Here is a 72089-nt window from a genome sequence, read left to right on the forward strand (position 1 = left end):
CTACTAGATGAAGTTGTGTGATTAACCTAGCAAGGCGACTTGGTGGACGACCCTTTGATGGTTCTGATGAGATAGTGAAGGATAAGACGACTTCATGTGTGACACTTGTCTCAAGGACTATCTTGAAGAATTTGATGAGGCTTTTATCACTTTGTATTTGAAATAATACTTAGTAGAACCTCCTTGGAGTTAAGGAGAATATTGGAATATGAAGGTTATTTCGAACTACTATAAAAATTTCTTATGTCTTTACATTTTCGTTGCATATTATTTTAACTACCTACTAAACCCATACTTATATGCACACAAACACAATCAAAATGCAAAATTTAGCTACATCTCTTTTAAGCAGTCTAAAAGACTTCCGCTACCAGGAAACGTATTTCCAAGCTTTTATTTTAAAACTCTAGCTCAGTTTGAGCCATTTAAAGAGATTTTATATACTGTTAGAATGTTTATTCAACCTTTCCCCCTTCCCTTTCTTGATTTTCTGCTTGCCTAGGACCAACAAGTGATATCAGAGCGGTTGTTCTAAAAGATCAATCGTTTCTGGTCAACTTGAGCATATCTTAGATATCTCATTTTCAAAACTTCGTTTTTTTTTTTTTTTTTTTTTCAAAAAAAAAAAAAACTTTGCTTTTTAACTAAGCATTTTCTTAAAATGCACAAAAGTACAGATCTTATTCCAAACTATTCATAGGAAGATTTAGAGGAAATGAAAGACAAAACTCCAGATACATTTATCAACAATACACTCAAGGATGTTGGATGTGGTGGAAAATGACCCAATAAAGATTGAGAAAATGAACATCACACCACCTAAGTCAACCAACATAAGATCACGAGAAGAAGGCGATCAAAGTGAGAAAGAGACACCATTTCCTATACCAATCAGCTACGGTTCCAAAGCCCCATGACAAATGGACGAAGAATGACCACATTTTTGCAAAGTTAGACAACGATGCAAATAATGAGATTATGAAGACACTCGATAAGGTCATCTTTGAGAAGATCAAAGGCCATACAATAACGGCAAAGCAGCTCTGGGACAAACTCATTGAACTCTCCGCTAGCAATGAAGAAATCAGGGAGAAATATCTCAATATTATTGTTCAAAAGTTTGATTCATTTGAGATGTTTCTGGGTGAATCCATTGACCAAATGGAAACCCATTTTACTAACATTTTGGGTGAGCTTTTTGTTTTACAAAAATATTATACACAATGGGAGATCAACTCCAAAATATTAAGAGCTCTACCCAAAGAATAGTTGTCAATGGTAACAACCATAAAGAGTGGCAAGAAGTTATCCACCATTAACACAAAATCATTGTTCTGAGATCTCAAAGACCATGAATATGACATGGTGAGACTGGACAAGAAAGAAAACGCAAGTGAAAGGTTTACAATGGCTTTAGTGGGAAATGAAACTCCTTCAACATCAAAAGCATCCAGGACTTCTAGCTTGAGAAAAGATTATTCAGAAGAAGAGATGTCATTTCTTTTGAAGAAATTCAAGAAGTTATTAAGGTATAACAAGGGCAAATTTGATGGAAGCCCCACGAAGCAAAGATCTTCCAATTGAAAGGTAAGGAAAAAAATAAAGAATCAGAAGGATGATACTTTTGAAAGGATTTGCTATAACTGCAAGAAACCTAGACACCTCAAGACGGATTGTCCCAACCATTAAGATGAGAAAAAGAGCTCACAGATAGAAGACCGAAAGACGCATGTCAAGCATGAGCAGAAGAAAGATGAGAAAAAATCTAGAAGGAAAACTCTCATTTCTGATGACCAAACGGAAGAAAGCGAGACGAGCAGCAGTTCTTCCGAAAGTAGTTATTCTTTTGACTCAGAACGAGAGACACTCATTTGCTTGATGGCCAACCTAGAACTGAAAGAATACGCCAGTTCATCGGAAAAACCAACTTCTTCTAACAAGTCCAATTGCAATATCAACAGAATGGTGGACATCAACTCCAGATATCTCATGGCTAACGAGTACGAGGAAAAAGATGTAATTTCCACATCATCTTCTAATTCTTTAAATAGTGACCCAAAAAGTTGCTATGACACATATCTTGAAACGTCGAGCAAATTTGCTAAAATCCTTATGGAACACAATCTTCTTAAATATAAGAATTAGCTCTTAAGAAGTGATAATTCTAGGTTGAATAAGAAATTAAAATCTGTCAATAGTCTCACCTTTGAATTAGATAACCTCAAAGCTGAGTGCAAATGATGGAAGGAAGAGTGTACAAACGAGAAAGTCTAGAGAAGAAAATATCAGGGAGATTATATGCATATTTGTAGGTAGTTCCAAGTCAATGTAAACCTTACTTGCAATTCAAAACCTTTAGGTGATAGAACCAGGCTAAGTTTCGATTCCTCATCTTCTCCAGCACCACCATCTACCAGACCGATATTTGTTAAGGAATCTAATCCTCAACCGGTAGATAAAGTGGTACAAGCTCATAACTACACTTTAGTTGATTATGAAGGTAATTAGAATAAGACATGTTTAGGATTTGAGAAAGTTGACAATGTGAGTATTATTATTATTATTTATGTTTATATTTGTATAACCTATAGTTAGTAATTTGTGGTGAGAATAAGTCTACTCTTTGTATCTTGTTAGATAGGAGTAGTTAGAAGTATATTCAGATATACTCTCCTGTAATCTTATTGTTGAATTATCAATTGGATTTGAATTCTCATCTGGTATCAGCCTAAACACGATCCTCCACCGCAAAAACACCTTACTCGCTCTAACCGATGTCTCTCTCTTTTGCTACAGTGCAGATGGGTGTCAGGTTTTTCTTCTTGTCTATGTGGATGACATCATTATGATGGGCAGCAGTGCCACCCTAGTCAACACTTTGTTGGGTCGTCTTGCTACTGCTTTCAAAATCCGGGATCTCGGGAAGCCAGGGTTTTTCTTAGGCATTGAAACAGTAGACACTAACGACGGTATGATCTTATCCCAGCGCCGTTACATGACTGATTTATTGAACCGTGCTGGTATGGTGGACTGCAAGCAACTAGCCACGCCTGCATCGACCACATAGGCAGTTACTCCGTCTGATGAGCCGTTTGATAATCCCACTCAGTACCGTCAGATTGTTGGAGATTTACAGTATCTTACTATTACTCGTCCGAATTTATCATATGCCGTAAACCGTTTATGTTAGTTAATGCATTCCTCGTCCGTTGGTCATTGGGCCATGGTCAAGCGGGTCTTACGGTATATCAAAGGCACCTTGGATTATGGGCTCCGTCTCAGCCCCTCTCCTACTGCTTCCATTCACGCGTATTCTGACTCCGACTGGGCTGGTTGTCCGATTGACAGGAAGAGCACCAGTGGGTATGCGGTTTTTCTCGGGACCAATCTCATCTCATGGCTATCACGGAAACAGCGGACTGTCGCACGCTCCTCGACAGAAGCAGCATATAAAGCCTTGGCTGATGTTGCGGGTGAGGTTACTTGGGTTGTTTCTCTCCTTCGTGAGCTGGGCCTACATACTGGGCAGCCTTCTACTTTGTGGTGTGATAATTTTGGGCCTACATACCTATGTGCTAATCCGGTTTTCTACGCCAGGATGAAGCATGTTGAGATTGATTACCACTTCGTTCGTGACAAGGTTGCAAGCGGGGAATTTGTGGTTAATTTTATCTTGACAAAAGATCAGCTGGCGGATGTCCTCACCAAGCCTCTTCTGGGACCCAGGTTCATGGCTCTTCGAAACAAGCTCAACGTTGTGTCTCTCACACCGTGTGCTTGAGGGGGTGTGTGAGTATTATTAATATTATTTATGTTTATATTTGTATAACCTATAGTTAGTAGTTTGTGGTTAGAACTTAGAATAAGTCTACTCTTCGTATCCTGTTAGATAGGAGTAGTTAGAGGTATACTCAGATATACTCTCCTGTAATCTTATCGTTGAATTATCAATTGGATTTGAATTCTCATCGACAATGCCCTTCAAAATAAATCAAAGAAGGCAATTTCTAAAACCGAGGAGGTCAACGGAAGAAGTTGAAGTCTTCTAGAAACAAAGGGAAACATAAATCCGGAATAAACTAAATGTTCAGAAGGAATGGGTTCCTACTAGAAGGATCATTGATTCGAATTGGAAGGACCCAATTCCTACCGGAAGATGATTTCTTGCTAAGAAATTCTACAAACCACATTAGAGGAACAAGGGTAGGGTTCCAAGGAATGATGTTGGTAGAGAATTTCCGTCCGACTTTGATTGGATGATGGTTAGTTTCGTTCCGAGACCCAGGAGATGAAACTTCAACAAAGCTAGACCTTATCGCGGGCATAAAAAAATGTTTTAGGTCAGACATTTTGAAAAATGATGCTCAAAAATAGTTCGTTGATATTCCATTAGATTATAATTTGGAATGGAAACGTAGGATGACTCTAGCTCCTCATGATGGGTTCAGGCTGTCTTATATACCCAAAAGGACTAACTTTCGAGTACACAACTTTGTTTGGGTACCTAAATCTCTTTTGCATTGATATAGGATTACAAGGAGCCAACCAAAAACGAAGAAGCTAAGTATGGTACATTAACAATTGCTATTCTAGACACGACCGGAACCAAAAACTTTGTGGAAATATCCAAGAAGATTGGTATAAAAAGAGTCAATTTTGGAGGCAATAAGAAGCCTGACAAAACCAAAGGGGTTAGATCTATTAGAAGAAATGGTTTGGAAATCAAAGATGTTTCATATGTCAAAGAAATCAAGTTCAATCTCCTCAGCACAAGTCAAATTTTTGACAAAGGCTATGTTGTGGAATTCAGCTAGTAGGAATGCAAAGTTAAGAGCGTGGAATCCGGCAAGGTTGTGCTACTCGGAATGAGACAGAAGAACGTGTATGTTATTGATTGGACTTTAGCATAAGTTGATGTATGCTTGCTTAGTAAAGGATATTAGGAATTAAGTTGGCTTTGGCATAAAAAGACGAGTCATCTTAATTTAAAGACAGCTAGCTCATGAGGATTTAGTTATTGGACTTCCTAACCTTATCTTTCAGAAGAAAGGACTATGTGATGCATGTAAATGAGGGAAACAAATTAGATTTTCATTCATAACCATGCCTCATCCTTCATCAACAAGATTATTAAGTCTATTGCATATGGATCTCTTTGAACCTATTGATCCGACAAGAATCAGTGACAAGAAGTATACCCTTGTGATAGTAGATGACTATATAAGATATACATTGGTAATCTTCCTAAGCAAGAAAAGTGTGACTCTTAGAAGATTATTGGATACTTTCAAGTTGCTTAAAAATGAGAAAGGACTCTCAATTGTCAAGATTCGCTTAGGTAGAGGAATAGAGTTCATGAATTAGTCTATAAGAACCTACTATGAATCAAATGGCATTCAACATCAACTATCTGTCGCTGGGACCCCTCAACATAATGCAGTGGTAGAATGAAGAAATTGCACCATCAAAGAAGCCATTCACAACATGATAACATATGCCAAATTGCCGAAAAGTTTTTGGGCAGAACCAACCAATATAACCTGTTATACACAAAATCGTTGCATGATTTACAAACTTCATCAAAGGACTGCATATGATTCACAACCTTCTACCTATGGAGATGATAGAGATGATGATGATGATGATGATGGTCACTAGAGGAATTTAAAAGCTGCAATTAATCTCTCTAGAGTTGAACATGATGCAAGTTTGAATGTGGCGCCTGGGCAATTTTCAATGTCCACGCTGAAAGGAAGCCAAAAGTAGAAGCTACCCCTGAAGAACCAGGAATAAATGATGTCAATTTGGAATGAATAGAAATCCTAGCAGTTGTTTTGGACGGAGCTGATTGTTCAAGAAATTTGGAAGAAGTTGGAACTACTATTGAAGTTTCGGAAGGAGTAGAGAATCTAGAAGAAGAGGTCTAAGAAGGTGTTGACGTTCATATTTCATCTAATAACACCTTCGATGATATCAAATACTAGAGGAAGATTGTCATTGTTAATATGTCAACGATCCAATCTTCCAAGAGTGCAAAACTAGCATGCACTACTACAACTTGTTGACTGACCAAGCAGAAAGAACTGAGAGAGGTATAGTAGTACCTCAACGAAGAGTTACCAAGAGCCTTATTATGATCGTGATTATGAGCATATAAGGAGGGCCCAACCACCAACAAGAGGCCTCTATTATGATCACCCAAAGGACTACCAATCGTCCCAAGATGATTATTAAGAAGCCTATCATGATTAAGAAAACTATTCCTAGTACTGTGTTTGAACTTTGGATTGCTATTTTGTTATATAATGTTTAGACTTTGGATTTGGATTATGTGAATATGTATTGTTTGGTAGTGTGTTTGTAAAATTAGGAAATATTACAATTTGAGGTTCTTAAACCGAACCAATTCTGAACTGAGATCGAACTTTTTCAAACCGAACAGAACTATAATGGTAACCCAAATGGCATCACTTTTTTAATACCGAAATCGAAAAAAAAAATTGAACGGAATCCCGAAATGCCCACCCCTAGCAACGACCATGGCAAAAACTCAATTCTCTGATGCTGCGCCAAAAGTTAACCCTCTTTATTCAGTTTGTTATCATTAAGACCAAACTCTTGTCAGTGCTCTCCTTGGGAGTTGATCTGACATGATTCAACTGATCATCGGATCTGATATCCTCGACTGGATCATACATGATGTATCCCTCAAAGCCAAATTAGTTATGCGAATGCTTCTTGGGGTCGAGTTGTATCCCTCTAAGCCAAATTTGCCAAGAATAAAAAGAAAGTGGTAATACAGTATCTTAGTTCTTTCATGAAATGTGAGCCATTGAAGATGATTTAGCTTTGGTTCCAAGTCCCGTATCTAGAGAAGATTTGGTTGTTCGTGTTATTACCCAATTGGGTGATCAGTTCAGCTCCATTGTTCTGGCCCTTCATGTTTGTGAAGCACCGATTTCCTTTAACAAATGTTCTTACTAATTATGAGATCATGTGCTAAAAACAAATGTCAAGGAATTGTAAAATTTAGTCGCTACAACAAATGTAACCCAAAAGGAAAAGCAATAAAACTTCACCCACCAGAATAATAATTACAACTGATTTTCTTATTCTAATCAAGGTGGTAGTTCTAGTTTCAGACGTTCTAGTAATTTAAATAATAACTACAACCGCCAGAATCAAGGAGATAACATGATGGTCGCTCCACTATTACTTATGTTCTTTATTTTGGTTCTAATGTGATTTCATGGAAGTTCGTTAAGCAAAAGATTATATCTCATTCTTCAAATGAAGCTTAGTATAGGGTGCTAGTTGTTGCTACAACGGAAGTTTTATGGGTTCAAAATTTTCTTTTTGAGTTAGGTGTTCGCTTGACTTGCTCTTCGATTTTGTTGTGTGATAATCTTGGTGCTACTTACATTAGCAATAATCCAATTTTTCATTCTCACAAGAAACATTTGGCTCTAGATTATTTCTATATACGGGAAAGAGTTGTTGATGGTTCACTATGTGTTCGTCATATTTGTGCACAAGATCAAGTTGTCGATGTTTTGACGAAACCTCTTAGGTGTTCTCTGTTTCTTCATTTTTAGTCTAAGATTGGCGTCTCCGACGGATCCTCCATCTTGTGGGGGCGTGTTAAAGATAATTATTCTTGTGTTTATTCTTGTCATTTCTTTTTCGAGTTAATTATCAATTTGGTCCCTCGACTATGAGGATTTCACCAATCTGGTCCTCGACTTTCAAAATTCCTAAATTTAGTCTCCGACTATGGTTTTTTTTTACCCGAAATGGTCCTAACCGTTAGACATCTGTTAACTCGGGACGAAATTGATAATTTCTCTATAATCAGGCGGACCATTTCAGTAATTAACTTTCAGAGAAAATAGTGCATGTGATGACCGAAATGGTCCCTTGACTATAGTAAAATTACCAATTTGGTCCTGAGTTAACGGATGTCTAACGGTTAGGACCACTTCGGGTAAAAAAGGCATATTCAGGGACTAAATTGAGAAATTTTGGAAGTCGAAGACCAGATTGGTGAAATCCTCATAGTCGAAGGACCAAATCAGTAATTAACTCTTTCTTTTTTCCTTTAGAATATGACTTCTATGTTTTAACTTCTTGCTTATATCTCTCTGTGAAAGCCTATATATACTTGTGCGCACTTTTGATGTTAAATGCAATATACACATTCTTTCCTCCAAATATTATTTCTATATAGACTCATCATCAACTAGATAGTAACCAATGTGGTTTCTATGTGATTATATATGTTAGAAATTTAATTGAGCATGTTGCATCCAGTGAAGATAAGGGATCTATTCAAGCAGTAATAAGATTTTTATCATATTTCTTTATGATTTCAATTTATTTTATAAAAGTTATCATATTGTGGTTATGTTAAGTAACAGAAAACTTTTTATATATTTAGAGTAAATACCACCTGTGGTCCATTGAGTTTGATGGCATCACCACCAATGGTCTCTAACTTCCATAATTACCAGCCGTCATCCTCCGAGTCGCGAAAAATGACCTTCTACCGTCCATCCGTTAGTTCCTCCCGTCTTAGCTGTCAAAATGGAGGGTAATGTTGTCATTTGGCCTTTATATGTCGTTTTCAATGCGAAACCTCTCAAAGAATATAAATGGTAGCAGTGTTTTCATCTTCTTCACGCTTCTTTGGACAGTAATCCCTAATCTTCATCTTCATCATCAAATTTCTCATCTTTTTCAAGTAATTTCATTAGCAACAATGTCATATTCTTCAAATACTTCAAGGATGAGATATAATTTTGGAGACTCCATACACATTCATGAGTGTTAGTGCGGGAATCAACTGGTGATTCGAACTTCTTGGACATATCGCAATCCGAGTAAGAGGCTTTGACAATGCTCTGAATCATCTGTGACTGAAGTTTAGTATCTTTGTATGTATTAAATTTATAAAGTTTTAAAATCAATTTAATTTTTCCAGAATTGAATTTTGTTTTTTTTTTTGTTTTTTTTTTTTTTTTGTTTTAGGGAGGCAATGATTGTGGTTTCTTTGACTGGGCAGATCCTCCAATGTGTTCACGGGCAATCAATATAATACACAGTGTAACACCCCCGATTTTAAACATATTTTAAAGCATTCAACTTAGGAAAGTAAAGATAAAATCTAACCATTAGAATAAATCCATGCGGAAGCTAAACTAAATAGTATTGGGGTGCTATGCCACATCTAACTTAAAGACTTAGATGCACAGGCCAAAATTCAACTACAAAACAAAGAATACTATCCAAATATCAAGTTTAACAGAACGGGCTCACAAGCCACCGAAACTAAGGTCTAACAGAGGAACTAAGTCTAGCTCAAAGGCTTCAACTAACGCTCTCTTGGATCGACTAGACTGTACCTAAAAAGCGTTAAGGTATAACAACCGTTAGCGAAATTGCTAAGTAACCCACTCCAACGCGTTGAGTAACATATATATATATATATATATATATATATATATATATATATATATATATATATATATATATATACTGAAATATATAGAGGACTGTGCAGACCAATATTGGGGTACACAACAAATTAGTATCAGGCACACAACTTAATATACAATGGCACACAAGAATACATGTAAACATCAGGTTTCGAACTTAGGCTCTATTAATTAACAAATCTATGCACGCGACATACAAACTGTGGCACACGACTACATCAGGCCATGCACACGACATATAGAGTAATGGCACACGTCATATTAGTCCCCATAGTCCTCTATAATATACCGGTCCTCATTTGAACTCAAGTATATATATATATGGACGCACTCAGGTGCGAATAAGTGCCCAGGAAGGAAATGCGAACGAATCAGCGCACGACACGTGTCCAGATCTAATAACTTAAAAAAAACGCGGTGGCATTTTCGTAAATAATTGAACATCGAAGTGCAAATAAAATATCTTATAAGTGCACCTATTTTCACCTATTAGTGCATGTAATTTTGCCTTGTTAGCATTCACTTTTCGCAACCATTCATGCACCTGGGTGTGCTTATAACTATATGTGCAACTATTTATAACTATAGGTGCAACTACTTATAACTATATGTGCACCTACTTTCACCTATAAGTGCATGTAATTTTGCCTTGTTAACATTCATTGATCTGAGTTCGCGGGTAGTAATACTCCTGAAAACCACTCGCAAACATTCATACACCTAGATGCAACTACTTATACCTATGTGTGCAACTACTTAGAACTATTGGTGCAACTACTTAGAACTATAAGTGCAACTAAGTATTGATGCTCAGTGTAAATTTTTACTTGCACCTATGATACATTTTACATGCACTTGTAATACATTTTACTTGCACCTCGATGTTCAATTATTTACGAAAATGCCACCGCGTTTTTTTTAAAAATCAGTGTTTTTCATCCATTAGATCTGGACACGTGGACGAACAGAATCCATTTCTATTTCGCGCCTGGGCGAACCGTTCGCACCCGAGTGCACGTCTATATATATATATATATATATATATATATATATATATATATATATATATGTATGTATGTTATAAGAAAGTCACTTTTGAGACTTGGAATACGTAAGTATAGTCTTAGCAACACTAGCTTTTAAATCATGAGAGATAGAAGTAGCATTTGACTCAGCGCTAGATACATTCAATCATACCGACCAACATACGGCTAAACAATAGAATCAATTCGAGGAGTCCATGATAAGGATACAAAGATAGTTAACAAGGTAAGGTAATAAAGCATAAATCAAAAGATCTCATAAAGATATGCTCATAAGCAAAAGAGTTTCAAGAATCATAATCAATGACCAAGTTCCAACCTTATGCCATGTTCCAACCTTTACACCGCTCCATCCTTATATCAGTTCCAACCTGTACCTCCGAGACCACCCTGTACACCAGTCCAACTTTATTTCTCCGAAGACTATGTTCCCCGCCTGCTTGTCGTCGATCTCATAAACATCATATAAATATACCGCCAATCATTTTGAGCAAAGCTCATTACCGCCAATCTCATATCCATCATAACACATAGTCATCGTCATAGATAATCGAGGCTCAACAATAGCCCAATCAAGGAATAACCACGGCAAGGTACAACAATTGTACAAACTCACAATGATAGGTTTAATCGAAGGAATTCAAGAAAGAACACGAAGGAAACATTCCAAGGTATTGCCACAATAACGAAAGACTTCCACATCAAAAGACCACAACGATTGGTAAACACAAGTCACCAATCCTCATCAAGAATAGGCAAGATCATTACGAGGAAAGCACATACTAGTACCAACGAACAACGTAGCTAGCATGCAATTCATAAAGGCTCAAACGAACATCATAGACTTCACATCAATCCAACGAATCACGAAGTTGGACCATAAACACGATTCAAGATTTACAAATCCTACCAAGGATACTTAAGACATCGTTCTAGACTTACGAAACATCAAAGAAGACACACAAGTGCACAATGGATCAACAGAACGGAGGCCAAAAACCAACGTACCAGTGGGCGGTTTGGTGGGTGGCAAACCACCCGCCCAATACCCTGCCTGTACCAGCGGGTGGTACCACGGGTGGCCAACCACCCGTGAACCCCCCGCCACCTTCCAGCCGTGTACCAGCGGGTGGACTAGCGGGTGGCATACTGCCCGCCAGTGTACCTGCTGGTACCAAAACAGAGTAAAGAAATCACTTTGGGAAAAAATTGCAATAATGCTCAAGTTCAAGTCCAAACACCTCAAAACTCACATCAACAACAAAAGAGACTTGAACACATAGAATAGCTCAATAAATAGCATTAAAGAACCCTAGATACAAGCTCTACAAGGGCATAATCACGAGAATATGCACATAATCACTCAAGAGCATCAATAAATCATAATAGCAAGTGTAAATAGATTTTGTAGGACATGCGTTACCTCCTTAGCTTAGCAAACACCTCCAAGCAACACCACAAGCTCCTCTAGATCATCTTAGTAACTCACCCACCACTTGATCTTCTTCAAACTCCCAAGAATCCAACAAGATAGAAGAAAGATTTAGAGGAGGAGGAAGGGATCTTGAATAGGAAAGGTGTAGGAGGATAGATCTTACCACTTCTAGTCTTTGAGTGTTAAAAAGTTGAAGTCTTGACTTGGATCCCTTGAAGAACAATGAAGATGAACTCCTAGGGTTTCATGAAGAGAAGAAGGAGTGGAGAGCAAGAGAGAGGGGAAGATGTTTAGGTTTAGTCTTGCTAGGGTAAGAAGCTAAATGCTGAAAATGTACATCATATAAGGGTAACGTGTTATATGGGCTACGTGCTTTTGTTTAATTCCAAGGGAATTCAAAGTGGGCTTTTGGAATTGTAAGGAACATGGATATAACAATGTTACATGGGCTTGGACTAGAAAGATTAAATAGATTTATACAAGGGATATATCATAAAGTCCATACCAAAAATCCAATTAAATATAAGACTTAAAATATTTGGACTTAGGATAAGATACTAGGCTAGGATTATTTAAAATAGGGAAATTGGGCTCAATAAATAAGGAAATTAATTCCCAATTATGGATTACTTGTAGGGATTGATTAGGAATTTAAGTAGAGATTTTTAGGGTGTCACACCCGGGCTTTTGAAGAGGATAAATTGAGACAAAGAAGTGATCGAGAAGTTAAAGGCTATGTTAGAAGTTGCTACTAAGAAAAATGTAGTGAAGTCTAACAAATATAGTTATTGCAAATTCGCAATTGTAATCATCTTTGCAGTTGGATTCGTAGTTCATGTGTGATTGTAGTATATTTGCAAACAAATAATACCCGGAGTATCGGGTAATCGATCCACAGGGAAGTGAGATACTAAGCACTAGCTACTAGATTACTCACGAGAAGCTAATCCTAACGAAATAGATGATTTGGCAATTGTAAAAGAATAACTAGCAGAATAAACTAAATAAACTGGTTGTTGAAAACAATAGAGCAAAAACGGGATTCTTGGGATTCACGTGTTTAATCACCTAGTGCCAATCAATGATGCAATATTCAGTTTGGGTTTAAACTAGTGTGAGAATGCAAAGGTGGTATAGAGTTACTCCCGTAATCTCTAACCTTAGTGACTATTCACTCCCGTGATATAAGCACTCAATAAGAATAAGATCATGCATTCATAAATTCATAACTATTACCATCTCCCGATGTGCAATAATCAACAATAAATTCCTCAACAAGTTTGCCCTTTTCCCAAGGTGTATCAGTTAAGTGAAATCGTTTGTGCCCTAATTATGCCTAACTCCCGTTATGACATGAATATGGCTATGAAACAAGTAATTTAGGCCTTTAATCACTAGCAACAACAGTATGATTCACGATTGCAACACAAGCAATAAAACCAAACATAAATATATTAATGAAATTAAGCTCAAGGCATATAGGTTCATAAACACACTCACCCAAAAATCACTAAGGTGTTTTAGCCACTCATGGCCATATTAGCATTCAGTACAATTTCAGAGAATTCACAATCAACTATTGAATAAAAGAAAAAGGGAACGAACTCTCCCGAATTTTCCTAACGATTTCTCTACTCCAAAGCCAATTGTTGTTCTTGATGTGGATCTTCTAGCTTTTTGCCCTATTCTTGCCTCAAAAAACGCAGCCTCAACTTCTAGGGTTGATGGAAGGAAGTCTTTTTATACAGGGAATCAAATGGGGGTAAATTAGGAGTCTTCCGCGCCGAATAAAAAGTTCTGGAATCTGCGATCTTTACGCGTCGAGCATTCGATGCCATCTTCGGAGCCGCGTACTGGAATTTTTTGACGCGTCGAGCCTTCGACTTCAACTCAGACTCGGTTACTAGAATTTTTGGACGCGTCGAACCTACGATGCCTTCAATTCCACTTCATTTTGACTCCACTTGTGCTTGAAAGACCTCCCTTGCTTTTGCACTTGTCCTATAATGGTTTAAAAACACTACCAAACGCAGTAAAACATTCAAAGCAAGTGTAAAACTACATCCTAATGAGAAAGCAAGGAAAATAGGTATTGAGCATGCAAATCTAATGGACTTAAGCCTTCAAATTGATTTAAGTTACCAGTAAAAACAAGTACAATTGAGATTATATCAATGTGTTTAGCAAATGTAGTACTCAATCAATAGCACTTGTGGTTGCACTGTTGGGTTTTGAAGCACTTGAGAGACCACTGCAGCATCAATATCAATGTTTGCCATCCAACTATCATCATCTTCTTCCAGTGTAGCTTCAGGCAATGTACCTTCAGTGTTTGTAGCATCAGGCAGTGGATCAATGTGTGTAGCTGCTGGCAGTGTAGGTTTCTTAACATTTACCCTCACTCTTTTCTTTGGATTGGCCTATGATAGAAATGTCATAACAAAGAATGCCACAAAACAGATTATAAGCTTTGGAGATAATGTAATTGCAAATAGAATAAGAAAATTTAAAACCCTAACCCTTACCAATCTCTCCCTAACAGCAAGATCATCATGGCATTTCCTTTTGTTTTGGTCTTCCTTCTTGCATTTAGTACAATGCATTTTCACATGGAACCTTTTCAAATGGATACCATCATTGGAGACCTCAGCAACTCCTTTGTTTTTACCAACTTTGGAGACCTCATCAACTCCCTTCCTTTTCCCAGATTTGGAGACCTCATCAACTCCCTTGTTTCTTGATTTTTTTGGGTCTTCCTAACTTGGCAGTGTAGAGAGGTGGAAGAGGTGCCTCTCTATCAGTTTCAGGCCACTCACTCACTAGGACCTACCATGGGCTTGATGCTACCTCTATAAGATTTCAAGTATGTTTGTATGAAGTAACATTGGTTTACATAGTCATGGACTGGACCCTTTCCTTACTACATCCAAATGGCACTTATAGCATGTCTGCACGGAATACCAGTCAAGTCCCAACTTCTACAGGTGCATGTCATTCTACCTAAGTCTACTTCATGCTGCTCAAGTGAATTATAGTTCACCCCACGTGTCTCAAACAACATGTCATCACTCTGTATCACAGTATACCCCCCAGCCAACTGTTCATTCACAGCTATTTCTTAATAATCCCAGGACATATAGGGCCCTGTCCACTTCCATGCTTCTTTCCTACAATGATTGAGCCTATGTAAAATTTTCTTCTTCAATGTTTCAAGGCAACAAATTAGAGGCTGCTCTCTAGCATCTAAAATGACAGAATTATAACACTCACAGATGTTATTAGCTAAGATATCACAATGTGCAGATGTATTAAAGTGTGACCTAGACCACTCGGAATGAAGTTTGTCAGCTAGCCATTCATATTCCTTGGAATTAATGGTCTTCATTTTCTTCATAGCTGTTGTGAAGCTATTGAATGTGGTGGCCCTAGCAGCATCTCATAAACCATCTTTAATTACCTTTCCAGTGAAGCCAACTAGTTTCATGTTCCCATGCAAATGTCTCACACAGAATCTGTGAGTCACAGCTGGAAGAATAGACTCAAATGCAGAGAGTAAACCCTTTTGCTTATCTGCAAAACAAATGGGTAACATTCAGAAATGAATGAAGGCAGCTCAAACTTATAAAAGTCTGAAATGAATGAAGACATACCTTAAATAAATGTTAACTCCAGTTCATCAGTAGGAGTTATTGCAATATCTCTCTTAAGTTTCTCTAAAAACCAACTCCAAGATTTTCTAGTCTCTCCTTCAACAATTGCATAGGCTAGAGGAAACACACTATCATTTCCATCCACTCTAATGGCTAACAACAACTGTCCCTCATGCAATCCCTTCAAATGACACCCATCCACTCCAATAATAGGTCTACAGTACTTATAGCCTATTTTACATGCTTCCCAGCACATGTAAAATCTTAGGAACCTTTTCTTGCTATCATACAATAGATCACCCAACTTCACAAGGCATGTGCTAACTGGATTAGTCCTCTCAATCTCCTTGCCGTAATTCCACAATTTGGTAAAACATTTTCCTTCCTCCCCATAAATGGAAGCCCTAATTTTCCTCATTGCCCTCCATGCTTGCCTTCTTGATATTGAAATTCCATCAGTTGTTGATACATTTTTAAGAAATTCAGTGGCTGTCCCGTTGGAGTTTGATGCAACTTCATTCTTCCACCCTTTTTTTTTTTTTTTTTTTTTTTTTTTGCAATTGTTGTTGAGTTAGCCATGTAGTTGGTGTTATTTCAACAACATCCATCATGCTTGTCATTGATAGTTGTAATCCTCCAGTCCTATTCTGCTGCTTGTTTCCTAAGTGTAATCCTCCAAGGACATTCTTCTTCATTACACTCAACGATGCACCTTACCTTGTCATTTTTCACATACAGAATTTCCTTTCCATTATTAATTGCATAGTTATAAATTGCATCATCCTTTCAAAAAAAAAAATTGCATCCTTAAATTCTTCCTTAGAACCAAATGTCAATCCAAGGCAGAATGTAGGTGTTGCCATCTAAATTTTGACTTTAAACTTTGGTAGTTCATACTGTTTTTCCTCTTCCTTATCACTGTCTTTCTCACTACCCTCATCTGAAAAGTTTATTTGTAAGTCTTCATCACCTTGCACTGTCAAACCAGTTCCATCATCATCAATGCCACCAAACTCAACATTTGGATAAACAAATTGCTCAACGTCTATGTCATCTAAATCCACATAACTTTGATCATACTCAGCTTCCTCATCACATTCCCATTCACAATCACTTTCAGACTAAGCATCCTCATCACCCTCATCACATTCCCATTCACCATGCACAACCTAAATCTCTATTTCGTTGTTCAACTCTATTTGTTTCACTAAATCCCAGATTTCACTATCTGAAACTAACTCTATCAACCCATTTGGTAGATTCACAAACATCTTCATGCTATCTATCATCTCATAACCCAATTCCTTAACCTTATCCCTAAGTGTGAACAAACCCCACTCATTCAAATCCATGTTAGCAAAACTACTTATCTACCCTCCAACATAAGTTAATCCTCCAGTTTTAGTTATCCTCCCACCATGCCTTAAAGTTAGAACAAAACCACCACCAGGCATAATACAATATTGGTTTCTAAATGCAGAAAAGCAATTCAAAAAGCAATTTCTACTGGTTTCCAAATCCAGAAAGGTAGCCAAAAAATTGTCTCATTATAACCTATTCTAAAGGTAGTTCAAATCTGGATTACAAAGCAAAGTGGTCCCCAGACAGAATATAATACACATCAAGGCAATACAGCTAACAAAACTAACTATGTGGTCCCCAATTTAAAGCCAACCCAGCCACATAACAAAACCAAAAAAAAAAAAAATTATTTGCTTTTACTGCAGAACACGACATGAATATATATATATATATATATATATATATATATATATATATATATATATATATATATATATATATATATATATATATATATATAGAGAGAGAGAGAGTTGAGTTCAAATGTGAACCACTATATTATAGAGGACCGTGAGGACTGATGTAGTCGTGTGCCATTACTCTGTATGTCGTGTGCATGGTCGAATGTAGTCGTGTGTCATAATGTGTATGTCGTGTGCATAGGTTTGTTAATTAATAGAGCCTGGGTTCGAAACCTGATGTTTACCTGTATTCTTGTGTGCCATTGTGTATTAAGTTGTGTGTCTGATACTAATTTATCGTGTGCCCATAATCAGTTCGCATAGTCCTCTATTTATTGTAGTCCTCACGTGAACTCAACCCTCAATATATATATATATATATATATATATATATATATATATATATACACGAAAAAATATATATGTCAACCAAAATGGAACTTGTAATCATTCATATTTCAAATCCAACGAACAAGAAAGGAAGAGGATTCGATGCTTAGAGCATAATCCCAAAACCAAAAGAAGGAGAGGAAGAAAGATGGTAAGTACGAGTCAGGTAATGTGCTCATTTTTTTAAAACCTTATTTGCTACCTCCCAAAGGTGCTAGGAGCGTTGTGGTCTATGCTTCCCAGGATAAAACGTACTATGATTCGACATTTGAGCACCCAAACGAACGAACCCGGCGAACTAGAGCAATAGCGAAAACACAGTTGCAAGCAAGTGTATATACGTATTGTTCTGTCCACAAATTTCTGCTGCTCAACTCCTTTCTTATATTGAGTTGCTGGACTTCAATAGCATTAAACAAGGCCATTAATCCTAGCCTTGTAACATTTGAAACAGCAAGGCCATTATGTGGGACATAAATTCAAATTTAAAATTGGAATTAATAGAGATTAATTCAGTAACTGTTGAATTTAATCCACACTGCTGGTCCGTTAGCCTCCTGCCATGGTTCGGCCCCATGGCCGAACCCTTGCTTGGCGTTGGAAAAATGATACCGAAATTTGGCATAACTTAGCCCGTAAGTTCATTTCCGGATGACGCAGGTGCTGGCGTACACAAATTTAGGCTTGAATCAAGCCTTTTCAATCTCAATTTAGGATTTGATTTGCGCCCCCGCCCTGCGGGCGAGAGAGAGCCTCTATGCTATACAATTCAATAAACCTCTAAAAGAATCTTGTATAAATACTGGGGCAATTCATCTGCCCAAACCAATGTGGGACAAAAGCTCACTTTTTCCCTTCATTTTTCCAACTCAATGGGTCTACTTTGAGAATCAATATCTCATTCACCCATTATCCGTTTTGAGCGTACAATATATCAATCTTTTCGTCTCACTACGAAGAACCCGAATCCACTTTGACCCGACCCAAATGGGAAGTGGACCCCCGATAATTGTACCACAAAATAGCCACTTAAAATGTCGGTTTAATGCTATTTTTCCAATAATCCCCCACATGAATGAAAAAATTGATTTTCAGGGTATTTTGAAATCGGAAACAACTGTGTTCAACGGTCGATCCCTGCATAGGATAGGTAGGTGTTAGTTACCATTTCAACCTTCCCTTGTAAAGATATGTTTACTCTACTCGTTGTACGGTAGAACACGATGTCTTTGAACAGACTGTCGTTTGTGTAGACGATGACATATCTCACACAGGAACCTCCCAACCATGCTCTGTTCTCATGACTGTCCCCGTTTTGGTTGTGGGTCACCGTTCCTGGTTCTGCGAGAGTTTCTAAAGAATTGTGCCCATCAATTCTCCTTTGAATCGACCCTCACTTCTCTCTAACATAGGTGATTCTTTCTCGCGTATCCCATTTACTCACACATGTCAACCGACATTCGAATCATTAAAGCATCAACATGCTAGCTTCGTGCGGGAGTCACTGTTTCTAGCGAGGAGTGGTAGGGAGTTCGAGACACCCACAGTGACATGCTCCGTTCCATAATTTAGTTGTCCCATTGAACTTAGGTGCCAGCTAGGTTGGGTATCCACTATTGAACTTTTAGTCCAAGGGCTTTAGACCCATTCCTCATTCCAATTTCTCCACAACCATTTTCTTACCCTCGGGTTAGCGAGTTAGCGGCCGCTACATTATCTTTTGACATCACGTAGTCAATAGAGATAACCCCTGTTGTGAGAAATTTTTTAATGGTATTATGTCTACGACTTATAAGTCTAGACTTACCATTCCACATCTAACTCTGTTCTTAACCAACTTTGCCTTGACTATCACAACGTACACAAATTGGAGGTACGAGTTTACCTCTAGGAACATTCCTGAAAAAAATGGCATAGTCATTCGGCCTACTCGCTCGCGACACGATTCTAGGGCTCACAGCTTAGATTCCGTCATGGATCTTAGCTATCACAAATTGTTTCGAGAATTTCCATACAACCAACCAGACTGGCCTATGTTAACACGTAGCCTTTAATAGACTTAGCGTCCTTTGATATCCTGTTAACGTGTTATACTTTCCAAGTACAGCTAGTCATCCCACGTAGTGCAATCCAAAGTCACAAGTATACCTTAAGTATCTCATAACTCTCACTATTTCCTTCTAGTGCATAACACTAGGGTTACTCGTATGTCTACCGAGTTTGTTAACCGCAAAGGCAATATCCGGCCTAGTACAACCCATTTGATACAATTAAATTACCAATAATCTGAAGTTATTCTCCGTGAGAAGTACAATCTCCGTGATTATTGGCTAGTTGTACGTTAGTATCTAATGCTGTCTAAGCCACTTGATTAACATCCTTTGCAAGGATTCAATCAACTCAATGAGATTGGCCTAACACGAGACCATACGGTCTTCTCACGATTTTAATCTGGAAGATTAAATATGCCAAACTCACACCTCTCATGTCAAATCTCAAATTTAACATGTTCCTGGTAGAATTGATCATTACTACCCACGATGAGTTCATCGTGTATAAACAAATAGTGATATCACCGTCTATCGTACGCATTACGTAGACATACTTTTAGTATCGTTTATACTAAACTCGTTAGTTATTATTGTATGATCAAACCTACATGCCAAATGCTAAGGCAATTGTTTCGAGCTATACAATTATCTCACCAATTACAACTTTCTTTTCACAACGTGGTACCACAAACCCTCAGGTCGTTCCATGTCTACTAAGAAAGCGATCCATCCATTTCGATGAACTTCCAAGTCTTGCTAAACGGCTATGGCAAGTATCATACTAATAGATTTCATTCTCATCACAAGAGAATATATATCGAAGTAACCGTGACACTCGTGTTGCATGTAATCTACAATTACAAGCCCGGCCATTAACTTCAATATAACCAACCAGTTTTTATCTTCCGACACGTGATCCACAAGGATCCAAAGGTTTTACAACCTGGAGGAAGAACAACCAGTTCCAAGTATGATTCTCTAAGATAGAATCTACTTCACCCTAGTAGCCTCTCTTGGGTTGGTCCATCTGTAGAAGTCACCACTTCTACATACGTTCGAGGCTCGTTTTTTAACAACCATGTCAAAAAATCCGGTTCATTTTCTAGTAAACAAGTTAGAATATGCGCACCACATTCTAACATGTACGTCAGAAAATCTGGACCAAAGAAATTTTTAAACCTTGCTCGCTTGCTACGTCTAGCTTTCTGCTCGGGTTCTCTTTCATACCCTCCAACCATAGCTACGTTGGAAGTTCATTTCAAAGTGTTAGGTCCTTTTATTAAACCTTCACAGAAATACATTTTCAAAGAACGATGAATTTCTTGATTCAATTTATCGTGTTCTTATGTACGTCCAGAACAAAGGACTCGTGTACTAAGAACCAAAAACACCTTTGGCAAGACACCCCCACATTTCAGGTATTAGTAGGAAAGTTTCCTATGTACCTACAACTCATAAGAAGCCTTATCGAGTTTCATGCGAGTAACCTTATTTAAAAGGTACTTACTTGTCCAAAGTATTGTCTCACCCCACATACCTTGAGGTAGAACCATACTTATCAACGTCTTGATATTTTATGTTCGGCAACAACGTTCGATTGAGGTGAATACCGTGTCGTAGCTCGAGTACGATACCAATGCTCGCGCAGAAACCACCAATAGGTGTTTCATGTTCACCACATCGATCGCTCGTAACCGCATTAATCCATGATTAATTTGGTTTTCTCTTTTATTCTTATAAAGAATAAACATGTGCTACACGTTATCACATCTCGTAGGAATCAGTGCTTAAGAATGAAGCACGAATCATGCTATACCAAGCACGAATCATGCTATTCCAAGAACGAATCATTGCTGCCAAACTAACCCACCGATTCCAAAGCAATTTCTATTGCTTTAAATTATAAATTCACAACAACATTCGGTTGCTTAATTTATAATTTCAGTGCTACCTAGCACGAAAATTATTAGCTAATTACACAATTAGCCAAATCTCTTTAAGCGCTAGTCATAAAGCACTTTACAATGCTAAATTTAATTAGCCCATTGCACAGTGCTAATTCAACATGTTTGGACGTCCAGTGCTATTAAGCACTACAATTAGCACTTCAACAATGTTAAAATTAATTAGCATTTTGATTTAAGCTCGAGCTTAATTTGACGTCCCAACAATTTGTCTCAAATTATATTTCATACTAGTATAATTTGGACTTTTTGATCAAGTTAATTATAACACAATTAATAATAACAAACCAACCAGATTTCTATCTAGTTGAATCAAAATTATATAATCGTACTCAGAATATTATTTAAAATATTCAACAATAGAGCTGCGACGCTCGCGATTATATTGCTATTCCAATTTTTTGACAAATTAATTCTACTTTGAAATCTATATCGTTCAACATGAACTAGAACCGAAGTCCTATCGAGATTTTAAACATGTAACACGCTTGTTACATTTCGTTCTGGCCGTTAAGACCTTTTAGCATTTTTCACATAATGCTACGTGATGCACTAGGCATCCATATTGAATCTTTTATATATTAAAAATATCACACAAGAATATTTTAGAATATACAAAGTTCAACACACACAAATGGAACAATTCATTTTTATTCAATAATAAAAATGTATCACAAGATTACTATAACATTTATTCAACAAATAAATAAATAGGAAAATACATTGAAAACAAATTCATTATTCTTATCTCGTAGTAATACTTCAAATCTGTGTGTCTTGTTCCATTTTCCGATCGTCGACTCCACAAAGGGTGGTCCCATAGTGCACATCGAGGGTACCTGTTAAAGAAACATCGATTGTGACATCACTCGTCCAACCATCCACATTCTTTAACCCAAGCGAAGTTGTCCGCGACCTTTTCACCAGGATGACGGTTCGTTTCGTAGTGGCTGCTCACTTCTTCCTCATAATCATCTTCAGGCCTAAACTTTCGTTTGCCTTTCCGAAAATGATTTTACTTGCACTTCGATGCTCAATTATTTACGAAAATGTCACCGCACTTTTTTTTTAATCTATTAGATCTGGACATGTGTCACGCGCGAATTCGTTTGCATATTCCCTCCTGGGCACTTATTCGCACCTGAGTGCATCCATATATATATATATATATATATATATATATATATATATATATATATAGAGAGAGAGAGAGAGAGAGAGAGAGACTTGAGTTCACACTACAAGAAAAATGCACATAGACAACGGTTAATAACCGTTGTCGTAGGGGTATAATTTCTGTTGTTGAAGCCGGTGTTGTTGTAAGTCTCGCGCATAGACAACGGTTTTTTAACTGTTGTCTTTTCTAGAAACAACAACGGTTTTTTAACTATTGTCTATTAAGTGTTGTTGAAGACGGTGTTGTTGTAAGTCAGGCACATAGACAACGGTTAATAACAGTTGTCTTTTCTAGAAACAACAACGGTTTTTTAACCGTTGTCTATTAAGTGCTGTTGAAGCCGGTGTTGTTGTATGTCACGCACATAGACAACGGTTAATAACCGTTGTCTTTTCTAGAAACAACAACGGTTTTTTAACCGTTGTCTATTAAGTGTTGTTGAAGCTGGTGTTGTTGTAAGTCACGCACATAGACAACGGTTAATAACCGTTGTCTTTTCTAGAAACAACAACGGTTTTTTAACCATTGTCTATTAAGTGTTGTTGAAACCGGTGTTGTTAAAAGTCACATAGACAATGGTTTTAAACCGTTGTCGTTTCTTCCAAAGACAACGGTTTTTGACCCGTTGTCAATTCAATGTTGTTGAAACCGGTGTTGTTAAATGGAAAAATACAAAAACTATAATTAACCATTTCCAAAGTAGGGGGCGACGTGGAGGGCGTTAGTCCAAACAATAAAAAAGTTAGATAAAATAAAATACGGCAATGAAAGATTAACAAGGCACTTCAAGAATAAAATTGGACAGTTTCATACTTTCATATTAAAGGGGAAAAAGCCACAGAATTAACATTTCGGAGTTTAGCGCAGCAGGCAGAAATGTAAAGGCAAAGATGAATTTGAGCACAGTGGCACCCTATCATACCATTTTGATGTAGTCTAAAACCTTAAGCTTTTACACTATTAAAGCTATTGTATGCAGTCTTACAAATCACTCAAAACAGAGAAGAGCAGCACATGTTCATTTTGCTCTGATCTTACCTAATTTCAAAGTACTAAGGGAGAAAATAATTGACGGCAGTAACCGACTACCTGTTGACTTCAGCTCCGGCAGCAAAAGTGAGCAGTGTTGTTCATAGTTGGAATAGGAGGTGAAGAATGGTGGTAAGGTAACATTCCACTAGAGAAATGAGGTAGCCGAGGAGCAGCCGGGGAAGAAGTAAGGTTGCGTTAGCGAATCCTGATGATGCTGCAGTAGAGAAGAGTGTTGCTGGAGGAGTCCCACCATAAGCTTGATCCCAGTTTGGTGAGGAATTAATTTCCATGCCCTTCCCTATTGCTGTTCCCTGCATTAAGTGGCAAATTGACCAATGGTGACTAAAAGACCAAATTTTCTTTCAAGTGACTTAATATCCATAAATCACAAGTAACAATAGTTGCCATAGAAAAGATATTTTCCCATAAGAGAGAGTTCATTGGGACCAGTATGATTTTCGCACAGAGGTGAAAGGTAATAACTCACTAAACAATTGGTTCAATATGTATACATTCAAATGATTTTTGCACAGAGCTCAGGTGTTACTAACTCCTTTAAAGATTTCAAAGTAGTGTAGGCCTAGAACATTAGCAGGAGGAGCAAGAGAAGAATGAATTGTCTAGAGAGTAAAAAATAATGACAGTCAAATGTATGGAAATCTTGTAGTATGCTTCAAACCATGCTAGACAAGGGGATAGTGGGATACCTTGTAAATGGGAAAGAATTGAGTATTTACTCCATTGCAGATAGGAGGATGCTCAGAAAGCAATTCAAAGCCATGTGGTAATAGTTCAGGTTCCACTGTATTTGAAGCAGAGGTCTGCATACGAAGGAGGACAATTTAAACCGGTTACAACACCGAGAAGAATTTAGTGTTTCAATGCACTATCTAATACAAACCAATTAAAAAATTAAGATGGAAAGGAAAAGAGCAGAAATATGAAAAGAGTTGCATAGAATGAGATAAAGTTTTAAATCAAAGCCCTTCAACTTACCCCCACTCCCCAATGCTTTGGACTGGCTAAACCACTTTGCAACTAGAGCGTGGGTTCCCATGCCATCTACAAAACTAGTAGGAGCAATGCCCAAATGCAAATCCAAATCTTGGCTGCCACCTGCATGAAATGCCAGGTTCCTATTAATGGATATGTTCAACAAGGATTACCAATGAGGGATGTTGTAAAGAACCTTTACCTCCAGTATCAACTTCAGAAGTCAACTCTTGTTCATATGCGCTTAGTTCAAAATTCGTCACAGCTTCCCTCCCACTTAATTTTATGGCGGCCTTATCCTATGCCCTGATCAAAATCAAAACCAAATTCCAAGTCAACTAAGTTCAAGAAATGTTATGTTCAGGCTGGATTATATAACATATAGGAGAAAATAGTGAACTTATGATAATAGGACCTTGCAGCTTCTATCTCACTGTCAAACAGTCCAAGGTAGATATACCTGCATCCAAATGTTATATGCTAACCAATAAGAACATGTACTCCTCAGTTTATTAACAATGCTATATAATGTAAATGGATATCCATTTTAACCAACAATGAAGCTAATAGAATCTTACTTCTTGCCAAGAAATTGCCCCATTCGAGCTTCCCATCGTCCACATTTGTGTAGGGTAACTACCCTATACTTTCTTGTACCGATCAATCACTGACCTCATGCTGTGAAATTTTTTTAGCATAATATAATTGGGATTTATCATCTAATATTTACTGATTCTTAATAAGAAAAGATCTATCAGATATGGCATTTTATATTTTGCTACAATATTTGTTTACTCTTGCCAATGTTTTAGATTATTCTGTTCTTGTCAGAGGAAGAAATACATGACCTTAGTCTCCAATGTTATAAGGAAGGCATGCCTGGTAAAAATTATTACACTTGAACCATAATGTAAATTGCACTCACAAGAAGCTTTGAATGTTAAGATTCTGGGGATAAATGAACCAATACACAACAAACACAATAGTATAAATGTTCAGTTTAAAGCTTATTAAACATAGATTTACATGTTCAGCTGTGAGTAATTTGAATGTTCAGTGTAAAGATAGGGATAAAGAAATCATCATCACCATCAACCGAACAGCCTCCGGTCAGACGAACAACAGCTCAATCATAACCGTCAGACGAACAACAGCTGGGGAAACAACGCACAAATTTAGTTTGAACCCAAACCCAAAATCCATCATCTACTGTCTATCACCGCCACTGCCTATCAAACAATGCACAAAGCTCAGGAAAAAAAATTGAAAAAGAAATTACCGTCGTTGGGTGAACTTCCGCGTGACCGCCGCTGTCTATCACCGCCGCACAACGCCCTACTGTCTATCACCGCCGCACAATGCCCTACTGTCTATCACCGCCGCACAACGCTCTACTGTCTATCACGGCGGCGACGGTGCCGGAAGTTGGAGGCGGCGAGGCAGTGTTTTGCGCTGGTCTTCTCGACGGAAAGGGTTTTGAGTTGAAGTGTTTGTTTTTGTTTTAATTTCTTCTTTCCCGCTTAAGCAATAACAAAATAAAATCAAAATTTACAAAGAGGGAATTATTTTATTTGAGAGGTAAGAAAATTTTTTGCAAACTGTGCAAGTCTTGAAACTCAAAATTTAAAGAATAACATATATATTTAATATAATAAGCAAAATAACAAAAATTTTATTTTTATTTTATAATAAGTCTTTATTTTTTAAAAAAATTAAATAAGTATATTCATGGTTTTATAGGTACCCGGTCCACCATAAACTGAATATATAGGTACATAACGGGGTCAAATTATACCGTAGAACCTTGTCCACCTTGCAAGGTAGACACGGTTTCAAAACTGTTCATAATTATGAATATATATAGTTATGTAATTAGGAATATAGAGATTCAATAATTGTGAATGGACTTTAGCTTACTGTACGACATCAACTACACTTTTATATTCATTCTCCACGTGTCCCATGCATGCCGGAAGAGTCGATTACCAACATATAGCTAACCTTGTTAGTCATGCGCTACCCAGAAGTAGAGCCGTCAAAATGGCGGGGTGGGCTCGTGCTTTTGAAGCCCATTCTGAACACCACACCGCACCGCGTCGCACCCCCTTAGGACTAGGGGCACGGTTGAAGTGCCCGGGGGCGCACCACCCTGCCTGCCCACGCCAAGGACTGAGGTGGCCGGCTGGACACGCCGAAGAGTTGGTGTGGCTTGGTGGGTTTAACCTTATTTGTTATGTTAGACGTCTCGAGTTCTATCCTTCCTGGTGGCATCTGTAAACACAAAAATTAAACTTTGTATATATTTCACAAAATTTCGCTTCAAGATCTTCAAAACCTAAGTTGTGCCTAACCGATCTCTCAAGTCTGGGCAAGTCTAGGTTCATTATTGCATAACCTAATTCAAATATAATAAAATTATATTATATTTAGGGAAAATGGCACTTTTTTCCCCCTGAGTTATATACCTATAGCATTTTTTCCCCCTAAATTATTGAAGTGGCTGTTTTTTCCCTTGAAATGTTAAATGGACATATTTACCCTTAAACTAAATATTTAATTTATTTTTTTTCTCCAACAAATTATGACCATAATTTGGTTCAAACTAAACAAACCGAAATATTCCAATTACAATTTAGAATCGAAATTCGATATTTAGAGTTTATTAAAATCGTGAACCGGAACAGACGGTTCATGTTCCGAACTGAAAAAATAAAATACATTTATTGTTGAATTTAGACTATTTTAAAATAAAAAATAAAATTTTAAAATAAAGACGGTTCAAAATCGCGAATCAGATCCGGAACCGCCGGTTAACGGTTTAAGATTCAATTTTTTTGATACATAATTTTAATAAATTGACATTTAAATATTGGGTTCTAGATCTGAATTATAACCGTAAACTATTAATTCGATTGCTTTAGTATCCGGTTCAATTCAAACCGAACCATGATCATCCCTACGTATACGCAATAATTTGTTGGAGTAGTAAAATAAATAAAATGTTTACTTTAAGGGTATAAATGTCAATTTAATATATCAGGGGGGAAAAAGCACCACTTTTAGAATAATTGAGGGGGCTAATGTGCTTACCTAAATAATTGAAGGGGAAAAAGTGCTATAAGTATATAACTCAGGGGTAAAAAGTGCCATTTTCCCTTATATTTAAATTATAATTATAATTCAAATTCAAATATGAAATGTGCTTGTACCAATTAATTAATTAATTCAATAGCCCAAATCAAATTTAATTGGACTAATTAAATCAATTTAATTTCTATGATCCAATTAATTAAATTGGCCCAATAACAATTTCAATATTGGCCCAATAACAATTTTATCAGTCCACTTGTCGTGTTCAAATTTTCTGTGTCTACAGCATCTTTAACCTATTTTATAAAATTGTTGTCTTGGTTCTCAAAGACAACACAGAAGCAGCCCGGTTATATCCTAGTTGTTGCGCTTAAATACATAAGGGTTGATGTGGCTTGGTGGGTTTAGCCTTAATTGGTTGTTATGTTAGAGGTCTCGAGTTTTATTCTTCTTGGAGGCATTTCTTATAAAACTGTTGTCTTGGTTTTCAGAGACAACACAGAAGTAACTCGGTTATATACAAGATGTTGCGCTTTAAAACATAAGGGTTGGTGTTGCTTAGTTGGTTAAGCTTTGTTTGTTATGTTAGAAGTTATAGGTTTGACTCTTGCTAGTAACATCCTTTTCTTTATTTTATACAACTGTTGTCTTTTATAAAATAATAATGCGCAAAGACAACGGTTATAAATAACCGTTGTCTTTGTAGTGTTGTGTATTCAAGTACGCTTAAAGACAACGGCTAAATAAAACTGTTGTCTTCAATTAAAAATAGATTGTGCAACGACAACGGTTTTATAAAACCGTTGTCCTTGTAGTATTGTGTATTCAAGTGCTATTAAAGACAACACACAAATGACAACGGTTAAATAAATTCGTTGTCTTTTATAAAATAATATTGTGCAAAGACAACGGTTTTTTATAACTGCTGTCTTTATAGTGTTGTGTATTCAAGTACGCTTAAAGACAACATACCAAAGACAACGGTTAAATAAAACCGTTGTCTTAAAGCAATAAAGAACACGCAACGACAACGGTTTTATAAAACCGTTGTCGTTGTAGTGTTGTGTATTCAAGTGCTATTAAAGACAACACACAAATGACAACGGTTAAATAAAACTGTTGTCTTTTAAAAAATAATAATGTGCAAAGACAACAGTTTTAAAAAACCGTTGTCTTTATAGTGTTGTTTATTCAAGTACACTTAAAGACAACATATCAAAGACAACGGTTAAATAAAATCGTTGTCTTAAATTAAAAAAAAAAAAAAACGCACATAGACAACGGTTTCTAAAAACCGTTGTTGTTGAAGTGTTGTCTTTTCTCAAATTGCACAAAGACAACACACTTATAACAACAGTTAAGTAAAAACCGTTGTCTTTGACAAAAGTGTTGCATCAAAGACAACAGTTTTGGACCAAACTGTTGTCTTTTATACAAATGATAACACTTTTGTTAAAAACCGTTGTCTTTCTAGTGTTGTCTATGTGCATTTTTCTTGTAGTGTCAAATGAGGACAAGTATATTATAGAGGACTGTGAGGACAAATGTATTGTGTGCCATTAGCCTGTATATCGTGTGCATGGCCGAATGAAGTCGTGTGCCACAGTTTGTATGTCGCGCGCATAGATTTGTTAATTAATAGAGCCTGGGTTCGAAACCTGATGTTTACATGTATTCCTGTGTGCCATTATGTATTAAATTGTGTGCCTGATATTGATTTGTTGTGTGCCCATTATTTGTCCTCACAGTCTTCTATATATTGTTGTCTTCATTTGAACTCAACCCTATATATATATATATATATATATATATATATATATATATATATATATATATATATATATATATATATATATATCAACCAAAATGGAATTGTAATCTTCCATATTACAATTCCAACCAACAAGTGCCATTTTTCCTTAAAACCTTATTTGCCACCCCCTTAAGGTGTTAGGAGCGTTGTGGCCCAGGCTTCCCAGGATAAAACCTTATTTGCCACCTCCCAAAGGTGCTAGGAGCGTTGTGGCCTAGGCTTCCCAGGATAAAACGTACTACTATTCAACATTTGAGCACCTAAACGAACAAACCCGGCGAACTAGAGCAATAGCGACAAGGCCATTAATCCTAGCCTTCTAACATCTGAGCGTTGTGGCCTAGGCTTCCCAGGATAAAACGTACTACTATTCAACATTTGAGCACCTAAACGAACAAACCCGGCGAACTAGAGCAATAGCGACAAGGCCATTAATCCTAGCCTTCTAACATCTGAAACAGCAAGGCCATTTTGTGGGACATAAATTCAAATTTAAAATTCAAATTAATAGTTATTTACACCCCTTGCACACAAGAGAGAACATCTATGTTATACTATTCAATAAGCCTCTAAAAGACTCTTGTATAAATAGTGGGACAAACCTTCTTTCCAAATCAATGTGGGACAAAATCACACTTTTTCCCTTCATTTTTCCAACTCAATAAGTCTACTTTGAGGATCAATATCTCATTCACCCATTATCTGTTTTGAGCGTACAATATATCAATCTCTTCGTCTCACTACGAAGAATCCGAATCCACTTTGATTCGACCCAAATCAAAAATGAACCCCGCTAATAATTGTATCACAAAATAACCACTTAAAATGTCATTTTAATACTATTTTTTCAACAAAAATTTTATTCTTAATTTAATATTACATTTATTATTATAAGTATTACATTTAATCTTGACTCGACTTGTTTCACATACAAAAATCTGTAAGACGGGGTCTCATATTAATTTTTACCTTCCAATTGTATTTGTCTGCTCTGACGAACACTAACACCGTCTCACAGACGCGGTTTTGGATTCTCTGACGACACAAACTACGAAGTGGATATATGGGACTACTGATTGTTTTGTCTTTTTATAGTTTCTTTTTTCTTTTATTTTGAAAATTCTTTTTTTTTTATAGTTTCAAGACTTGAGTTCGTGAATTTCGTCCAAGTTTAACTTAATTAACACCTGTGAAGATTTAACTGAAAAATTACAAGCAGTGGAAGAAAGCTAAGTGAACAAGACGAAAGTGGGTTCTTTCAAAGGAAAAAAAGACGAAAGTGGGAACCAATTTCTTTTCGCCCCAAATAGAAAAGTAAGAAAGAAAGTCTTTTTGTCAACTAATGGGATTTGTATAGAAAATCGGTCAACAATAACCCCGGTAGTTATACAGTTATATGAACCATAAATAAAAGTTCATTTACATTATATTAAAAATACATTATTTGTGAACTAAATATTCTATAATAAACATTCAGTATTCAAATAATGTATATTATAAAAACAAATTTTGGTGTATTAAAATTATACCTAAAAATATATTAAAAATGTAGTCTATGTCAAGTGATACACCTTGATTCATGGTATAATGATTGCCCCACTCCCCTCAAATGTACATGTTAATTATACTTCTAGTCCATTCATTATAATGGCATGGTACCTAGCTTTCAATTGACATTAAAGTTGCATTAGTATAGTGCACTCATTCATTGTCCAAAATTGTTAGGTTAACGAATTTTAACTTTTACTTCCCAATGTCAAATTTGTCAAATTTAGTTTTGTGACTTTTAAACCTAACTAATTAACGATTACGAGGCTTGTACGTTATTCGTGCCTTTATAATCCTATTAAACCAATAAAATAACAAAAGGAAATCTTTAAACTTTCAAAGCATGTAAATTAAGTATTTTAATTCTTTATTTTTATTTAAAAATTTAAAATTATTAATTAAATAACTGTCCCTAATAATTTTTGAGACAAGTGAAATTAAAGTATAATTTAATTTCTTGTATGATCATTGAGTACCATTAAAATCAAAAGTTTGGTTTGCTCTATTCATCAACTGTCATTTATCCATTTTATATCTTGTAATTATTTCTTCTAAAAAATATTTATTTGAGTTTGAGATTCATAAAAATTAAAAAAAAAAAAAAAAAAAAAAAAAAAAAAAAAAAAAAAAAAAAAAGACAAATAGAACAACTAACTAATTCTCAAAAGGGTACTCTTAATAAATTCATTATAAAAGAAACTTGTGTGGATAAACAAAATGATGATGTTGAACAGAATTTCACTTTTCAAGTAACATTTTGAATGTTAATTTTTTATTGACTATTTTATATATTAAAAATTATACTTCGACTCTAAAAACATATTATCAACTTTTACTCTCACTTGTGTTTAAATTTTATTGGAAGATAAAAACTAAATTGATAAATATCATGACCCCCTATTATAATCAGGCCCTGTTTGATAACATAGTTAGCTTATCTGTCAATTTTAACTTATTTGACCACTATTAGTTGTTTGACTTAATTAAACATTTAATATAAGTGTTTGATTAATTAGCTTGTAACAACTAATTGCTCCGAAATGCTAAAATTCAAAAATTTACCCAAAACAATTTTTTTAATTAGCTTTTTGAGAAAGTCATTTTGCATGTAATCAGCTATCAGCTAAGAGTTAATTTACCAAACATCTTTCTACAATCAGCTAATATTATCAGCTACTCAAACTCAGTAACTCAATCAACTAACAGCTAACAGTTACTTACCAAACACTCCCTAAATAATCAAAGCATGCCACATTATAAGGAGTAGAAAATGGAAATAGAAATATAAAATGGGAGTATATATAGGCTCTGTTTGGCAAACCTAGCTGAAAAGCTATAAGCTAGAAGCTGATAGCTGAAAAGGAGCTAAAAGCTGAAAAGCTATAAGCTCGGAACTGAAAATTGAAGAGCTGTTAAGCTAGCTGTTATGATTGAAAGTGTTTGGTAAAATTAACTTTTTGATAAGCTGATAAGTGTAAAAAGACTAAAAAGGACATCTTCATAAAATTTAAATTAGTTTGTTTACATATTAAAATTTAACATTTCGTCTTCCAAAAAAAGTAAACACTTTTTAAAATAAAACTATTAGCATAATCATGATCTAGCATCCCATAATGAAGTAGCAATATTGTTGCGAATCCCCTTCATCTCCATAATAACATTAATAATAATAATAATAATAATAATAATAATAATAATAATAATAATAATAATAATAATACTAATAATAATAAGCTAAAGTTTCAATATAATTGTTTAGCAGGAGTCAAGACTAAGGAAGAGATTGACGTGAAAGTTGGGATAGGGGAAGAGAAAGAGTTTTAATTCATAAGGTTAAAATATGTCATTACTTTAAAATAATAAGGGTAAAGATGGAAAAAAAGTTAGGAAGTTAGTGGCTTATTTTGAAACGTTTTCTAAAGTAGCGTTCCAAAATAAGCTCTTATTTTAAGCTAGGAGCTTATTTTGGGAACATTACCAAACAGAGCTTATAGCTTATTAGTAGTTTAAAATAAGCTATAAGCTCCTAGCTTATATATTGATGCCATATAATAAATATTTTATTATTTATTTTATATATTTATAACCACACAAAAAGAAAGTCATATTTATTACAAACCTGAATCTCGTTTTTCCTCGAATTTGTCATCTTAAGGTGGACCCATTATCTGATCCCCATTAATATTCATTCAAGGGGTGTATTTAATCCTGACTTTTGTAAATTTTTAAAGACTTTTAAAATGATGAATTTTAATAAATTTTGATTGACTTTTTAAAATTTTGTAATACTCTGTAAAAGTCTATACAAGAAACATTTATAAACTTTTAACAAATTTTTTATTTTAAAAAATCTACAAAAGTAATTAAAATTATAAATTGAATACATCCTTACAAACTTTCAATCATTTCAATTCTTATCATTTATAAATTATAATATATCATTTCTTCTTAGTATATAGTTCTTCACCCACATCAACATTTTCAGCATTATTATTTTTATCCATAATATGGTCAGAATTATATACTAATTACTTATATACTATTAATAAGTATCAAAAAAGAAAAAGTATTTCACAAGAAATTTATAACAATATTGAACACTAAAATTTATAGTAGAAGAATTGTTAAGTAAAATATTTAAAAATATAATTACTAGTTCCATAAATTAAAAAAATTAAATAATATATATATATATATATATATATATATATATATATATATATATATATATATATATATATATAGTAAAATTTGACGGTGATAGATGAAAAAATTTGCTTTTTTCATGTATTTAGGGAGAATTAGAGAGAGTCTAGAAGTTAGGGAGAAAAATTCGGAGAAAACGTTTAGAAGTTAGGGATAAAAAAATTCATAGAAACAATAAAAATAAAAATAAACAAGCAATAATAATAAAGTAAACATAATATTATTTCGAATGTTTAGAGGGAGATTGTAATGTTTAGGAGAGAGAAAAACTGGGTAGAGTTTAGGTCTGAAGAAAATATAGAATAATGAAAAAAGTAATTTATTAAATTTAGGTATAAGGTTTATAAAGTTTAAATAGGGAAAGAGAAACATTCAGAGCTGATAGAAAGAAAATTTTGAGATCTTGGGATTGATGGTTGGATTTGAATTATTTATATTTGAGAACGAAAAGTAAAGTCATACAAGTAAAAAGTCTACAAAAATTCATAACTTTTCGAATACTGAATGACTTTTAAAAACTCTTTAAAAGTCTTAATCAAATATCACTCACTTTTAAAGACTCTTTAAAAATCTTAATTGAATACCGCCTGACTTTTAAAAACTCCCTAAAAATTTGAATTGAATACCTCCAAACTTTTAAAGTTCATAAAAATCTTTAAAACTCTATAAAAGTCATGATTAAATACACCCCTTAAGATTATATTGCATGAGAATTAATGTTGTTTTTGCGAGGGATAAAACAGGTGATTTGACTTAACAAGAAAACAAAAGTTTCCTAGCTCTTATTAAAAAAAAATAAAAATTCCTAGCTTATTTTAGGCCCCACACGGTTAGTGAATTTGGGTGAGACATTTCCCAAAATATTCTGCACACTCGATTTGGTGTTTTTAGTTTGAAGCTTAGGACACTCCGTCCGTACAATTTTGTTTTGAGGATATGACTTCAATTCCTATAATGTATAGGACTATAATTCTATGTATGTTAGGCACTAGAATTCTAGGCCTTCTTGACTTCTTTATACACAGGCCACAACACATGAACTATACACATATAATAATGTATTTTTATAAAAGCATACCTCCAAATTTTGAGGTCCCTGTGCATGGGCCCTAGGGCTAGCACTGGCAACCCAAAATAGGCCAAAGGTTGATCCCAAGGTTGACATGGTTAGAGCTCAATTCTGAAGGATATAAAAATCCAACGGGGTAGTTCAAGTGACAAATGAATTCTTTTTATGAGAAAGAATTTTGAAATAACTCAAGATTGTGGCTAGTCAATTGTTGCTCTAAGTATCATTAGAAAAATTTTAAGTATAAAAATTGTGTATTTTATCCCAATAAGCATGTTCTTGTATTTTACAAACACACAATTGTTGTACTAAACAAGAAAGTAATAGTGAGAATCAAACATTTCTTTTATCTTCTAGAATTACTGTCTTTGTTGGAGTAATTATTTCCATCAAATATAGCACATTTGGCTAATCATGAACCAAGCCAAGTAAACTTAAAAAGTATAATTCAATCTCAAACTAAATGCATATATAATGTCACTTTCTTTGTTAATTTACATTTTTTTTTTAAAAAAAAAAAGAAAATATAGAATATATTAATAAGTCAAAGGAGCTAGAAATAAACGAATACAAATGGGGAGATTAGAGTCCCAGAACTAAAAACTTGTAACTCTGACTAGTGTGTGAGCTAACAGGTTCGTTGATCTCTCAATTAAACGACAAGAAAATGAATGAAAATATGACCCAATTTAAGACCATTACAACTATTCTTCAATGTAGTCAGATGGTAATTTTACATATAAAGACAAAAATAAAGAGCGTTAAAGATGTAGACACAAAAATGCTAAAAAATTATTTAATTTAAGAAATACATAGTGGGGCAACATATAGTGTACTTTGTTGTAGTGAAATACATTTCGGAACAAAAATTACCGACGAAAATTAGCAACAAATATAAAACATTATGAATACCCTTACCAATATTCCTAGAATAATAAAAACCTTTTTAAATTTTTTTTTTTTTTTTGCTTATATAATTGTCAACCTGTCTGGCAGACATTGTAGGAGTTTGTATCTTTCTATGTACTCAGATTCTCTGCTCCGGCAACAGAATCAGAGCTCAGAGACTCCTCATTACTTCCCCTGCGAGTTCTAAATTTTCCGGCCACCGCCGACAGGGCAGAACGCAGTGATCTCCCGACAGCCTTTAGTATCTTCTTCTTGACTTGCCCTCGCGTCGGAGGAAACCTCGTTTTCGTTTTGTTCTTTCCTCCGGCGATCTCCATTTTTATCGGTGACGAGGAATGCTGTCGAGAAAGGAGAAAGAACAGAGGAATGGAATGAGGTTTGAGGAAAGAAATGGATATTAAAACGAGGATCCAGGAGGGAATATATATATACATATAAATTTATTTTATTTATATTTTTATTATGGAAAAATTAGTTATAAGAATTTGAAGTGTGACCGTGTGGGTCCATGGTGATAGAGAGTGCAGTGTCTGGAGCAGAAGATAGCAAAGTCAATTCGTTTAGACTTTAATTAAAACTAGTATTTTGACTCGTGCGATACACGGAATAAATTTGTTGTAATATATTAAAAATATTTAAATATATAATTATTTAAATTGGAACATCAAATATTATATAGTGCAATTAAAGATATGGTTGGATCGTTTATGTATTTTGATGTTATCATTGCTTGAATTTGTGCAAAGAATTGCTCAAATTAATAGCTAATGTCTAAATGTACGCATGCGGTGCTATAACTTTGAAAATTTTATTTATCATTGTTTAGTATTTTCATAAATTAGACAAGTATGCTCGTTCTCTAACAACTTGGTTATAAGAGTGAATTGTTATCTTAATTCATTTGTATGGAAGATATATTTTTTGTCTAGATATATAGCAATTTTTTTATTTTTTTTAAAAAAAAAAACATAATATCACCGATTATATTTACACATTATTGAAACCTCTTTTGTAGACGAGTCCATCCTCGTCTAGAGCTAACACCTTCAGTTCATCAGGACGGGTTACTCGAATGAAAATATGTAATGGTAGAATGTCACTCAATTAGTGATCCTTTTATATTTTCAGTCAATTAGTAATATCATATTCATTTTCAGCCAATTATTTTTTTTTATTTTCAGTTAATTAGTCATTAGAATATCAAATGCAGTGATATTTTTACCTAATTTTCGTTCTATTTTTAATTGATGCTGTAAATACTATTATTGATATACTAGTATTTTCACCATGCGATGCACGGAATGGATTTGTTATAATATATTACAAATATTTAGATCGATATAAAATTATTTAAATGATAACAACAAATATTATATAGTGCAATTTAATATATGGTTTGGATCGTTTATGTTTGTTGATGTTATTATTACTTGAATTCGAGCAAATAATTGCTCAAATTAATACGTAATTTGTAGATGTACGCATGCGGTGCTGTAACTTTAGAAATTTTATATATCATTGTTTAGGATTTTTATACATTGGGCAAATGTACTCGTTATCTAACAAGTTAGTTATAATAATCAATTGTTATCCTAATTCATTTGTATAGATGATATATTTTTGTCTAGATATATAACAATTTTGTCATTTTGAAAATAATAATAATAATAATAATAATAATAATAATAATAATAATAATAATAATAATAATAATAATAATAATAATAATAATAATAATAATAATAAATAACATCGATTGTATTTGCACATTATTGAAAACCTCTTTGTAAATGACAGTGGTAGTCGCAACACAATTTTATCCATCCTCGTCAAGAGCTAACACCTTCAGGCCATCGGGATGGTGACTCAGGAGAAAGGTACGTACAATTGTCTGTGATTAAAGACTGATTTTTTTTGCAATAACCCAACGTGAGTTAGTGTTTGACCTTGGCTTTTGTTGATAGTCATGGCATATGCAAGCATCAATGGGAATTGTTTACGCTGGAACTTGATGGACAATCTCGTATCAGAAGGAGTGAGAGACATTCGATGGATAAGAACTTTGGTTCCTTCATGTGTCCCATTCTTGCTCCGTTCATTCATCATAAACATTCTTTTGCTCGTCGGTCAATTTTGTTACCAATGTTTCATGCTCCGTCTTCAACGATTCTTTGTCATACGCCAACTCTTCGGCTATCAACATGTTTTCACTCAAACCCTTGCAAATAATTGCCCAATTACCCATGCGATGCACAAATAAATTTTTTTTATTATATATTAGACAATAAAATTAAAGATGAAATTATAAACAATTCTAATATTTGAAAATGTACCTTTATTTGATTATAAGATTAGTGCAAAAGTATCACTCAATTAATTGAATAATATATTACTCATTTGTCTGCAATCATCTTTAAAAAATCGATATATAATATAATTTATGTAAGAGTAAATACCAACGGAGGTCCTCTGAGTTTGGTGGCACTGCCACTTTTAGTCCTCAATTTTAAAATCAACCACTCTTAGTCCTCTTACTTTTGTTTCTAGCCATCTATGGTCCTCCCGTTAAACTTGACCATTTAATGTCGTTTTCTCAAGGATAATTCAGTCCTTTCATAATTAATTTATTAATTATTATGTTTGCCGAGTCATACCGACATATCCCGACGTCGTTTTGGCACAACCTTCGTACCAGCTTTTGTACGACATTTTGATTCATGAGCTGGTTTTGTACACGTTCATAGCTGGGTGGAAACCATTGTTTGACTATTCTGATGAGGAAATTAAACATAATAATTAATAAATTAATTATGAAACGACTGAATTATCTTTTAGAAAACGGCATTAGACGGTCAAGTTTAACGAAAGGACCATATATGGCTAGAAACAAAAAGTAAGAGTACTAAAAGTGGTTGATTTAAAAGTTGAGGACTAAAAGTGGCAGTGTCACCAAAGTCAGAGGACCTCCGCCGGTATTTACTCTTTATGTAATTATATTATTACTAAAATAAATAGGAGAAGAAAGGATAAATAATTTAATTGTAATTATTATAAAAATAAATCCAACGATCCTTGTTTAGCTTAATTACCATAATAATTATTAGTCAATTAGTAATATCATATTCATTTTCAACCAATTATTCTTTTTTATTTTCAGACAACTAGTCAATTAGAATATCAAATGCAGTGATATTTTTACATAATTTTCGTTCCATTTTTAATTGATGATGTAGAATATTATTATTGAAATATTTCCGTTCCATTTTTAATTTACCTTTACTATTGTTTAAAATGTGAATTTACTATTGATGATGTAGAATATTATTATTGAAATATTTTCGTCTAATTTTTAATTTCCGTTCCATTTTTAGTTAAAATGCAATGATCTTATCATTTCTTTTTTTCATTTTAGTTAATTATGAATCATTTTTTATTTGCAGTCAATTATTAATATACATTTTCTTTTATATTTTCAGTCAATTAGTAATATCATATTCATTTTCATCCAATTTTTTTTCCAGTCAAATAGTCAATTAGAATATCATATGTATTGATATTTTTACCAAATTTCTGATCCATTTTTAATTGGTTATGTATAATATTATTATTGAAATATTTGTTGTTCCATTTTTAATTTACCTTTACTATTGTTTAAAATATGTCTTTACTATTGATGATGTATAATATTATTATTGAAATATTTCCTTTCCATTTTTAATTTACCTTTACTTGATGATGTAGAACATTATTGTTGAAATATTTCATTTCCATTTTTAATTTACCTTTCACATTTTCCATTAAGTTAAAGTTCAAGATTTTTTTTTTTATATATAGTATAAATTAGAATAGTAATTGTATTACACTATTTTATAATATTAGAATTGAAATTTTAACCTAGAATTATATTATAGTACGAATAGGAAAATAGAAACCAATATATTTTTTTAGAAAGAGAGATTTTCTAGGAATTGGGCAGGAATTTAAAGTTCAGGGTTTTGTTTTTATATATAGTATAGTGTTAGACATTATAAACTCTTTTTATTTACATTATAATTGATAGTATATGATCAAACAAATATTGTTTTTCACATAAAATTATATTATACATTCATCGCTTGATCAAATATTATCAATAAAGTTTAATGAAAATGAAAGTACTTTATATTTTATTAGGACTCTATTATTCATATTATACTAGGACTATATTATTCGTGTTAGACTAGAATTCTATCTAGCATCTCTATATATTCGCTCCCTGTACTCTCGGACATTATTCATTAAATATAGAAAATATATTCTCATCTGGTATCAGCGAGGTTTTTCCATAGAAAATATCGGTGTTAATGACGGCTCTGTTCGTGGTTCCTCTTAACGGACTGTTACCGAGATTCCTACGATGCCTGCGAGTGGTAGCCTCTCATCGGCTCATCACTTTGTTTCGTTAAAGTTGACCTCCCGGAATTATCTATTCTAGCGGACTCAGATGCTTCCGTTTCTTGAAGGCCAAGGGCTTCTAGGCTTTATTGATGGTTCTACACCCTTTCCGACGACATCGCCGGCGCTTGCATCAACCACGGACAGCGCCCCGGCGATGGTTTCCGATCTCCCGACACGGCAGCTCGCGTGGCGCCGGCAAGACAAACTCATCTTTATCCGAGGAGACTCTTCGCTTTGCTGTCGGCAAGGACACCTCGCAGCAGCTTTGGCATGTAATCGAACAAACCCTAGGTTCGTCTACCCGCTCTCGTGCACTCCGGCTTCTCGGCGAACTACAGGGGCTCCGTCAAGGTGATTCCTCCATATTTGATTACCTTGGTCGTGCCCAGATGTTGATTGATGAATTGGCTCTCGCCAGTCGTCATGTTGAGTTGGATGATCAGAACTTATACGTGTTTCGCGGTTTACGCCCGGAGTTCCGACCATTGGTGGCAACCCTAGCCCGCGGTGCTCCCGTTCCCCTCCCGGAGGTTGCGGATTTTCTTGTTTGGCAGGAATGGATCTGTTCGGATGACGGTGCGGCTCTCGGCGCACCGGCAGCCTTGGCCGTGAGCCGCGGAGGACGCGGTGGTCGCGGTGGCAGTCCGTAGAACCGAGGAGGTGGCGGCCGCGGTGGCCGTGACGGGGGGCGGTCCAACTCGAGCCCTCAATGTCAACTTTGCAACAAGCAAGGGCATATTGCTACGACATGTTGGCATCGTTTCACTCCTGATCCGGATCCTCAGGCAAATGTCGCCGTTTCTGGTGTTGAAGGTTCTATGGATGACTCTCATCAGTGGTTTCCCGACACTGGGGCCACAAATCATGCCACTCCTGATCCCACCTTATTGACGTCCTCTACTACGTATGATGGTCTGGAGAAACTTCGGGTCGGCAATGGTACAGGTTTGCCTATTGTTACTGTTGGTTCTACTTCGTTAGCCACTAATTCTAGATCGTTTCGTATGTCTGATGTCTTGCATGTTCCTGGTTTATCTTCTTCGTTATTATATGTTCAACGTTTTGCTAAAGAAAATAATGTCTTTTTCGAGTTTCACCCTTTGTGTTTCTTTGTGAAGGACATTACAACCAGGAACACTCTGTTTAAGGGGCATGCGTCTGGGGGTTTATATGCCTGGCCTACCTCGCGTCAGGCTCCTGCTACTTTTGTTGCTGCACGATCCTCTTTCGTTTGGCATATGCGGCTTGGGCATCCACACTCTCGGGTCTTGCGTCAAATTTTAGGCTCGTCTAGTCTTAGTTCTTTTAATCCCAGTGATCTGCCCAATATTTGTTCCTCTTATCAATTGGCAAGTCATCTCGTTTTACTTTATCGCGTGTTGAATCTACTAGTTCACATCCTTTAGAATTAATATATTCGGATATTTGGTGCCCTGCGCCGATACTTTCTGCAAATGGCTTTAAATATTTTATAGTATTTGTGGATAATTACACTCGTTACATGTGGTATAATCCTATGCGGGCTAAGTCTGATTTGTATGCGATATTTGATAAGTTTCGGTCACTTGTTGAACGTTCATTCACTCGTAAAATTCTATCTTTTCAGTCTGATTTAGGGGGAGAATACAAAATGCTTGGTTCGACTCTCGCTTCGTTGGGTATTCGTCACAGGAAGTCTTGTGCGTATACTCATGAACAAAACGGCAGAGTAGAACACAAGCATCGCCATGTTGTCGAAACAAGACTGGCGCTAATGGCCCAGTCCTCTGTTCCGTCTCGTTTCTGGGATTATGCCTTCGAATTTGCTGTGTATCTCATTAATAAAATGTCCACTCGTGTCTTATCTGATAAATCTCCTCATTATTTCTTGCATCGGTCTCCTCCCTCTTATTCATACTTGCGTGTTTTGGGGTGTATGTTTTCTTAACCTGCGTCCCTATAATCGCAACAAACTACAATTTCGGTTGTCTCCTTGTGTCTTTTTAGGATATCCCCCATCTTTTCGTGGCTATCGTTGTTTAGACACTAATGACCCGTTTGGTTCACGGAATAGGCCGGGAATGGCATAGCATTCCCAGTAATAGGCCTATTCCGTTGTTTGGTAACCATTTCTATTACCAGGAATAATATTCCTGGTAATAGCCTATTACCTCAAATAAGGTAATAGCAATTACTAGGGCCCCCCCCCCCCTGGTATTAGCCTATTACTGAACGCTCAGGAATAGATTTTAGAATCTATTTCTTTTTTTACCCCTTTCTTTAACCTAATTTTTTAATCATATATATAAATTTATCCTATTTCACCACCGTCGTCGCCGCCACCACCATCGCCGCCACCACCACCATCTTCGCCGCCGCCACCACCACCACCATCACCGCCACCACCACCATCACCGCCGCCGCCACCACCACCACCATCACCGCTGCCGCCGCCGCTACCATCACCACTATCGCCGCCGCCGCCACCACCACCACCACCGCCACAACCGTCACCGCCCCCACCAACGCCGCCACCCCCACCACTGCCACCGCCACCACCACCATTACCAACACCGTCACCGCCACCACCCCCATCACCATGACAACCACTGCCACCGCCGCCACCGCCACCAGAACCACCACACAGCAGCAGCACCGCCACCACCACCACCACCGCCGCCACAACCGTCGCTGCCCCCACCACCACTACCACAACCGTCACCGTCAACACCACCACCGTCGCCCCCACCACTGCCACCGCCACCACCACCACTACCACCCTAGCACCACCACTACCACCGCCACCACCACCGTCACCATCGCCACCATAACATATTTTTATAAGGTTATTTATGTCTTTTGAAAAATATTTCATTTCTATTTCTTAAATCAACCAAACACTGTAATATAATTCCTAAAGTCTATTCATTCCGTGAACCAAATAATAGAAAACAAATCATATTCTATTCCTTGCCTATTTTATTCCTTATGGAATAGCATTCCTATTACCTCAAAATTCATTCTGTGAACCAAACGTGCTGTAATACTAACAAGGTTTTTATCTGTCGCCATGTGCGATTCGATGAGACTGTCTTTCCTTTTGTTGCTTCTGTTCACTCGCAGGTACCCGCACCACGCCCGGAGCCATGGGGTGTTGCGTCGGTTGTGTCTCGTGGTAAGCCGAGTACTGTCTCGGCCTTTGATGATCATCCTACCGCGCCCGTAGTCAGGTCCGACCAGCACCGTGATCAACCCGCCTCTGCCGAGCCGTCCGTGACCGAGTCCGAGCGGACAGTCACGGACCAGCCACCTGCTCGGCCGGGAGGTCGACCCCGTGGTCGATCTCGTCCCGTTACCTCACCCGTTCAGTCTCACGGGATGAATACGCGGAGCTTGAGGCCGCATGATCATGTTGCTCTATCCACTGATGTCACTACTGAGCCTACATGTTTTACTCAAGCGGTCAAATTTCCCGAATGGCGGGATGCAATGGATTTGGAATTTAATGCCTTGGTGCACAACAATACATGGCGGCTCGTTCCTTTTAAATCAGGTATGAATGTGGTTGGCTGCAAGTGGGTATTTAGAACCAAGAGAAAAGCTGATGGTTCGGTTGAGCGTTACAAGGCTCGATTAGTTGCTAAGGGATTCAATCAGGTTGCTGGTGAGGATTTCTTTGAGACTTTTAGTCCCGTGGTTAAACCGACTACGGTACGACTTCTCTTATCCTTAGCTATTTCCCGTGGATGGACTATTCGACAGTTAGACATTCACAATGCTTTCCTAAATGGAAACCTTGCTGAGACGGTTTATATCCTTAGCTATTTCGTTTGTACGTTTTAATTTACTCCGTTCCAAGCTCAATATTTTGGCTGACCAAACTTGTGCTTGAGGGGGGGTATTAGGACTCTATTATTCATATTAGACTAGGACTATATTTTTTGTGTTAGACTAGGATTCTATCTAGCATCTCTATATATTCGCTCCATGTACTCTCAGACATTATTCATTAAATACAGAAAATATATTCCCATCTATTTATTGATTTTTGGTGAATTGATCAACTTTAGCAGGGATAATAAAAGAATGAAATGTCACTAAAAAATAATTTTTAAAAATAAAATAAAAGAGTCTAATACAATGAAAATGTATCCTAAAGTGAAAATTATTATGTAATTAAAAGGAAATAATGTGACATGATTATTAAAGAGTTAATTCTATTTTTATCCTAGATTTATATGTATCATTCAAATTTTAGTCTTTTTTAAAAAAAAAAAAATTACCTTTAGTCCTAGTATAATTGTGACATGATTATTTTTTGTCCTCCGTTAACAAAACCGTTTAAATGGCATTGAAAAGAAGGGTGTTTGGGTCTATTCAATTCTAAGTGTTAATTATTTTTTTGTTTTCTTGGTCATCAATTTATGTGTTATTCCACTTTTATTCCTTTTTTCAAAACATCATCATTTGTTCTAGCATTATTGTAGCATGATCATTTTTTGTCCTCCGTCAACAAATATGTTTAAATGATATTAAAAATAACGTTATTAATCACTCAAAAGCCTCATATTTTCTTCTTAGTAATAGAACAATAAAAAGAACATCTTCAAAAAATATATATACTTATCACACATTCATTCATAGCATAAATAATCCATAATTCATTAATAACATAATGAAACAAAATTCGTTACCAATACATAAGTCTAGCGCAAAACCTAGAAAAATACAATTCAAAAATCCACATGTATACTTCATGATAAATCTTAAGTCTAATGTATAAGTTAGCTACTTCATAAAAAGTCACAAATGATTTAGTGATAGCATGCTAAGAAGGGCAATGGTGTCGTAGCATAGCATTAACACAACATATATATATATATATATATATATATATATATATATATATATATATATATATATATATATATATATGAAAGGGTTCAGGTGTGGGAGGGGGCTTCCCGTGTGGTTGTGCGGTTGGACGCACACTAAGCATTAAACTGACGCACTTTAAGTACACAAACACACGCACATTAAGCACACAAACAAAACACCTTAAGAACACAAACCCACGCACCTACAAAACTCACGCATCTTAAGCACAACCCTCACGCACTTTAAACACAAAACTCACGCAGATTAAGCACAAAAATACATGCACCTTAAGTTTTAACAACTCACATTAAGTACACACTCACGCACATTAAGTACAAAACTCACGCACCTTAAGCACAAGACTCATGCACCTTAAGCACAAAACTCACGCACATTAAGCACAAAACTCATGCGCTTTAAAGTTTCAACAACAACTCATAATAATTACACACTCACGCACTCTAAGCACACAACTCACGCACCATACACACAAGACTCACGAACCTTAAGTACAAAACTCATGCACATTAAGCACTACACACTAACACACATTAAGCGCGCGCGCACACACACACACACACACACACACACACACACACACACACACATATATATATATATATATATATATATATATATATATGTTTAAGTTCCAGTGCGGGTGAATGCTTCCCGTGCGGTTGTGCAGGTGATTAATGTGTATGAGTTTTGTACTTAATGTGCATGAGTTTGTGCTTAAGATCTAACACTTAAGGTGCGTGGATTTCTTCCAAACACGTGTTTTTTTTTAAATTTTCATTGATTTGAGCCGTTGATTTAGATTTGATCAACGGTTCAGATCTAACCGCACGGGAAGCTATATCTGCACATGAACCCTTCCCTATATATATATATATATATATATATATATATGTTTAAGTTCCAGTGCGGGTGAATGCTTCCCGTGCGGTTGTGCGGGTGATTAATGTGCATGAGTTTTGTACTTAATGTGCGTGAGTTTTGTGCTTAAGGTGCGTGAGGTTTGTGCTTAATGTGTGTTAGTGTGTAGTGCTTAATGTGCATGAGTTTTGTACTTAAGGTTAGTGAGTCTTGTGTGTAAGGTGCGTGAGTTGTGTGCTTAGAGTGCGTGAGTGTGTAATTATTGTGAGTTGTTGTTGAAACTTTAAAGCGCATGAGTTTTGTGCTTAATGTGCGTGAGTTTTGTGCTTAAGGTGCATGAGTCTTGTGCTTAAGGTGCGTGAGTTTTGTACTTAATGTGCGTGAGTGTGTACCACACACTTAATGTGAGTTGTTAAAGCTTAAGGTGCATGTATTTTTGTGCTTAATCTGCGTGAGTTTTGTGTTTAAGGTGCGTGAGGATTGTGCTTAAGATGTGTGAGTTTTGTGCTTAAGGTACGTGAGTTTGTGTTCTAAATGTATTTTGTTTGTGTGTTTAATGTGCATGTATTGTGTACTTAAAGTGCTCCAGTGTAATGCTTAATGAGAGTCCACCCGCACAACCGCACGGGAAGCACCACCCGCACCTGATCCCTTCCCTATATATATATATATATATATATATATATATATATATATATATATATATATATATATATATATATATATATATATATATATATATATATATATATAACTCAAATTTGCCTCCATTCTTGGCCATACATGTTTCTCCCCCATTACCTGGATGCCTCCGATTTCCACACGAGTAAATAGAGCATCCTACCTTCTAATACATGATATCTTAAGTGGCATTGGTAGTTGGTTCTTGTGTTGTTATCTCATAGGACGCAAGTTCGAATCCTGTTGGCTACACTTTCTTAATTTAGGATTAATCAAATAGACCCACCGGGGTTCCAATACCCTGGAGTACCCATGTTGGTTCGCACGGAGGGTTAGAGATCATAAAAATGGGGTTAAATTAGGAAGTTCAATTTTTTTTTTTCTTTGAGTGCATATTGTTCCTTCTTCGAGAGTATGGTTTATCTTCTAGTAAATATTTACTTTTCTCTTTGGGTGAATTACTTTCCTTATTTGGGTGCCTATTGTTCCTTCTTCAAGAGCATGGTTTATCTTCTAGTGAATATTTACTTTTTTCTTTGGGTGCATTATTTTCATTCTTTGGGTGCATATTGTTGATTGTTTTGGTGCATATTGTTCCTTCTTCGTGTGCATGATTTATCTTCTAGTGAATATTTACTATTTTCTTTGGGTGCATTATTTTCCTTCGTTTGGTGCATATTATTTCTTCTTTGGGCGCATATTGTTCCTTCTTTGGATGCATATTGTTCCTTCTTTGCATGCATGGTTTATCTTCTAGTGAATTTTACTTTTTTCTTTGGGTGCATTATTTTCCTTCGTTGGGTGCATAACTTTAGAACGTAAGGTGTAAGTTTAGACACATGGGTGCATAATTTTCAAATATTATCTTTGCACGGTAAGATATGATCAACGGATCAGATCTCACCCCATTTTTCACCTGGGAGTTCCTTCAATTCGCACATGAACCATATCTTTTGTGTGTGTGTGTGTGTGTGTATGTGTGTGTGTGTGTGTGTGTGAGAGAGAGAGAGAGAGAGAGAGAGAGAGAGAGAGAGAGAGAGAGAGAGAACCATCCCCTATATCTTGTGAGACCACCCTTGTAAATGAGATCATGAGATTGCATCATAAGCATCTAATCAATATAAATTAGTAGTCAAGATTTGTTTCTATTTCCCAATTAAATTATGAAATAATTAATGTATAGGGGTGAGATAGTAATTTGGTTTCTTGTTTTATTGGATTATAATTGCCAAGCAATAATTTCCATAATTATAAGAATTATAATCATGGTAGGTCTCCAAAAACACAAAAACACTCATTTCCATAATTATAGGAATTATAATCATATAGTAGGTCTCCAAAAAAAAAAACAAAAAAAAAAAAAAAAAAAAAAAAAACACTGATTTCAATCGCAGACAAAAAATGATGGTCGTACCGGAGAACACATCAATGGAAGACACAAATTCTGGTGAGTTTATTTATTTATGTTTTCCAACTTTTGATATTTGGAACGACAATGGTGCGAAGAGTTGAGGGGTTGTGCACTTGTGCGTATGTATTTTCGGCCATGTGCATAATAGTGCAATAGTGCCCACAGGAGCGCGATAGTGCGTGCAAACAAATTAAAGTTGGAAATTGGAGGGTGGGGGTTGTGCGTATGTGATGCCGGCAGTGTGCACAAATGTGTAATTAGGCCGTCTAGGAGTGGGAAAGTAGGTGCAAAACTATTGATGTTCGAAACTGGTGGGCGTTGCACTTACTTGTCAGTCCACTCATGATCTTGAAAATTTGACATATATGACACACGTACATTGTTATCAAACTTGCACAAGGGTTGATACAGTCTAGCACGTACCTTCGAACAACTAGAACGCAATCCCCCCACCATACTCTTCATATACCCACTCCCCTTCATACACATTCTACCATTCAATTTGCTTTTGCAATCACCTAAGGTTGGTTATAACGTGGGGATATTACAGTGCGTTGCACCCACATGTCGCTCTACTTGCACATCGTGTTTTGCCAAGTGTTCATGCATACAATGTTTTTACACACAAGTCTGTGAAACTTGTTACCATTCTGAATGCAGTGCATACCCTTACCATGTAGTTCATACACACTGATCTATACATGTAATTACGCATTTGCACACACTTCACGCTCACCAATTTCGAACTTCAACCTATTTACACATAATTCCCCACTCCTGGACGGCCCAATTATATGTTTGTGTACACTGTCAACATCACATACGCACAACCCCCCCCCCCCCCCCCCCCCCCCACCCTCCAGTTTCCAACTTCAATTTCTTTGCACAAACTATCGCACTCCTACGGGTAATATTGCATTGTTATGCACACAGCCGACAACACATACACACAAACCCCCCAATTGTTTGCACCATTTGTAAAGAGTTAATTCCGCCAGAGGTCCCTTGTCTTTGATGGCAGTTCCAAATTTAGTCTCAGATTATCGTTTTTGTCATTTAACATCCCAAACTATCATATTTTGGACACCTAAGGTCCTTCCCATGACTTTTCTAGTAAAAGCTTATTTTAAGAAAGGGTACATTTGGACCTTAGGTGTCTAAAATATTATAGCCTGGGATGTTAAATGGCAAAAACGATAGTCTGGGACTAAATTTGGAATTGTCACCAAAGACAATGGACCTCTGGTGGAATTAACTCATTTGTAAATATAAGTCAAATGTGAAAATGGGCAGAGGTTTAGAATAGCAAAACCTTGGGCTAAGGTTTTGGAGGAGTAAATCTATGGGATGAGGTTTGCTTGGGCATAGGTTTGAGTAAGGGGAAAATCTGAAGGAGTAGATTTTCATTCTTTGCCTTGCAAATCTCTAGGGATTTATTGTTGCATTAAAAGATTGGGCAGAAGTTTGTGAAAGGGGAATTCCTTAGGCATAGGTTTTGCTTGGGGAAAAGCTTGGGCATAGGTTTCTCCTAAAGGGAAAACTTTGGGCTAAGGTTTGTGTAAGGGAAAAAGCCAAGGCTAAGTTTTTTTTTTTTTTTTTTTTCTTGCAAGAGAAGAATAGCATTAATTGCTCGGAAATTTCTAGGCACATGGTTTGCTATAAATAGGCAATTCCTTTCATTGTAAATCATCCCATCAGATTTATTCATCCCATTCGAGATACAGTGAGTAGTATAGCAAAATACAGAGAGTGAAAATAGAGAGTTATATTTGTAATTTCTATTGTAATATCCTTTTGTCAATACAGAAAATTCTTCTTCAAATTGCCTTATTCTGTGTATGATTTATTTTAAATCTTACACTAGAAATATTCTCATTATTTCCAATCTAAGTTGCTATTGTATTTTGGTGTTGTGAACCGTTTCGATCCTAACAAGTGGTATTAGAGCCTCAGGTTGGTTCATAGATATATTGTTCAAGATTTGAATCAAGAACACCACTTACAATGGCGACAAAGTATGAGATTGAAAAGTTCAAAGGGAACAATTTCTCATTGTGGAAAATGAGAATGAAAGCAGTTCTCAGAAAAGATAACTGCGTAGCAGCAATTGGAGAAAGACCAGCCAATTTCACTGACTATGCCAAGTAGACAGAAATGGATAGCAACGCTATTGCCAATCTGCACTTAGCACTTGCTAATGAAGTTTTGTCAAGTGTGACAGAAAAAGGTACGACAAAAGAGGTATGGGATACTCTCGTAAATTTGTATGAGGCCAAATCATTGAATAACAAAATCTTCTTGAAGAGAAAGTTATACACTCTCAAGATGATGGAGACATCCTCAGTAACCAAGCACATCAACACTCTCAATGTGTTGAGTTATAAAATAGAAGTGAATGAACGTGTTAAAATCTTACTCCAAAGTTTACCAGATTCATATGATCAACTCATTATCAATCTAGTCAACAATAAGGATGTACTTGTCTTTGATGATATTGCAGCTACAGTTCTTGAAGAAGAAAGTCGGCGCAAAAACAAAGAAGATAAAGTTGGAATCTCACATCAAACTCAAGCGTTGACAATGACAAGAGGAAGAACAACGGAGCCTTGCTCCAGTGGGAGTCACAACCAAGGTAGATCAAAATTGAGGGGTAAGGATAATGTCAAGTGTTTTCACTGTGGCAAAAAGGGACACTACAAGAGTGAGTGCTGGCAGCTCAAGAAGGATGGGGACAAAGGCAAAAATCCCGAGACATCAAATGCTCAGGGATGTGTTGTGAATACATCGGATGGAGGCAAAGTTTTATTCGGCGAAGCAGCAACAATTGTTGAAGGCAGGAAAAGTCTAGCTGATGTCTAGCTCATGAACTTAGGAGCAACATGGCATATGACCTCACCGAAACAATGGTTTCATGAATATGAACCTGTCTCTGGAGGATCAGAATTCATGGGAGATGATCATGCCTTAGAGATTGCTGGTATTGGTACTATTAAACTAAAAATGATTGATGGTACGGTTCGCACTATCCAAGAGGTACAACACGTGAAGGGCCTGAAGAAAAATCTATTGTCTCTAGAAAAATTAGATTGCCGTGAATGTAAAATTCACATTCAAGATGGGATCATCAAAGTAACAAAGGAAGCGCTTGTTGTGATGAAATCCGAAAAGATAGCAGTCAATCTATACATGCTTAAAGAAGAAACACAAGTACAAGGAGAAGCAGTTATTGAATCAGACAATCTTATAGAGGAACCAACGATGATGTGGCACCAAAAACTTGGTCACATGTCGGAACGAGGTCTAAAGATTCTTGCGGATCAACATCTTCTTCCAGGGCTAAAAAAAGGTTTCATTACCTTTTTGTGAGCATTGTGTTACAGGTAAGCAGCATAGATTGAAGTTCGAGAGCTCTAAAGCAAAAAAGCAAAGTTATCTTGGAGCTAATCCACTCCGATGTTTGGCAAGCACCAGTTATATCCCTAGGAGGTGCGAAGTATTTTTTATCCTTCATTAACGACTACTCTAGGAGATGTTGGTGTATCTAATCAAGCGGAAGGTGGATGTATTTGAAGTTTTCAAAGCCTTCAAAGTGCGTGTGGAACTTGAATCCGAGAAAAGAATCAAGTGTTTGAGGTCAGATAATGGAGGAGAATATACTAATAATGAATTTAATAAATTCTGTCTACAAGAAGGTATCAAACGACAGTTCACGGTGGCATATACTTCACAACAAAATGGAGTGGCAGAGCGGATGAACAGAACCTTATTGGAAAGAACAAGGGCAATGTTGAGGACTGTAAATTTGGCAAAATCATTTTGGGCTGGAGCAGTCAAAACCGCCTGTTATGTGATCAATCGATCACCATCAACCGCAATTGCTCTAAAAATGCCAATGGAAATGTGGACTGGTAAGCCATCTAGTTATTCTTAGTTACATACATTTGGGAGTCCGGCATATGTGATATACAACACTCAAGAAACATCAAAACTTGATCCAAAACCAAGAAAATGTGTTTTCTTGGGGTATGCTGATGGAGTGAAGGGGTATCGCCTGTGGGATCCCATTGCCCACAAGGTTATCATCAGTAGGGATGTTGTATTTGTAAAAGACAAGGTACAAGAAAGTGATAGCACTGGGAAGGAGAAACCAGTAACAACTACAGTACAAGTTGAGGGAAGGAAGGAAGAAGAAATTCCAGTTTCCCTTGAAGCAACAATAGAGCATGATGAACAAGATCAAGCTGAGTCTTCAACTTCAGAAGTTCGACGATCAACTCGGGAGAGGAGACAACCAGCTTGGCACTTAGATTATTCTATGGAGGTAAATGTTGCATACTGTCTACTAATAGAAGATGGTGTACCATTAACTCACCGTGAGGCTATGAAAGAAGAAATCGAAGCTCTCCATAAGAATAAAACATGGGAACTTGTCCCATTACCACAAGAAAGGAAGGCTATTAGAAATAAATGGGTCTGTAAGATCAAACGAGATAGCAATAATCAAGTGGAACGGTATCGTGCTCAATTAGTTGTGAAAGGATTTGCTCAGAAAGAAGGAGTTGATTTCAACGAGAAATTTTCTCCTGTTGTACGACATACAACCATTCGAGCAGTCTTAGTGATGTGTGTTGTGTTTGACTTGTATCTTGAGCAGTTGGATATGAAAACTGTGTTTCTACACGAAGAACTTGAAAAAGAGATTTACATGCTCCAACTAGAAGGTTTTGAAGAAGAAGGAAAAGAGGACTTGGATGCAAGTTGAACAAATCTCTATACGGTCTCAAACAGGCGCCGAGATATTGGTATAAGAGATTTGATTCTTTCATTCTAAGCCTTGGATACAACAGATTTAACTCAAATCCTTGTGCATATTACAAGAGATTTGACGATAATCAATTTATCATTTTACTGTTGTATGTTGACGGTATGTTGGTAGTAGGCCCCAACAATGATAGTATCACGGAAATGAAGACTCGACTGGCTAGGGAATTTGAAATGAAGGACTTGCGACCAGCAAACAAGATTCCAGGGATGCAAATTCACTGAAACATAAATAATAGGAAGATTTGGCTCTCTCAGTAGAATTATCTGAAGAAAATCTTGTGGCGCTTCAACATGCAAGATTGTAAGCCAATTTCTACCCCTCTTTCTATTAATTTCAAGTTATCCTTGAGTATGAGTCATAGCAATGAAGCAGAGAGGATGGAGATGTCTCGAGTACGGTATGCATCAATAGTGGCCAGTTTAATGTTTGCTATGATCTGTACTAGACCAGACATTACACAAGCAGTGGGAGCGGTCAGTCGATACATGGAAAATCCTGATAGAGAGCATTGGAGTGCTGTGAAGAGGATCCTTAGATATATCAAGGGTACCTCAGATATTGCATTGTGTTATGGAGGATCAGACTTTATTATTAAACGCTATGTTGATTCAGATTATGCAGGTAATCTTGATTGTAATAAATCCACCACGGATTATGTGTTTACTCTTTCTGGCAGAGTAGTAAGCTGGGTCTCGAAGTTGCAATCGATTGTGGCAACTTCAACGACGAAAGCAGAATATATAGCGGTTACTCAAGCTAGTAAAAAGGCAATATTGTTGCAAATGCTATTGGAGGAGCTCAGGCACAAGTTAGAGAAAATGACTCTATTTTGTGACAGTCAGAACGCTTTGTACTTGACAAAGAATCCAGCATTTCATTCCAAGACGAAACACATAGGAGTTCAGTATCACTTTGTTCGTGAAAAGGTGGAAGAAGGAAGTGTGGATATACAAAATTCATACTAAAGATAACCTGGCAGATATGTTAACAAAGCCTATTACCAACGATAAATTCGCATGGTGTAGATCCTCAATTGGCCTAACAGGAATGCAAGCAGCAGGGAATTGGCAAAAAGGATGAAGATCCACATTAAGACTTTAAGTGGGAGATTTGTAAATATTAAAGTGAGTTAATACCTCCAATGGTCCTCCGAGTATTAGGGTATTACCAGGTGTGGTCCCCCGACTTTAAAACGACCACTAGACGTCCTACTATTTTAAAAAAAAATTACCACCCGTGGTCCTCTGTTAGGTTTGCTGTCAAAGGGGTGTTAAGTCTGAGGGCAAAGTTGTCATTTCACCTATATTTCTTCCTCACAAGTTTTGCGAATCACTCCACCCACAGAATGCCGCCTCAAGAGGTGACTCTGCTTCGGCGAGAATGGCAACGAAGGAAGCTTTGGCCTCTTGCTGTCAATGGCGAAAGTCGTGGGTTTCAGAAAACGGACAGCTATGAAGATTGGCGAACCACCTATGAATTATACCATTAACTGCTCTCTCTCTCCTCAAAGATGGAGTCTTGGGATGACCCTTCCTCCATTGTTCATGTTCCAGGGTAGCTCTCTATGCTGATTCTTGGGCACAAAGTTTCCCTATACATGTACCCCACTTTTCTTTTTTACTCCATGAATGCGGTATGCTTGATTAAGAAAAAATGGTGAAAGTAGATACAGAAAATGATCTAGTGACAGTGACCAGGAAACTGGACGTGAAGGCGATGGTGGAGGATTTGAAGAAGCATCTGGGGGAAAATGTTGCAGACATACCATTGTTATGAACGAAAGAGAAATAAATATAGGTGAAAAGACAACTTCGTCCTCAGCCTTAACGCCCTTTTGACAACAAACCTAACTGAGGACCATGGGTGGTAATTATTTTAAACTAGTAGGACATCTAGTGGTCATTTTAAAGTCGGGAGACCACACCTGGTAATACCTAATACTCAGAGGACAATTGGAGGTATTAACTCATGCGAGAAATGACTAGTTTGCCCTCACACTTAACGCCCATTTGACACCAATCCTAACGGAGGACCACATGTGGTTATTTTTTAAAACTCGGAGGACGTCTCATGGTCGCTTTAAACTCGGAGGATCACACCTGGTAATACCCTAATACTCGGAGGACCACACCTGGTAATACCCTAATACTCGGAGGACCATTGGAGGTATTAACTCTATTAAAGTCAAATGTGGAAATGGGTAGAGGTTTAGAGTAGCAAAACCTAGGGCAAAGGTTTTGGAGGAGTAAATGTATGGGATGAGGTTTGCTTGGGCATAGGTTTGAGTAAGGGAAAAGCTGCAGGAGTAGACTTTCATTCTTTGCCTTGCAAATCTCTAGGCATTTATTGTTGCATTAAATGTTTGGGCAGAAGTTTGTGAAAGGGGAATTCTTTGGGCATAGGTTTTGCTTGGGGAAAAGCTTGGGCATAGGTTTTGCTTGAGGAAAGTGTAACAACCCAAAATTTAATTTCATAAATCCAATTTTAAGAAATTTCAAAATAGCCATTTTCACTCCATTAAAAAATTTTGCGATCAAGTGGTGTTTGAATAAAATTATTTTGGACACATTTTAAATTAATTCAACACCAAAACTTCTTTTTATTCAAAAATCCTAAATTTTTGGGTACTTCGCGTACCAAGTTTTAAACTGAGAAACCAATCTGAGTGAGACCGGGAGAAATCTGAACCAAGTGTTTGTTTGGAAATCATATTTGGAAAAATACATTTTGATCCCAAACTATTTAAAACTCACCTATCTAGTCTATAGTCCATGTTGCAAGGTGGACCAAAAGCATTTTCTCCTCTTGACAGATATTTCTAAGACAACCACCAAATTATCACTTTGTCCTCCACCAATCATTGATGATCTACCTAGGGTTTTGGACCCTATAAAAGCCTCAATATTCCCTAGTTGTTCCCTGATTTCTTTCTTTGCCTCACGCAAAATTTGTCTGCCAAGAGAAGAAAGAACAACACAGTGGTGAAGAAGGTGCTAACTAGGTTGAGAGGAAGAAGAGATCCAAACAAGAAGAAGAGGTCTACAAAGGTATAACCCCATGGACCCTCTCTTTGAAATTTGGCTCTGTGAAGCCTATTATTTTGAGTAGAAATGGTCGATTTTTTTTGTTGTGTTTGAGCTTGGAAGTGATCTAGTATTTGTCTTTGAAGTGTTGATAATGTTTTGGATGTTTTGGACATGCTTGAAATGTGTTTTGCAGATGATTTTATCTATCTGGTGCACACACAGTGTGCACCAAATCAGAGTAACAGCCCTAGCCACGGCCCATCAGGAGGGCCGCTGGCTAGAGCCGGGGCCAACCGGGCCTAAGGCACGACCCTAGGAGAGGGTCGTTGCCTAGGCCCGGCCATGTAACGGCCTTCATGGGGCAGCTCATGAGGAGTCCCGCCCCAGGTCCCTGAGTATTGTTCTGAGAAGATTTTGTGCAATGGTCGGGCCCTTGTGGCTCAGCTGCGTGTCGTTTTGGGCTAGGTGTCACGGGCCCTTGTGGCTCGGTACCTCGGGGTCATCTCGACGCACGTTTTGACTTTAATTTCGTTGAATTTGGATAAAAAAAAATGAGGATGATGTGATGGATTTATTGAAGAAATTGCTTCACAGTTTATATTATGAAGTTCACTGTATATGATGGATTTCGTTATTTTTGTATATATATATAGACTTGCACTCAGGTGCGAACGGCTCGCCCAGGCGCGAAATAAGAATGGATTCTGTTCGTCCACGTGTCCAGATCTAATGGATGAGAAACACTGATTTTTTTAAAAAATACGGTGGCATTTTCGTAAATAATTGAACATCGAAGTGCAAGTAACTTGTATTACAAGTGCATGTAAAATGTATTATAGGTGCAAGTAAAAATTTACACTGAGCATCAATACTTAGTTGCACTTATAGTTCTAAGTAGTTGCACCTATAGTTCTAAGTAGTTGCACATAGGTATAAGTAGTTGCATCTAGGTGTATGAATGTTTGCGAGTGATTTTCAGGAGTATTACTACCCGCTGAACTCAGATCAATGAATGTTAACAAGGCAAAATTACATGCACTTATAGGTGAAACGTGCACCTATAGTTATAAGTAGTTGCACCTATAGTGATAAATAGTTGCACATGTAGTTATAAGCACACCCAGGTGCATGAATGGTTGCGGAAAGTGAATGCTAACAAGGCAAAATTACATGCACTTATAGGTGAAAATATGTGCACTTATAAGAGATTTTACTTGCACTTCGATGTTCAATTATTTACAAAAATACCACCGTGTTTTTTTTTTAAGTTATTAGATCTAGACACGTGTCGCGCACTGATTCATTCACATTTCCTTCCTGGACATTTATTTGCACCTGAGTGCGTCCCTATATATATATATATAACCGTAGATGTCTTTCTCAGAATCTCAGACTAAGATCAGATGGAGAGTAACGTTGTAACGTTATATTGAAGATGGAGACAACATCAGTCATGGCCCAGCAGGTTTATTAAAGTAGTTGTAATGGGAACAAACAAGGAAATTAAAAACACGACTCCCCAAAATTCCACAATCGTGCCTTGAACAACCAAACGAATTCTTTCTCATTTCTCATTTCAAAATGCTAATGTAAATGACATGAAACGCAAATGAAAACTTTAAATTTCTTCTCCCAATACGACGGTGAAGAATAGGACGTTGAGACTTGGCATTATTTATGATCATAAATATTTAAAACAATAAATGCGTGTTTTCAAAAAAAAAAAAAAAAAACAAACAAACAATAAATGCGTCTCTTTTTTTTTTTTTTTTTTTTTTTTTTTTGAAAAGCCTCTTTTTTATATGTTTGATTTTTTTTAAAAAAATAATTTTTTTTGAATGCTACTGGCTCTATTACAATGTATTATTTGTTCAACTCGGAGTTTTGAACATTGATCTCTTTTCCCAATACTACATACTAAATCACTAAGCTAAACTCGTGTTGGCATTATCGCCGAACTAATCTTAAGTCTACATGAACTCGCCTCTAGAACCACTACAAAAGTAAATCATATATATGATTTTTTTTTTTAACAAATGTTTCCAAATACGCAAAATTTCATTATGAGGCCCTCTCACGGATTCTCATTCGTGAGACAGCTTAAGCTAAGTATTACATTTTCAACATAAGTATTACTCCGTATAATTTTTATCATAAGTAATTCTTCTACTTTTAATATTACATTTTGTTTTAAAAGTATTACAATTTTCATCGAAACTATCACATTTTTTGTCATAAGTATTACACTTTCTCACATAAGTAATAACTAAACAATTTATCCATGATTAGTATTAATTTTTATTTTATAAGTAATTATTCAACCCCTAAATATTACATTTTGATTTAAAAGTATGTATTACGAAGTACAATTTTTTTCAAAAATTTATTCCTATTAGTAAAAAAAAAAAAACAATTTATTTATTAGTAATATTACATTTTCCAGCATAAATATTATATTTTCATTGTGACCTTACCCGTCTCATAGATAAGGATCCATGAGGCGGTCTTACAAGAGATTAACTCAAAGTAATAAATGCATATCTTTTTCTTGGAATAATATTACACTAGAATTTGTATTACCTAAAATGCGACTATTCTATTTGAGTTTCTCATTTAAATATGTTCTTTTACTAAGATACATGGCTTCCTTGTGTATACTTGTAATGTCTGATTATGCAGTTTGTATAAAAAAGTGACTTCTTTACTAAGATACATGTCTTCCTTGTTTATATTTTCATCGCAAATTGATTATTTTCATACCAAAGGGGATTTTAAAGACATTGTTACAAATGCGTATCTTTACTAACAAATTAAATTTGAAGTTCATGATATAATTTGATAGATCGATGTTAAAAAATTTGTGTCCAGTGGAAGTTTAGAAAGAACATGTCAAACTATATATTTAGTTTAGAGTTACCATAAAAACGACACATTTTGTTACGTTGTGCACGCGGATGAAGTGTCTTACACGCATGGTTGAATTTTTATTTTTATGTTTTTCATTATTTTTAATACTCCGTAATAATCATGTTACATTATTTCCTCCTTACATCATAATTTTCACTTTAGGATATACATTTTCATTGTATTCGACTCTTTTATTGTATTTTTAAAATTTATTTTCGAGTGAATAATAATTCTTTTTTATGACATTTCATTCTTTGATATTATATATAGTAAATTTGATTAGTTCACCAATAATCAATAAATATAAAGTACTTACATTTTCATTAAAATTCATAGGTAATGTTTGGTCAAGCAATGAGTAAAAGATATAATTTTATGAAAAAAATAATATTTGTTTGATCACATATGGATAATTATAGGGAAAAGGTACCAATAGGCCATTAAACTATTTGGAGATAGCAATTAAGTTATCAAACTCGAATAAGTTTCAAATAGATCTATGAACATGCAAAAAAAAAAATGCAATTAGCATTTTTAGCAGGTTACCAACAAGTTTGTGTTGATTAGGATTTCATATATATTATTTATTTATTTATTTATTTATTTATTTATTTATTTATTTATTTATTATTATTATTATTATTATTATTATTATTATTATTATTATTATTATTATTATTATTATTATTATTATTATTATTATTATTATTATTATTATTATTATTATTATTATTATTATTATTATTATTATTATTATTATCCTACTAAGCATTTGACCCAAAAAAAAAAAAAAAAAAAAACTAAGTTAAACTATTAAACTATTATTAGCATTTTCAAAATCATCTACAATACCAAAGACCACGGGATAATGTTTAATAGTATTAATATTAATATTAATATTAATATTAATATTAATATTAATATTAATAGTACTAATATTAATATTAATATTAATATTAATATTAATATTAATATTAATATTATTAGTATTAATAATTTCTATATAGATCCATATATACGGTGAGTGTTGTTTTGTGATGGTTTATCCAACCGTAACAGATCAAATGGAATGACATCGGCTGTTATATAGTGGTGACAAACTTCATGGTCTTTTTTTTTTTTTTTTTTTAAATAATAGTTTAACTCAATTACCTTTGGTATTATTTCCTAATAATGCTTACTTTTTTTTTTTGGGTCAAATTGCTTAGTATAATAATAATAATAATAATAATAATAATAATAATAATAATAATAATAATAATAATAATAATAATAATAATAATAATAATAATAATAATAATAATAATAATAATAATAATAATAATAATAATAATAATAATAATAATAATAATAATAATAATAGTATAATAAATAATAATAATAATAATAATAATAATAATAAATAAATAAATAATACACATGGCATCCTAATCATCACAAACTTATTGATAACCTGCTAAAAATGCTAATTGTGCTTTTTTTGCAGATTCATGGATCAATTTAGAGCTTATTCGAGTTCAGTGATTTAATTGATATCCCCTAAATAGTTCAATGGCCTATTTGTACATTTTTCTCATAATTGTATAACGTAAATATAACATTTTATAATGTCGAATAGTATAACGTTGGTTGTTATAAATAAAAAGGCGTAGTGACATTTTTTATAAATAAAATAATATAATTTTTCACTTTTGTTGGGCGTCGGGCGGGCGGGCCGAGTTTAGCCCCTGCTCGGTTCAATATGTGACTTTGTTATAATTCAAACTTTGAAGTGCAAGTAAACTGTGTTAAAAGTGCAAGTAATAGTTTCATAGAATGCACCTAAGTGCAAGTAATAGTTTCATAGAATGCACCTAAGTGCAAGTAAAATGTGTTATTGGTGTAACAATATAATATATACCGAGCAACAATATTAAGTGCATATAACGTGATCATTAGGTGCACAAATGTAAAAAATTAAATTACTTGCACTATTATTAACTGAAATTGGTTGTACTTTTAAGTGTTTTTTTACATGCACATTTGCACCAGTTACTTGCACTTTTAACACATGTTACTTGCACCAATGTTCAAGTTATTTATAAAAATGTCACTGCATTTTTTTCTAAAATTACATCTGATCCATTAGATCTAGACAAATGGACGGTTGTGATTTGTTCTCATTCATCTCTTAGGCACCTATTCGCACATGAACGTGCCTCTCTCTCTCTCTCTCTCTCTCTCTCTCTCTCTATATATATATATATATATATATATATATATATATATATATATATATATATATATATAATCTTTTGTTTATATGTCTGTAATTAATATATTATGTACTTTTAGTTAATAAATTATATATCTTTAAATAAATTGAAGACACATAATATGTTAACTACAAATACATAATATGTCATTAACATATAAGTTAGGTGTGAATTTAAATGTTTATCTTTTTATCTTTTATGTGATGTGTACTTAAATAAAATTAAAAAAAAAAAAAAAGTCCATAACAAATTAAACTTAAACTTGCATCCTCTTTATTTGTTTATGTTGAGCGTTGGTCGAGTTAGCCAATTCAGCCCCTGTTTGATTCAAAACGTGATATTGTGGGTTATTATTAAGAGATTAAGGGATATAATTAAATGGTTAAAGTCCACTTACTTATCAATTTTAAGTAGAATATGACAACCAAAAGACTATAAAGAATTGGTAGACTATAAAGAATTGAAAACCAAAAGGAATGTGATCATGATTAGAAGCCGACAAGTCAACACAATCCTTATTAGTACTAGAAGTAGTATAAGTCCAATCCCTTCCGATGAGCTCCTTTGTAGGCAAAACTAGCATCCCTCATTTTTTGAGGTTGGAGAACAAACCGAAGTCACTAACTCACTATCACTTTTGAATTAGCTTGTATATATAAATTCTTAGTTTGTTCCTTTTGAAAGAAAAAAATCATGATAAATATTCTACGATTCAGATTTGGCATTGAACGATACTGCTATTTTAAGTGTAAAGTCTTCAAATCGACCACAACATTCAATCATATCTCAGAATTCCTCAAAACTCAAGTTGCAATCAAACTTTAATATAGTAGATAAAATGGGTTGAAAAAGATTAACAGTTTGAATTTATAGAAGATTCAAACTTTCACATATAGAATGAAATACGATAATGCATTTGGTACTATGGTTCATGTTGTACCCAATAACTAGTTAACTACCAACTTTAAAGTTTAAACACTAATATAAAATTTCAACTCTTTTGGAAACTAAATTTCTTTCCACTCTCTTTGACGTTGAGAGGTAGACATTAATTACTAAAATCTCAACATAATAAATATTGGATAGTTGATCGAAATTATAATATAATGTTCTTTAACTTGTCCATTGATGCATCCGTCTACATCAATTTTAAACGTGTGGGGCTGCACAAATTTCAATTCCTATAACATTTCATACGCGTAAAATTCGCATTAATTTACTAGCATATACTTAGTAGTTGTTCTCAAAAACACCTCATCATGATTCATGAAAATGAGGTAAATGGGTAAAATACAAATTAAAGGTTGAACCAATAATTGATGGTTCCATGTTGTAGGGATTATGACTCTGTTTGGCAGAGCTTATTTAGGAAGTTATATCTTATTTTAAGCTACTAATAAGCTATATATAAGCTATATATAAGCTCTATTTGGTAATGTTTCCAAAATAAGCTCATAGTTTAAAATAAGAACTTATTTTGAAACGCTACATATTCAAAATAAGCTCCTAACTTCTTAACTTTTTTCCATCTTTATCGTTATTATTTTAAAGAAATGACATAATTAACCCTTCTCAATTAAAATCATTTTCTCTTCTCCTTTATCTGCAACTTTCACCGCAAATATTATTATTATTATTATTATTATTATTATTATTATTATTATTATTATTATTATTATATAATATATAATAAAACGTAGAAGCTAGAGACTAATACAATTAATTCTCACTGACGTATCATTTTTGTATTGGAGATGTAGATTTCTTATTAATTCAGGGTTGCGTTAGTCATTTCACAGGTAATTAATAAAAATAATTAGTTATCATTTTTTTAATCTAAGGAGTAGTAACTATAGGGGCCGGGTGAAAAGCATATGCTGTAATTGAATGTTTGAGTATAAAAAATTTTAGATTAATAAGAGAGGTAACTCGAAAAGTAACTAATAACACAGATGACAAATTTTTGTGGCTTCCTCAACTTGGGAATTTTCAATATATCCACATCCAAGAAACGCCGAAAGTTTCGAAAGAGGTGACCGAGTGAATATAGCATGACTCCCATACTAAAACGTCACAAGTTTGATTGTTGTCAATATTCTCTCAATCGAGCTCGTCGCACATAATAGTGATTGCAGGGGGATTTCCTTCGTCATCTAAAAAAGACTTGTTGAAGGATCACGTACATTATAGCTTCCCGACAAAGACCAAGATATATATGAGCATTGATAAGATAGCATGAATTGTTTTTTCTCTAGTTGGATAACAGTTGGATAACAACGTGTGCAAAAATATAATAGCATCATGCATGAAACTAATCCACTCTTTTGTAAAAGTAGTGCTCTGTATCATAGAAAATATATAAACGAAATCTTTATAAATTTCATAGATCCTCTTATAAAAATCAAAAGATTTCATAGAAGTTATACCAATATTCAAATTTCAATAATATATTGCTAAATTGTTTAAAAATTATTATCATCACATTAAAAAGAAAAAAAAAAAAAAGTTGAATGAGCTATAAGCCTAGAAATAAAACGGTACCATCATAACATCATTGATGTAATATGTTCAACATAAATTAAAGTGAGAAAAATGAAGAAAAAGAGCATATTCAATTCAACCATTCAAACGCAGAATTTAGTATTTTAACTTTGTTGACTGACTTCTAGGATGGCTAGCCTTTATAAAATTGAATTTATTCAGTATTATCATGTAGATTAGTGTAGGAGGTAAATTATACTGTAGAAGATAAGTAATGGGATGTACCTTGTTCTTTGTAAAATTCGAACTCTTTACCCGATTACTAACAAAATAAATTTTATAAACATATTTGGGGTTGATTGCCCAATTGAGTGGTGCTCTGAAAAGACTACAATGCTATACATAATATCATAAAGATACTAAGCATTGACAACATAGTATATTTGTTGCGTTCTATAAATAAAGTTAAAAAACCAAAAGTCATATAATAAGAGACACTGAAATTAATTTTTATATATTATATTAGAGAGTAAAGCCTTGGCAACATATAGGCTAGCTTGGAGATTCTTGATCATTCTTGGAATAAATTAATGTCACAAATCAGTGTACATGTTTAATTTGTGCATGTATAGACTTTACACAGAGAATGCAGGAATACAGACAAGCATAAGATTATAGTATTCAGACCCAGATGAGAAAGAAATCCAATAAACTAATAAATAAACAAACAAACAAACAAAAAAAAAAAGCTATAAAGTGAAAAAAGAACTAATAATAAAACGACAATGAAAGCAATATAACCAAAAGTGATGTAAAATATATGCAAAAGATAAACCAAGCTGTTTGAAGAAAAGGTCCAAGCTTATCCCTTTTGATGATGGTGGTGATAGAGAGTGAGAAGAGAGAGAGAGAGAGACAATGAGGTATTTAGTCAATCCAGTGGCAAAGGGGTCTCTTTAAAAAGCAACAAAGGGCCTTTAATTGTTTTTTTTTATTATTAAAACAAATGGCCTTTAGTTTTAAACTTAACTATCTCAAAAAAAACCACTTTCACCGTCAATTATATCCAATATAATATTCGAGATATAACTTAATTAGCTGATCAGTTCAAAAATAATTAAAAGGCTCAAGTGTCGAATAACACCATGAACCAACAACGAAATGTCATCTTGCACCCTAATCTTACATAAGTGATTATTCGATTCACAAACCAAAAAAAAATTGTTCACCTAGCCTTTTTTACAGGTAACCTTCAAGTTAAAGGTAATAAGTTGGTGATGTGGAGGTGATTTGGCATAGATGTGTGTTTTTTTGTAGATGTGGCAGCAATTTGAGAATATGTGGCATCCATTCATCAATTTAATGTAATATAGGAAAATTGGGAGAAGAAATGTAATATAAGAAAATTTGAAAAATCAATTTCAATCCCTACCCAGAGAATCCATTTCCTAATCCTTAATCGCGAAGCGCAAAGTGAGAAGCGAAGCGAAACCTTAGTGAGAAGCGAAGCGAATCTAAGCGCCGCGATTTGGCTTTCGCTTCATGTAACAGTGGAATGCTATACTGGAATATATTAGTATTAGCCCCTTAATTACATCACCCTTAATTATATAATTCAAAGGGCAAAGACAAGAAAAAAAATTTTTTAAATCTGTACAGCTACATTGTGGAAACTAGAAATGTGGAAACTGTGGAAATATAATTTAAAATCTGTAAATCTAAAATCTGTACAGCTAAAAAAAAAAATCTAAAAGGCTAATTAGCTTCTACGTCATACTTTAACCGGATCCATGTCATCAAAGCAACAGGAAAACCTATTAAAAGGCTAGGTAGATAATTTTTTTTAGTTTGTGATTCGAATAATCATTTATGTAAGTATAGGGTGCGGGATGACATATAGCAATTGGTTCAGGGTGCTATTTGACACTTCACCCTAATTAAAACTCTAATATAAGTACCGGTGTTCAAATACTATAATTACAATATCAATAAATAGTTAAAGTATATTTCTTAATTCACTTTCCTCACCAAATTTTCGTTGCAGTGATAGTACCCATAAATGGTTGAAGTGGCTTTTTTTGAATCTTATAACTCATTTTAATCTAGTAATAAGCTTTTCCAAAATAAGCTAGTAGCTTAAAATAATATCTTATTTTGAAAAAACTACTTAGATAGCGGCCCTGTTTGGTAAAATATTGACCTATAGGCCAATTTTATCTTATTTGACCAATATTAATTGTTTGATTTAGTTAAAATATCAATATAAGTGTTTGATTAATTATTTTTTTGCAATAGGCCAATTTTGTCTTATTTAATCAATATTAATTGTTTGATTTAGTTAAAATATCAATATAAGTATTTGGTTAATTAGTTTTTTGCAACTCCAAAATGCTAAAATTCAAAAAGTTACTCTAAGCAACTTTTTCAATTAGCTTTTTCAGAAAAGAAATTATACTAAACAGCTATAAGCTAACAGCTAATTTACCAAACACTTTTCTACAACAGCTAATGTTATCAACTAATTATACCCTCTAATTAACATAATCAATCAGCTAACAGCTAACAGTCATTTACCAAACAGGACTAGCGTTTCAGAAATAAGCTAGGAGCTTCCTAACTTTTTTCCATTTTTATCCTTATTATTTTAAATAAATGACATCTTTTACTCTTCCCAATTAAAATTGTTTTGATTTTTTCTCTTTCTCCTATATTTTTATTTATCCTCTTCCGCAACTCTTCACCACTCGTCAACCGTACCCCTTAAAGTTCTAATTAACTTCAATTTCGTCCGTTCATAAATAAATGAATCATTTACCCTTACTAATTAAAAACTTTTTTTCTTTTATTTTAATTTAATATATATCTCATATATATTATAAAAATAATTTTTTTTATAAATTAAATATATCTCATATATTTAATAAATATAAAAATAATATAATAATCTCATCATTTAAATTTTATGAAAATGTCATTTTTAATCTTTTTACGTTTATTAACTTATTAACAAACTAATTTTACCAAATACTTTTAAACATAATTAGTTAATTAAGTGCTCTTCAATTTTCAGATTGTAACTTCTAACTTTTCAGCTACCTTTTTTATGATTTACTTTTTTTACCAAATTCTTTTCATAGTGACAAAGTCAAAGATCATTGGAGTCTAGAAAATGGAGAATACAAATTAAAGTGTGTGAATTTGGCTGCCTACCAACTAACATAATATTAAAGAAGATATGGACAATTCAAGGAAACAACACTGGTGGTGCCGCGTGCCGGTAAACATCCCAACAAGGCTAATAGGAGAAATACACCACTGCACCCATGAAAATAAGACAAATTATAAGGTGGCAACCCAAAACTGATAAATTTACCTCTTTTAATAACTATTAAAGAGAAATATTGAGGATTTAAGATTAATTTGATATAAACTGAATCTTAATGTATTAAAAAAAAAAATACACAAAATTAAAGAATATAGAATATGTTGGATGTGAGAGAAAACTGAAAAGCAGACATGCCCAGAAATGTATACAATCCAAATTACAGGAAACAAAAGGGAAATCTTGCATTATGTAGATAAATATACATCAGATATTACAGGAATTAAAAGCACAACACAACCTTAAAATACATAGAAAATATTAAAAACATTCTTTCTTCCAAACCCTATCATCTCCTATATAAAACCAAGACAGGACTTTGGAAGAAACGACACAGAGGAAAGGGACTACGTAGACGACAAACGACTCTGTTCAATCTAAAACAACAGAAATCTGGTCTCGTCTGATCTGCCTTCTTCCATCTTATAAATAACCATGGAAAAAGGCGACCAAGGAGAGTAATTAAGAAACTGGCCTAATTCATAGAAGAACCTGATCTGATCTGATCTGATGATCATCAATTCCCGCCGCCGTCGGAAGTGTGAGGACTCGGCGGCGCGGCAGTGGAGGCGGCGCTCGTGCTGGTGGTACTGCCTTCTCTCCGGTTCCGAAAAACCGAGGCTATTGATGACGATATCCCCCCAGCAATGCTCTTAAAAATTTGAGCTTTAACCTGGCCCCGTTTCGGTGGAAGGCTTATGTTCTTCTTCTTCTTCTTCGCCTGATTCTGGAAAGGATCTTCCATGGATGAGAATTCCCAGAGAGTTTCACTGAAATATATATATTCAAACACACAAACAGAGAAAAATACAGCTAAAACAAGAGAGAGAGAGAGAGAGAGAAAGAGAAGGAAGAAACAGAGAATTAAAACATTATTGCCTCCCCAGGCAACAAAAATCAAGGGGAGGAACAAAAGAAGAAAAAATGAAATAAGAAAATTAAAAAGGCAGCTAATTTAATAGCTAACGTAGAGATTTAAGGGCGTTCATATGAGTATAATACAAAAGCATGAAGAAAATGTTGAGATCTGGGGATGATGAGCAAGGAAGGAAGGTGGAGCTGTGGAGAGCAGAACCCTCCAGTCTCCATAAGGGTAGTGGAGCTGAGGAAAGAATGTGTAAATGAATCAGGGAAGAGGATGCTTATTATAAAGGGGTGGGTTCAGGGGCCTCCTCGATATTTTAGCAAAATTGAAGCCCAATCTCGAAAAATAAGTATGAATTATTTATTATTATTTCCATTTGTTTTAATTACAAAGTTTCAAATTCGACTTCTTGTGAGAGTGTCTATTGCATTCCTAATTTGAACCAGCTTTATCTTCACAGTTTGAACTGGTTTACAAATTTTTTAGTAAATAAACAAAAAATATAGAATCCTGAGAGAGTGTCTGACCTGAGCCCGGATTGCGCTATGCAACGTGGCTTACAAAGTGTTAGCTAAAATGTTGGCCAATATGCTGAAAGGAATTCTGGGGCATGTGTTGTCACAGACCCAGAGTGCCTTTGTCCCTGAAAGACTTTTGACGGACAACATTATTATAGCGGGGGAAATTGGCCACTTCTTGTGTCGTAAGACTTGTGGCGCTGAAGCTAGACATGACTAAAGCGTACGATAGAATGGAGTGGTGTTTTCTAGAAGGTATGTTGGTAGCGATGGGGTTTGCGCGGGAGTGGGTGGAAATCCTATTGTTGTGTGTCTCTTCGGTTAACTATTATATTCAAGTTAACAGGGAGGCAATAGGCAATGTCTGTCCCACGAGAGGGATCCGTCAATGGGACCCATTATCCCCTTATCTGTTCATTCTCTATGCGGAGGGGTTATCTATTCTTCTTCAACAGGCAGAGGCATGTGGGACATTCATGGTGTGAGGGTGGTACGGGGGGCGCCGGCCATATCACACCTGTTCTTTGCTCATGACAATTTACTTTTTTTCAGGGCTAATGAGACTGAGGCCAGGAAGGTGAGAGAATGTTTGGATATGTATAGCTTGGTATCGGGGCAGTTAATAAATTATGAAAAATCAAATGTTGTGTTCAGTGTGAATACTACGAAAGGGATGAGGTGCTTGGTTGCTGAGCGTGTGGGGGTTCGTATTGCGGGGGATTTAGGTCGTTATCTTGGGCTTCCATCGGTCTTAGGATGGAATAAGACTGCTACTTTTCGGTACATTGAGGAAAGAGTCTGGGACCGTATAGGGGCATGGCAGCACAAATATCTTTCTAAGGTAGGTAAAGAGATTTTGCTTAAAAGCATTGCCCAAGTGCTGCCTATTTTTACCATGTCAGTCTTTTTGTTACCAAGTCGTGTTTGTAACACCATTGAGAAGCTTTTTAACCGTTATTGGTGGGGAGGGGGTGGATCAGGTCAAAGGGGAATTCATTGGTTGAGTTGGTCTCGTATGTGCGAGCCAAAAGATAAGGGTGGATTGGGTTTTAAGCGACTTCGGGAATTTAATTTAGCACTCATAGCCAAACAGGATTGGCGTTTATTGATTTATCCTGACTCTTTGGTTGGCTGGTTGTTGAAGGCCAAATATTACCCCAAGTGTGACTTCATGGAAGCATAGTTAGGAGGGAATCATAGCTTTGTTTGGCGTAGTATCGTGATGGGTCAGAAGGTCCTGCGATTGAGGGTTGCCCGACGGGTTGGTAACGGGAAAGACACCAAGATATGGGGGTGGGGTTGGCTGGCCGATCCTGTGAATACTAATTAAGTAAATCTCTCCTTGTATCGAAGCTCTTCAGGAAGCTAGGGTGAATGGTCTCTTAGACGAGCATGGCAACTGGGATGTCGAGATTGTTCGTGATCTATTTCAAGAAAGTGATGTTCACCGAATTCTTGCAACTCCTGTGAATGTACAGTTTAAGGATTCGTGGACTTAAGAGGGGTGTACGGCAAAGCATGGGTATCAGTTGCTCACTTTGACTGGATATCTGAATACGGCAGTTACCGATTTCCAGGCTTGAAAAGCACTCTGGTCGCTTCCGGTCCCTCCCAAAGTGAGGAATCTGCTCTGGCGTTGTGCAAGAGGCATTCTACCTATTCGCGAGACTCTAAAATCGAAGAGGGTGTGGGTAGGATAAGGCTGCCTGTTTTGCGATTTCATGTTCGAATCAGTGGAGCATATCTTTTGTGAGTGCAGGTTTGCGCAGAGATTATGGGCGGTAGATGACATTCTGCAAGGACGGTGCCTACAGGAGTTCATGGAGGCGGTGTTGGGGTCCTCGTCAGTGGAGTCCGCAGTCCGGTTGGCAGCCATCATTTGGGTGGTTTGGGAGACGCGCAACGATATTCTATGGAGAAATACAACTCCTGTTGTACAGAACATGAATGCCCAGGTGCATGCGTTGCAGGCAGTATGGAAAGAGGCATTCACAGTCGCTACTTGTACTGGGAGTGTTGGAGGCGTCTCATCCAACTGGGAACCTCCGCCTCACAGTGCTCTTAAGTGCAATGTGGATGCTGCGGTTCTTTCAGACGGAGTTGGTTACGGCGTTGTAGTTCGTGATCATGAGGGTCGGTTTGTGGCAGCACGAAGTGGTCGTTTGCAGTGTGATCGTGATCCGTTCATGGCGGAATCTCTTGCAGTCAAGGAGACTCTCACTTTGTTGAAAGATCTGCGTTATAGCATGATAATCATTGAGTCTGATTGTTTAAATTTTTGTAATGCTTTCAATTCTTGTTCGTTGGATTTTTCGTATGTTGGGTTGTTAGTTAAACAATGTCGGTCGATTACTAGTGACATAGGGACCGTTAAGGTTCGCCATGTCAAGAGAACAACGAATCAAGTAGGTCATGAGCTTGCTCGGACGACTGTTTCTTTGTCTGTCTCAGGGTCGTGGGGTGTTAGCCCACCTGCTTGTATTTCCGTTTTGTTAAGCCATTAATTCTTTTTGTTGATTCAATATATATATAAAAAGATTCCATATATATATATATATATATATATATATATATATATATATATATATATAACCGTATATACTATTTATATTATCAATATATATTGGTACTAAAGCTAAAAAGCATTATTACCAGTGAATAACTAGACTTGGATTGGACTTCCAAATACATTCTCCAAGAAGATTATTGAAGCCCACATGGGTTTTAGCTCACTGGTTCAGTATGCAGTATTTGGTAGAAGAAGCTAAGGTTTGAACTTCGGTAGTGATAGTGTGGGGATCAAGGACGGAGCCAGGAATTCTGTTGAGGGGAGAGGGGAGAGGGACGAATTCAGAATTTTTTTTCAGTAAAGGCGAAACATTAAAATAAAAGAGATATTTATAAAATAAATAAATAAATTACCTAAAAAATATAGGTGTAAATATTATTTGATGTGAGGAAAAATAAAACACATCAAAACTTTATAAAAATATTCATAACAAAATATAATTAATTAATTTGAATATTAATAGCCAACGGAATCAAACCCCTAACCTTTATTATAACAAAAAACATGGCCTACCAACTAATCTAACTCATTTCTTATTGATAATTAATAGTTTTTTATATACTAATATTTAAACATGTACTATATATATATACATATATACATATATACATACAAAGATTATATATGGGGTGGGGGTGGGGTGAGAGGGGGCAGCTGACCCCTCTGCCCCCATTGGCTCGGTCCATGGTGGGGATTATGCTCAAAATGGACAGATCCTTTGTGTGCACCGACATTTGGCCTTGTCTGCTGATTCATTGAAACACCATGATTTACATCTTCCCAAATGTACTATCAGGCCGAGATTGGGATTTAACATTTTAGAAGAAGAAGGAGATTATTGAAGATTGAGGAATCAAAATGGGGATAGA

General features: G+C 35.4%; 2 long non-coding RNA genes across 2 annotated transcripts; both read right to left on the reverse strand.

Moving 5' to 3' along the window:
- Positions 1-25045: 25045 nt before the first annotated feature.
- LOC109174629 lies at positions 25046-25630 on the reverse strand. Its single transcript, XR_002053130.1, has 4 exons — positions 25571-25630; positions 25408-25452; positions 25195-25298; positions 25046-25115 (listed from the first exon to the last, which is right to left on the reverse strand). It is a non-coding gene; the product is annotated as an uncharacterized LOC109174629 (long non-coding RNA).
- Positions 25631-29391: 3761 nt separating this feature from the next.
- Positions 29392-52156, reverse strand: LOC109172901. Its single transcript, XR_002052809.1, has 3 exons — positions 52079-52156; positions 45911-45916; positions 29392-29402 (listed from the first exon to the last, which is right to left on the reverse strand). It is a non-coding gene; the product is annotated as an uncharacterized LOC109172901 (long non-coding RNA).
- Between the last annotated feature and the right edge of the window lie 19933 nt (positions 52157-72089).

Source organism: Ipomoea nil, unplaced genomic scaffold, assembly GCF_001879475.1.
Source record: "Ipomoea nil cultivar Tokyo-kokei standard unplaced genomic scaffold, Asagao_1.1 scaffold0146, whole genome shotgun sequence".
Taxonomy (NCBI): domain Eukaryota; kingdom Viridiplantae; phylum Streptophyta; class Magnoliopsida; order Solanales; family Convolvulaceae; genus Ipomoea; species Ipomoea nil.